General features: G+C 48.1%; 5 protein-coding genes across 8 annotated transcripts; 3 read left to right on the top strand and 2 right to left on the bottom strand.

Annotated features, from left to right (window-relative positions):
- Positions 1-2760: 2760 nt before the first annotated feature.
- PRELID3B (PRELI domain containing 3B) lies at positions 2761-12485 on the top strand. Its single transcript, XM_037812237.1, has 6 exons — positions 2761-2881; positions 6806-6974; positions 8157-8246; positions 8724-8794; positions 8938-9040; positions 10468-12485. Exons 1-6 carry the CDS (start codon positions 2850-2852, stop codon positions 10585-10587), a joined length of 585 nt encoding a protein of 194 aa, XP_037668165.1. The 5' UTR covers positions 2761-2849; the 3' UTR covers positions 10588-12485.
- A 943-nt stretch (positions 12486-13428) lies between these two features.
- Positions 13429-17537, top strand: ATP5F1E (ATP synthase F1 subunit epsilon). The gene is made up of 3 exons (XM_037811617.1): positions 13429-13587; positions 15803-15929; positions 17387-17537. The coding sequence occupies exons 1-2, from the start codon at positions 13556-13558 to the stop codon at positions 15924-15926; spliced, it is 156 nt and encodes a 51-aa protein (XP_037667545.1). The 5' UTR covers positions 13429-13555; the 3' UTR covers positions 15927-15929; positions 17387-17537.
- Positions 17538-19354: 1817 nt separating this feature from the next.
- On the bottom strand, positions 19355-25054 carry TUBB1 (tubulin beta 1 class VI). Of its 2 annotated transcripts, none has more exons than XM_037812053.1 (4): positions 24867-25054; positions 23006-23162; positions 22445-22555; positions 19355-22316 (listed from the first exon to the last, which is right to left on the bottom strand). In XM_037812053.1, the coding sequence occupies exons 1-4, from the start codon at positions 24921-24923 to the stop codon at positions 21238-21240; spliced, it is 1404 nt and encodes a 467-aa protein (XP_037667981.1). In that variant the 5' UTR covers positions 24924-25054; the 3' UTR covers positions 19355-21237. The 2 variants fall into 2 exon arrangements, with proteins under 2 accessions (XP_037667981.1, XP_037667982.1); XM_037812054.1 differs by having other exon boundaries at positions 23006-23114; positions 24867-25048.
- Positions 25055-36813: 11759 nt separating this feature from the next.
- Positions 36814-46231, top strand: CTSZ (cathepsin Z). The gene is given in 7 exon segments (XM_037811460.1): positions 36814-36891; positions 36893-36951; positions 37420-37583; positions 42030-42209; positions 43993-44143; positions 44559-44721; positions 45615-46231. Coding segments are annotated over 7 exon segments (906 nt in total). The 3' UTR covers positions 45726-46231.
- Positions 46232-46281: 50 nt separating this feature from the next.
- NELFCD (negative elongation factor complex member C/D) lies at positions 46282-59040 on the bottom strand. Of its 3 annotated transcripts, XR_005213055.1 has the most exons (16): positions 58922-59040; positions 55170-55285; positions 54806-54915; positions 53838-53947; positions 52707-52814; positions 52122-52274; positions 51766-51896; positions 50952-51117; positions 49500-49634; positions 48947-49086; positions 48061-48175; positions 47617-47712; positions 47391-47531; positions 46928-47057; positions 46675-46828; positions 46282-46520 (listed from the first exon to the last, which is right to left on the bottom strand). XR_005213055.1 is itself a non-coding variant. In XM_037811459.1 (15 exons), the coding sequence occupies exons 1-15, from the start codon at positions 59006-59008 to the stop codon at positions 46794-46796; spliced, it is 1773 nt and encodes a 590-aa protein (XP_037667387.1). In that variant the 5' UTR covers positions 59009-59040; the 3' UTR covers positions 46290-46793. The 3 variants fall into 3 exon arrangements, 1 of the variants encoding a protein (XP_037667387.1); XR_005213056.1 differs by having other exon boundaries at positions 46290-46828; positions 47480-47531; XM_037811459.1 differs by having other exon boundaries at positions 46290-46828.
- Between the last annotated feature and the right edge of the window lie 10131 nt (positions 59041-69171).

Here is a 69171-nt window from a genome sequence, read left to right as displayed (position 1 = left end):
ATAAAAGGATTGGGGCTCATTGGCAGTCAGAGCACACGAATATTCCCCCTTCATCTGCCACCAACGAGTAGGTGATGCCTGGAGCCTCTTCACAGACCTACCCCTGATCTCAAGCTCCAGCCAAAGCCTCCTCTGCCTTCCAGGAAGGTGCCCCCCCTACTTCCATAAAGCCTACCCAAGGGGCTGCAGTTCACAGCCCCCATGGTCCCTCCACTCTGAACCCCAAATCCTCAGTAAGGCCAGCCCCACTGCGTGGAGCTTGTAAATATCTTCGCGTTATTTCCTGAGTTGTGTTTTGGCTCCCCAGCCAGACATGAAGGAAACACATCTGTATTCTTCCCTATCCAGGCTCAGGGCCGGGCGGAGGACTCCCAACGGGAAGGGCGGGAAGGGCGGGAAGGGCGTGGGGACCTGGGGAGGTGTGTCATCCCTCCTCCTGCAGAGCCACTGGAGATTGCCACCGCCTTAATTTCAAGTCAATGAAATGCTAACCTGCTAACGACTTTGCTGCTTCTGAGGGAGGTGCTGTCAGTGATACAATATTTAGGTATCTAAACTTCATGAACTTGCTTCCTCTGTGTGACTCTAAATTAGTTTCTGGGAGATAATCTATGTAAAGGTCTTGCTCTCCCAATCCAAGTAGGAGGTGGCATCGTTACCGCCCCAGGGAGACCCCACAATCGGTCCTTGGGTCACGGACCTCCATCCTCCCATGCCCCCTCCCCAGCACTCCAGATGTAGAAAATAAAATCAATAGACTGATATGGAATGGAGGAAGGGAACATTGTTTGATTTTAAGAACTTTAAAAAATAGAAATCTTGAACCAAGGGGCAGAAAAACATTCTCTAAAATAAACAGAATAGGAGTCCTGGATGGGCAACAGCTTCATGGAGCTCCAGGAATAGCAGGGACAGGCTGTTCTGTGCTGACTGTTCCTCAACCAGTGTTTTTAACACCCTGCGACGTTAACCTAGCATCTTAATCAAGGCCAAGGCACTCTTAGCAGCCCTTAAAGCATTACCTCCCCAAGAATTCACTCTATGTACTGTAGGTTTTAAAAGACAACAAAAATCCTAGGTACCACAAATTGCACTTAACAACTACCCAACCATATTATTTCCTTCCTGTCTAATGTAATTTTTCTGTTTTTCTATATAAAGGACTTCAGCTGTTTGAAAAACTTAGCCTCCCTCCAAAACTAACCTGGGTTTTTATTTGTTTTTAACAATCAGACCACCTAAGAACAAGAATGACGTGGTGCTTCTAACCAGCTTTTAAGTAACAAGATGTAAAGATTTTCCTCCATACCCATCCTTCAGTGGTAAATTGTGCTGCACAAGGTGATGGAGCCTGACTGGGACAAGAGTAGGGGGTACTTACCCTGAAAGCTAGGCCAGGCAGTTTGTCCGCTAGAGAAGGCTCACATCTCTGAAGGAAACCCCATGCCGTCCCCTCCTGCCTCCTCCTTTCTTAGTCATTCATTCATTTATGCCACAAATGAGCATTATGTAGGGACAAGGGGATCACTGAACAACTCCTGCAAGAGCCTCGCCCTCAGGAACACACATTCTAGTGGAAGCTAAACAAATAAGTTAGATGATTTCATTAATTAACTCATTCCACGAACAATTATTGATGATTTCATTTTTCAATCATTGCTGAGCCTTTGACTATATAGAGGAGGCACTGGGAATCATTATTGAACAAGTGAGGCAAGATGCCTCCAAGGATTTACATTCCAGTGGAAGCTAAATAAATAAATAAGATGCTGGAGAGTGATGGGTGTTAAGAAAAACGCAACAGGACGTTGTGCTGGAGGACCTGCTGAGACAGGGTGACGAGGGAAGCCGTTCCTGGAGCGGGACATCTAAGACGCCCCATCTAAACCCCGTGCGGCCGCCTGACCCCATGAAGCGTCTCCGTCTGTTCCATTTCATGTCATACCTCCCTTCTCCGCTTTTTTTTTTTTTTTTTTTAATGTTGTGTTAGCCTATCGAGGAACAAGGACCATCCGTCCATCTGTTTAAGTCTACTTCTGTGTTTTTCAGGAGTTTTGCACATTTCTTAAGTTTATTCCTAAGGGTTTATCTTCTTCGCCCTTCTCCACTTCTTGAACGGACCCTTCATTTTGGCATTAATCCTCCTGCTGGCTGTTATCTCGTCCATGTGCCCATGCCTTATCGCCACCCAAGGTCCGAATCTCCTCGCGGGCAGGCGGCGGAGCACAGAGCTATCACCTGGTTCCTTGGGTGGTTGGTTGGGGTGGTTGATCGGCTGACTTCGGACCCCCCACAGACTGGGTTGAGACAGGAGAAGGGAGGAATATTTGAATAGAGGCTCCTCGTCAGGGATTTTCGGTATGCGGGTTGACTGGACCCGTCAACCTCCTTCCAACACAGGGCTGCGGTGTGATGAGCTCACGCGCAGAGCAACCTGCCGCACACACCCCGCGGGTTGGGCCGGATCCAACTGTGCTTAGAGGTCAGCGCTCCCTCGACGCCCGCCAGGGGGCGGGATGGAGGCCGCGTACCGCGCCTGCGCACACAGCGCCCACAGCGGCGGCCCCGGGCGCGCCCTCGGAACTGCGCCGGCGCAGTGCGCCCGGCGCTAAGGGGCGTGGTTTCGTTGCGCCGCGCGCAACGCTAGGGCAAAACCCCGGCCAGGATAGGACGTGGGGCAGGCGCGTCGGGGACGTATCTCGCGTCGGACCTGACGGCGCCTGCGCAGTGTTAGCCGGTTGGGGTGGTTGGGGTGGTTGGGGTGGCTGGGGGGTGGGGTCGGGGCAGGTGCTGCCTCTTACCTCGCTGTCCCCTAGCGCCGCCCGGACATCGCGCCCGTCGCCGGCACCATGAAGATATGGACTTCAGAGCACGTCTTTGAGTAAGTCTGGGGTATGAGGCTAGGTAGGCAAGGGGAGGGGGGCACACATGCCCGGCGCGAAGGCAGGCCCGGGCTGGAGTCATGGCGACGCGGAAGCGCCCCTCAGGCGGCTTCCAGGCGTGGGACCTGGTGAGGGGAGCTGAGCCGAAGCCCCACAGCGTGATGAGGGAGCGGAGGCTTCAAGGTCACGGTCCAGGCGGCCGCCCCGGCGGGTGGCGAGAGACGGGCTCCTTCCGCCCTGTCCGTCGGGGTGGCGGGGGCTTTGCGGAGCATGTGGTCCTCGACTACGCTCAGAGTTAGCAACATCCAGCTTTGCAAAACCGTGTTGGCTCGTGGACCGAAGGCTCTCGAAGGGAAAGCGTGGGTTTCGCCAGGAGTCTCGTTGCCTCGGCCACCATTTGGAATGTGAATTTAGGGTGAGGTCGGGCGACCAAGACATGGAGCGTTTTTTTATAGCTCCTTGGCCTGAGGAAGAGAGCCTTGGATTTGGAGTCCAAAGTCTAGCTCCGTCGCTAACTAGCTGTGTGACCTTGGGTTACTCATTTTCATCTGGTCACCTGGGCTGGACAATGTATACTATCTTTGGGACCACCTCAGCAACATCTTTTGGTCAGTGTGAAAGTTTTCCTAACAAAAGTTAGGCTTTAAGCCAATTGGATGTCGGAAATTAAATTTAAATTCTCTTCTGATTCCATGATTGCCTATACAAAAGAACTGCAAATGTAAGCAGGTTTATTTCATTTTTCCCGTAAATAGTCCATTTTCCCACCACTCTTTATTGACTAATTCATCTTTCTCTCATTGATTAGAAAGGATATCTTTGTGATTTATATTTGGATCCATTTCTAAGCTTTCTGTTCCATTCCACCAATCTTGCTATTTTGCCATACTGTTTTAGTTATTAGAGTTTTGTAGTCATTTTATTTTAGCCATTTGATTTTTCGAAAGTGTTTCTGAGGGCATTTTTTTTTTTTAAGAAGGTGTAAACATTTTTATATGCTCCGTTAATCAGCCACATCTGAGAGTCCTGGAAACTATGAAATGATAGACTCAGAAGGAGTCTTTTCTTTTCTCCCTAATGTTTACAGTCTTTCTCAGGGAAAAAGACCCTGAATTTGTAGTCCTTTTCATGTTCTTTAGCCTGATTACTTCCTTTGTTACTCCATTTCAGCACCTGAGATGGTGGATGGTTTCTTACTTTCAATTCTCTTGTGGGTTTGAATGCTTAGGAAGTTCCTGACTCTGTGTCACCTTAGAACTTTCTTTTCCCCTTGTTTTCCCTAATACACTCTTCTCCCAGGCTTATCCCCTACCCCGCTCTCTATTGTTTCTTCCCTTTTCTTCAACTATTCCCTCTCTTTTTTCCACATCAGTGTAAATGTTCAATGAGAGTCTGTTGTTGGCCTTCCTGTATTTCATAAACGATTCCTAATCTTTTTTTTTTTTTTCCTCTCTCTCTCTCTTCATATCTGAGATTCAATGAAAGCTCTGGGACCCTCCTCCCAGAAGATAGACGCATTCAAATAAGGGCTGTACATGTTCTGAGAGAAGAAGCCTTGATCCATGCTTTCTCCCCAGATGAGCTAAGCATTCAGTCAAGGTCCCAGATGACACATATACACTTAAGGCACCCAAATTTGTACCTTTGGCTCCAACTTCTCTGGAACTTCAGATCAGTCCTTATTTTCAGGTGCTTACCCAACATTTCTACCCACACAACCCACAGCACTTCAAACTCAGCATGCCTGAAATTGAAGTCATACTTGTCCTTCCCAAATCTTACCCTATCCCTGTGTCATTGTTTATCTTACCCATCTTTGATTTCCCAACACTTAAAAGGAAGCCTAGCATATATTTGGCACATAGTTGAATTCAGTCATTGATGCTTTCAATAAATACAAATGCCCAAGATGTGCCAGACACCGTGCTGTGGATTGGTTTCATTTTGGTAAATGAATTAGACATTGTTGCTGCCTCAGTGGAGTTAACAGTGTCCCCCACCTCATTTTATAGGTGAAGAAATTGTTCAGATCCGTAAACTACAGCCAGTTTCTCCTGACTCCACTTTAGTGCTGTGACCACAGTGCTGGTTTTCTTCCAGTGTGAGATCTTTTTCTCATAATTATGTTAACACAGTTAAAATAATTGCTGGAAGACTGTTAATCATAATATGCATCCTCTGTAGTGTTTGAGTTAGTTATGGGTTTCATAATGCAGTCTTAGTCCAAGCTAAGTCAACATCCATGTTTTCATGTTGGCTCAGAGAGGGAAAGAGGGACTAAATTACAAAATCACCCTGAAGCCATGCAATTATTAATTTTTCAGAAGGGTTGTAGAAAAGAGATAAGTGCATGGAAGTCAACTGACCATGGTATATGACTAGATGAAGACAGGGTAGAGGTTCATCTGATTTTCATTTTAGATTGTTGCCTTGGTAACAATCAGAGTACACGACCTGTATCACTTCTGTTTGTGGGGACTGTTTAGACTTAGGAAGCAGCTCTGTTTATATACTGGCATTGATTGCTAAGTAAGTCTTGAGATTAAAAACAGAATAAGGTCCATTTATATAATATTATGGAGAAAATGGAAATATTAAAAATGATGTCACTGGTCATCCAGAATTCTGAGAAATGAATGGTGTTGAGATTTCTTTCTCTCGACAAGATGTAGTTGTCAGTCTGAGTTCTCTGAAAAGTTGAAATAGATTAATGTCTGTTTTGCTTTTAGAAAAAATAAAAAGTAAGCTGTGTGGTTTTATGAATCAGTGTAGCTTAAAATAGCATATCCAGAATTTGTCTTTTCCCTTTAAATGAAGGTGTGAGCACAGGTAAATGGTATAGAAGGGGTTAGAATCAGACTTGCGGTGCAGTCACCTCTAACACTCAATGTAGTTAATAAAGGGCTTTTTTAAAAAGGATAGCTTTTGTATTAGTGTCTTATTCACATACGTTGTAAAGTGAACAAATGTACATCACATTTTTAATCATCCAAGCATGTGCTTTTTTGAGAAAGTAAAGGTGCTACAAGTTCTCGAATGTTGTGATACTATCATTTCAATCCTAGGCAATAAGCCAATGCTTACTTTATAAGAGGGGATATTAGAAAATAGCATGTTAGGAGTGGCTTATGAAATAACATTCTATTGAGTGACCTTTTTAAAAGCAGAAGTCAAAATCAGAACTTTATGAGAAACAATGAATAAAGATTGTCTTAGAGAGGCCACTGTTGTTTATTACCATAATATAGAGAAAAATGCTGTTTTAATATTGTGGTATGTAGATCAATGATGATTTGAGTTTTTTTTTAATACCTATGAAAATATACAGTGCCTATAAGTTGTTTTACTGTTGTTACTTCTTTATAGCTCTGTAGAATTAGGGTCAGATGAAAGAATAAAGGGTATAATAATCACAGTTTTTGCTGCTTGTTTCTGAAGAAGATAATTTTAAATGCATTTTAGTGTATCAGTGGCTCTTCATAGAAGCAAAGTTTACATGTGAAAGTGGATAATGGGAGATAGGAAAGATTGTACTATAATGCTCTATAAGCCATGTTCATCTTTTATAGACATTGGTCTTATTGGGTGCCCTGTTTGCTGGAGAAATTATAAAATTTTGATTGAGTCCCCAAAATCATCATTCAGTCAATGTTTCATAAAGTAATTTTCCCATTCTTTCATTAGTTTTGACAAAGGCATCACACTAATGCACAGTGTTAATAATAGGGTATGGGGGACAGAATATGGGAACTCTGAATTTTCTGCATGATTTTTCGGTAAACCTCTAACTTCTAAGAAACTTATGTAAAAATAATTTTCTTAAGTAAACTAACTAAACCTTAATTGTAAAGAATAATTGGTAGGTTTATTGTGTAATTCATATGCATATTTTTAAATGTTTGATTTTTGGATCATATTGACAGCCACCCATGGGAAACTGTTACAACAGCTGCAATGCAGAAATACCCAAATCCTATGAACCCAAGTGTGGTTGGAGTTGATGTATTGGACAGACATATAGATCCCTCTGGAAAGTTGCACAGCCACAGACTTCTCAGCACAGAGTGGGGACTGCCTTCCATTGTGAAATCTGTAAGTATGTCTTAAGGACTGTAGAAATGTGACTGCTGTAGAGAAGTTTTCTAAACCACATTATAATTTCAAATAGGTTGTGGGCGCCAATTCTGAATGTCATTTTTGCATCAGTTCAAATTGTATTATAATAAACTTGAGTTATGAGTGTATAATGAATTGGAAATATTATTACAGTCTTCATGAAGGCACCCGCTAAAACCTTTTGAAGGAAGCCAGCTAATGCTGTTTAATCTAAAAGGAGTTACGTTCTGCTTTTCCTGATTTCACCGGCAACTTCAGACTAATGATAAGATTCAGAAGTAATGGTGTGATTATGGTTGGTAGGTGACAATCCCTGTGGTCAGTGGTGGGTTGTACACATTAAATAAGGAGCATATTCTCAGACCTGGCAATTGCCACATTTGTTCTAAGGTCTGGTACTCCTGTTGTAGGTTTAGAAACTTAATTCTATTCAGTTAAAAGCAGGCAGGCTGTGGTGAACTGATAACCTTGTCCAACAAGGAACTAGAATGCTAGGTTACCATAATGTGAGAAAATGCTAGTGTGATAAATGGATCCAATTTTCTATAGAGGGTCTCTTTCTAGAAGTAAGGTCCACTCAGAAAAGTAAACATTTTTCCGTAGGAATTTACTGGTTACTTCTTTTGTACAAACCACTGCATTAGATCATGGGGACACAGAAATGAGTAAGATCGGGGACTGGCTTGGGGTCAGAGCATGGGGAGTGACTCTCAGTGTCAATGCATTGTCCTCCGTCATGAGGTTGCTTTTTTTTTTTTGTCTGAAGAACAAAGTCACAACACCCTTCCCCTAAAATGCTCTAAGAAAATATTGACACTTGAGCTCTCCTTTTTTCTTGAAGCTGTAGTTCTCCAAATCTGATTTCCCATGTTTCAGCTTCACTGCCCCATCGTTGTACCTTGGCAGTTTCTGTGTCCTGCTTTCTATTGTTTACGTTTTCAGTGGACTGGTTCCTTTTTGTAGCTGGCAGTCTCATCTCATCCATGGCTTGTGAATTTTTGTTCCTTTCAAATGGGCCTCCTCATTTTTTTTTATGGAACAGATTTTGTTCAGGATACTAGGATACTAGAACACATTTTTACCTTTAAAATAAAATATTTATACCCTTGGTAAGAAATCCTTCCTCCCCTGATTACTAATTCTCAATGTTTTACTTAGATTATTGGTGCAGCAAGAACCAAAACATATGTTCAGGAACATTCGGTAGTTGATCCTGTAGAGAGAACAATGGAACTTAAATCTACTAATGTAAGTTTGGGCTCCCTTTTGTTCCAATTTTGAAATATTTGGCTTAATTTTTTGTCTCTTTTGTAGTTGATATGTATATGAATATGTGTTCTTCAGTGTGGTTTAGAAAAGTCAATTTTTACTGGCTGCATTTTCTTTGCATGTTTGCAGCTTTCTTAGCCTCACTACTCAAGTGATCCTGGCTGTTTCTAGAGAATAGAATTCCCAAGAAGATGAATTTGGGAATAACATTTTTATTATTATTATTTTCTGAAATTTATTTTAATAAGTAGACAATAAATAGTGAAATTTAAATGCTATTTCCACAGTAAAATCAAAGTGGATTATTTATTTTTGTTACTGTTTTTTCCTTATACATTTAGTAGTAAGGTTTTGGTTTGGGGGTTAATGTTGGAAATATTTTTAATCTTTAGTTTCCAAAATGGTTTGACACTGGTTTTTTTTGTTTACTTTTGTTTTGTTTTTTTCATTCTATAGATTTCATTTACAAATATGGTTTCAGTAGATGAGAGACTTATATACAAACCACATTCTCAAGACCCGGAAAAGTGAGTAAAAAGTGTTTCTACAAACTTATTTTACAGGGTGGTTTAATTTCTTTCTTTCTTTTTTTTTTTTTTTTTAATCAACTAGTTCTTTGAAAAGTGGAAATGGGGTCATTCTGAAGCTGTGTGAATGTGTTTTGTTCCAGAACTGTTTTGACTCAAGAAGCCATAATCACTGTGAAAGGAGTCAGCCTCAGCAGTTACCTGGAAGGGCTGATGGCAAGTACAATTTCTTCAAATGCTAATAAAGTAAGTAAGGCTGCTTCTGACTTGTTGTTATTCCCTGGTTTCCTTTCTTGGGAGAACTTGCTTCCAAGTGCATGTGTTCTTTGTAAGCTACCTTGCAACCACTGTGGGCAAGAAGCCATACAGCTTGAGGTAGTGATTTGCACAGGCTCTGGGGTCCACCACACCTGGGTTCGCATCCAGGTTCTGACCCTTCCCAGCCTCTCAGCCTTGGGCCATTGAGTTAATCTTTCTGTGACTTAGTTTCCCATCTGTGAAGTGGGGATTAACTATGCATCTTACAGAGTCAGCATGAAGAGTAAAGGAGGTAACATGGCATATGTGTAGCCCTGCACACAGGAAGTGCTTGGCCACATGTAACTGGCTTACCATTGTTGAAAACACCATTTCTCAGCCTTTTTTCATTACCCACCCCCCACCTCCAGATCCATTTTGGACATTGTTTTCCTAAACACCCCCAGTGAAAATTTAATACCCCTGATAAACATATTTGTACTTTACACATAAAAACAGTAAGGTGTTTTCACACACACCCCCAAGGGGTATTTTCACCCCATTGAGAATGTATGATTTAAAACAAAGTAAGTGTTTAGAGAAAGAGATGCTTAATGCACTGTTTTATAACACATGTTTAATATAGTATCACTCAGCAGTCAAAAGATACTCATTAGATGCCTTCTCTGTGCCAGGCAGAGTGCTAGCCTAGGCTGAATATGGGGTACGGTGGGGGGGGGGGGGGGCAAAACAAGTGCAGTCCCTGCCCTCATGGAACTAAGGAAGGTGACATTAGTCACATAATCATGTGTGTCCTTAGGAAATGAAAAGTACAGAAAGGTATGAGAATATTAATGAGGCATTGGGTGGGGCGGTCAAGAAAGTGATGTTTTTGCTGAGTGAGGAGCCCATTGGTGACGAGGGGAACACAAGGAAGATCTGTCCCGGCAGAGTAGCTGCAGAGGCCCTGAGACAGACCAGGCAGGAAATGCTCTTTTTTTGGTTCTTCAGGTAACTGCCTGGAGCCCAAAGAGAGAAGGAGCAAGTAGGAAGTCAGAGACCAGATCCTGTGGGTCCTTGTACAGAATTCTGGTTTAAAATGTGGACCTAAAAAGAATCAATAAGTGACCTTCTCACCCCAAAAAAGGTGATCACTGTAATCATGAAATAAATAAGACATCACTGTCATTTAATTGAAGATCCTTTTGAGAACACCTTTTGCATACAAAATAAAAATCAGTTTACAGATCAAGCTTAAGGCATTTGCTATATTTGGTAAATAACATTAGGGAAGAAAAAAGCAAGGGCAAAAACAGTCTGTCCTGGTGAGGTTTGGTTATGCTTGTAACACTCCTTGTTACTTCCTGATGTGCCATGTATTTCATACGTGCCTTTGCTTTCCCTTGGTAACAATGAATGTATTGGATTTTTAAAAGGGCCGAGAAGCAATGGAATGGGTAATACATAAATTAAATGCCGAGATTGAAGAATTGACAGCTTCAGCAAGAGGAAGTATAAGGACACCGATGGCGGCAGCAGCATTTGTAGAGAAATGACAGTGAAAATTGGTGTATAACATCAGATCCCCTGGGTCTTTCCAAGCTGGCTATATTTATTTGTTATTTAAAAAAAAAAAAACAACTATATTTTAGGTGGACTTTTTTGTAATAAGCTGGAGAACAAGTATGTGATTTTTGTTGAAAACAAAGAGATGCAGGGCTTCTAAGTAAAAGAGACCAGAAGAAATTTGTGTTATTTGAAATGACCATCCAGTTGTAAGGATTCCAGTATTTATGTTAAAATTTTACAATTTTTGAAAAAGTACTTCAAAATTGATATTGGCATAGTGATGAATCTCCTTAAGGTAGAATTTTGAAGCTTTTCATGCATTGGAACTCTACCTGGCTTTGGACCAACCCCAGAGCAAAGCAGAGCCACCTTTTCATATACAACCATGATTGCCTTACTGCATTAAATTTCAACAGTTGTTTAACTGTTGAGAACTCACTTTAAAAGGAGAAATTGTAACTTCCAAAAGCGTGTTAATTTGTTTTTAAAAAAAAAAAAAAAAAAAAATTTGCTCTGCTCTAAACCACCATTAAAAACCACAGTATTTTGATTTGGTACGTAAGTGATATTTTTGGAATGAAAATTATCACTAAAGTAATATATGACTCCAGCAAAAATACGATTTTATTGTATTAAAAGAGTACTGTATTGATTTGCCAAATTTTTGTAACTTAGTAAAGATATTACCTTCCTTGGATTTGTACTTCTAAAAGTCTTTATGATTTAGTATGCTGTACTATGGGCTGGTTAACTGAAAAAATAAAGTTATTACCTGAATTTTGCAGCATTAAACATTAAACAGAAGAACAGCTGTTCACATCTTTTAGCATTTAACATTTGCCTAACATAAATTGCCATGTGTCAAAATCATGGTTCTGTAATTGCTAAAGCATGATATGTCAGGTTATTTGATTATAATTACTTTTTGAAGTAATTGTGACCACAAAACATCTTTTTTACATGAAGAGCTGTACGTCATTTGAAATTACTCAAATGATGTCTTGATCTGAAGTATAAATCCCCGGTACTTAATGTTTTTAATAATATGGTGCCACTGCAGGGCATGGGGGGTGGTGGGTAAGAAAAAAAAAAAAAAAGGATTGACCTAAACTAACCACTGAGTGAATTTCACTGCAGCTTTTGTTTATGGGAAATCCTTATTTGGGATGCCAGTGGGCAGCTGCAACTGAAAAACAATCTAGTAAATGTATTTTGTTTTATATTTTGTATCAGGTAATTATTAACCACTAAATGATATCTTTAATACTTATTTGTTGCATACCAAGTATTTTTATTAAAAGTGATTAGCTCTAGCCTTTATTTTCCAGTGCTTTACATTACAAGTGATAAACATCCAGTCAGGTTTCCTATAAAAGAGACAAGTTAATGTATGTACATAAACCACAGAAATAGTATATCAAACTATTTTTTTAATTAGTGTTTTTTCTACTTAAAATATTATTTGGCTTAAGACTTTCTTAGGACATTTGTAAAAGCACATTAAATCCAGTAATTTTCTGATTATTTTTTGTAACTAGAGATGGTTTTTGCAACTGAAATAACATTTCTGCTCAACAACATTGCTAAATTTTTGATATTTGGTAAAAAAAAAAAAGTTGCCTTGTATGATTCGTGTAAATAATACTTGTTCTGAGAGAAGTGTAATATCCTAATGATAAAAGATTTCTAAGCAAATTCTTTATCGTTTTTTTTTTGTTTTTTACTCTGACCTAATGATAAAATTCTGTAAATTTTCATTTGTAGTTGCCTCTTTCAGTTAAACAGCTAGTGATTTTGGCTTTTACTTGTGAAAATATAAATACACATCAAGGAAATTTAAGAGGACTAGACTGGAATAAAATGTTCATTAAACTCTCGGACTTTTGAGCGCCTTATCCTATTTAATATTAAAAATGGAACTTATGCAAATTAAGGAAAACCTTGTTATAAACTCCCCGTGAACTATGTTTTTCCTGATTATAATTTCTTTTTAGTAACTAAAAGGGGCGAGCAAAGGTAATTTTTTCTCATTAGAAACCACACTTGAATTGCTTCAGGCTATAAAACGTTCCTGTATTGCAAGGTTAGGGTTTCGTTCTTTTGAATTAGAAGCTTGGATGTGAGGACTTTTCATTGCTGCTGTGGTATCTCTTCTGGCTCCGGGTTTTTCCCCTCAAATTGTTATTCCCACGCCATCCCTGGCCACTGCCCCCGCTCCCCCCCCCCCCCCCCGTCTCGTCGCATGGTCATAGGTTACATCCTAAAACTGGTGTCAGGCGGGATTGGCACACTTTCTGCAGAGGCTCCGCTTTTGTTCCCAATGTCTGTTTAAATGCAACTCTAGGAAAGTAGAGATACTTAAGTGTTTGGTTTTTATTTTAATTTCAATTATCAGGACACTGTTGTCTGGCTCCCAGGAATTCAATGAAAACCTCTTTAAGAGCCGTTTCACTGTAGTACACGATCTAGAACCCAGACCTCGCTGTAATGACAGAGGCGTCCCCAGTTCCCTTCTCTGGGGCCGAAGGCCAGGGCGGCTCATGGGGCGCGCGCTCGGGGTCACTGCTCGCGGGGCGCCTGGCCAGCAGCCGCCCGGCCTCGCCGAGCCACGCGGCTCTTCGGTCAGGGGAGCGGAAAGCCCGCGCCGGCCACTCCCGCTGGGGGTACTACGGAAGCCCAAGGGGCACAAGCCGGGGTAGGCCGACCCGTTCCGAACCCCTGCGGAGCCAATAGGCAGGCGCAGGCGGCCGGCCCGCCCAGGGATTGGCTCCCATGGCGGGACAGCAGGGGCTTTCATGGAGGGGCGGGGCAGAAGGCGGCGGGATTGGCAGGTCCGCGCGGCCCCGCCCTTTCCGCTTCTCGGGCCTGACCTTCCTGCAGCTGGGCGGCGTTGCTGTGAGGCGATATTGACGCTTCCCTCGCGATTCGGCCGAAGCGCTCCACTCTCGCGACATCATGGTGGCATACTGGCGACAGGCTGGGCTCAGGTAGGCCCGGGCCTCCGGAAGGAAGGGCGCTGGAAACCCCGGCACGGCCCGGCACGGCCCGGCCCGCCCCGCCCCTGGGTCAGGAGGTCACGCCGAGCAGGCCGGGGTCAGTGGCCCTCGCGGGACCGCGGAGCCATCGGGCCCTGCACCTGCCAGCCAAGATGGCGTCTCTGTGGACCAAGCACGCGCACGGGCCCGGAGCCCCCTCCTGGCCGCTCCCTGGGGCGGCGGGGGGCCTGGTCGCCCCTCCCGGGAGGCCCAGGCCTGCCCAGCCCGAGTTTGCAGGTTCAGGCTCCAGCCCCTTCCCAGATACTCAGATCTGTCGAGGGTGGAGGCAGAGTGCGTAACTCGGAGTGGCCTTCATCTGTGAAATGGGTGGAGTGGAGATGCGCCTCAGAAAAAATAGCAATGAGAACTTCTGGGGCATGTGATAGATCTGTCAAAGAAAGAGTGATCTTATTTAAAGGAGTCTTTTTCTTTTTGAATTCTCCTGGTTTACATTGTAAAGGCAATATAGTTTGTAAAATTTGGGAAACAAGGGGCAAGGAGATTTCACTGGATATCACCACTGTTAGCATTTTTGGCCTTTGTTTCCAGCATTGAGGTGGAGTCTTCAATGTTACATATAGATATACAGATATATCTTTTTAAGTAACCCCCATTAATCTCAGGTTTTATCGGTGAAACGGGTGAAAGCCCCTGGTAGGCTGTAGTCCGCTTTGCACAGAGGTGTGGAACCCTTTGGAGAAGGTGGCCCCTGGTGTAATGGGACAACCAGTGGTCTAAGTATCACACCTGATCTCTTGGCCTGTGCACCTGGCTGGACAAAAGTACCTTGTTCCAGGTGACACAATTTATCATTTGATTAAGTAGCGTAGTAGTACTTTCCAAAGGGAACATTCTGTGGGTATGTGATTATGATACAGCTGAGAAACCCAAGGGTGTCCTGATGTGTCTGAGGTCCAGCAAAGTTTTATAGAGTCGGAAGGATGATAGCCTCCATAATAGGTGCCATTTATTGTACACCTACTGTGTGACAATTATGGCATTCCATGCATTTTCACACTTTGTCTCTCATCCTACCAACCACCAGCAAGGCAGGTATTATTATCCTTTTTTATTATGTTATTTTTACAGGTGAGTAAATAAGCCAGAAAGATTGAACAGCTCGAAGGTCACCCAATTAGCAAGAGTGGAAGTAGGCATTAGAACTCTTACCTCTAACTCCCAAAAACCAGTTTTAGAGCATGAGAAAATAGTACCATATATACAATCTAAAATATAGTGTATGTGTTACTAGAATAACAGTTTTAAAAAAAAAAACGTAGGACTGTACACACAGTGAACCCTAATGTAAATAATGGACTATAGTTAATAGTACAATTATAATAATAGGCTTTTATCACCAGCTACCACACTTATGCAAGGTATTAATAATGGAGGTGGGGGTATATGGGAACTCTTGTTGTCTGCATGATTTTTATGTAAACCTATAACTTCTCTAATTAAAAAAAAAAAAAAAAGTACCCCACTCTCCTTCCTGTATCTAAAAGTATAAAAGAGGAGCTGTCATCTTTTGGGAAATAAGATGTTGATTAGAGTCTTATCTACCAAATGGGAAACAAGCTTTTAGGTGTTTTGCTAAAATTGGTGCTGTTCTCCACGAATTTTTCAGTTTAATTTAGAAACCTTGATTAAGTAGGTATTTTCAACATCAGACTTGTGAAACTGAATCCAGTATTATCAAGAAAATCTTTATCAGAGGAAGAACGATTTTAAATCAAAATAGTTTTTTTCTCTTAATTTTGTATATCTTGTTAGAATACTATAATTAAAGAAAAAAATTAAATAGAGAAAAGAAAAGGTGTAGCCTCTGTTAGCGTTTTGGTCTGTTTTCTTTCCTGTGCTTTGGGATTTTTTTTTTTTTTTTTTTTTTTGATGTTTACACTTTTATTTTAAACTAATACATGTGCATTAAGGAATGAAAATAGCACAAAGCAAAGTTCACTCTTCTAAACACCAGTTAATAGTTTGGTACATTTTTTTCTGGTCATGTTCTTTTTCTTGATTTAGATTTCTTCTGATGCTAGTCAGTTTTAAATCTACAGTCATGTACAAGCAAAATTACAAGTAAAGGAAGGCAAACAAAAACACGGTAACACCACAGACTGGCCAGAGCACTGATAACCGACTGTCTCATCTGTTTTTTTCCCAGCTACATCCGGTACTCCCAGATCTGTGCAAAAGCAGTGAGAGATGCACTGAAGACTGAATTCAAAGCAAATGCCGAGAAGACTTCTGGCAGCAGCATAAAAATTGTGAAAGTGAAAAAGGAGTAATCTGTAAGTTACTGATTTGTTTAGAAGAAGATTTGCATCTTAAATTTTGTTTCAGATCACCTTAAAAAGTAAAAGTATTTTTAGTTGCATCCTCCCCCAATTTTTGGACAATAAGTCCATTCGAAGTTACTTAGTAGAACAATAACTTAAAGCGTACAAGTTATAGAAGTCCTGTGGCACAAGAAAAGAAAGTCATTTCAGGCCCTGACAAGTCAAAGTAATTGGCACATTGATTTTCAGTTAATTTAGCAATGCCTAGGTACAGAGCCATCTTGTTTTAATTAAACCTATTTCATTTGTCTGCACAAAATCAAATAATTCAGAGGATAAACTCCCCACCTTTGTAATTGCAACTGGAGTTACATAACAACCAGTAGCATGAAAAATTATATTTCTTTGCATTTTTATTTCCCCCACATCTGCTACTGTTCTCATAAATCACTGCTTGCTAAAGATAAAGGCTAAAATTACAGGCATAGGTCCTACTCTGATCAGCCGAAAAAATTCTGCAAGACCCTATGAATACTATTCTGCCAAATTTTTGCTTTCAGGAGGTTTGGTTAATTTTACTTCTCCAAAGATGATGGTGATATAAAGTTACATTCTCATGCCATAGGAAGATAGTTTTGTACAGTTCATCAGTTCAGACTTTTGTGCTCCAGAACTACTAAATTGATTTGGTCTCTAAACTACTTTCTTGACGTTGTTATTTCAAAGATAAACAGGACAAATTATCAGAGAGATGTTTTTCAGGTATAATTTTCTGAAAATTTCACAGTAGCTAGCAAATGTGATAAATATTAATCCTTTGGCAGCTTGTGGTTATGAGCAATTTTACTTATTGGAACTGTCTCCCCTAAGCACTTTTCATTTTCATTTTGAATTAGTAAATATTTTATTACAAGCCTGGAGATGCAGTGTTTTGAATTTAGCTCTTTTTCTAGGGGCTCTCTGTCTAATCTCATAATTCTGAGTAATGAGAACTGGTTTTATGTTGGGTTGTTTTGTTTTAACAATGAAGTAACTGAGAAAATCATTTAGCCTTCCTCTGCAGCATAGCAATCTAACTCTCCTGACTTAGTGATGTCTTTGGCATCACAAAATAGTTCCCAGCTCCTATAAAGAAAATGACAATCCCTTCCTCTTATATCCTGCAGGAGATGGGGGTCCATACCCCATTAGCACAGGAGGATTTTTGTATCATTAAAGGCAAAGCAATTTCTTTGTTGCTAGGATAGTGTTTTAATTTCACTAGGCAGGGAAAAGCCTGTTCAGCTGAAACCGAGCATGTGAACCAGCACTTTTTACAGCGAAAAGCCAAGGCTCAGTCCCACCCTAGTGCACTGAAGCCACACTTAAATTATTCAGTTCACTGTAAGGAAGTTATGTCCCATGTTCATGTTGGATTTTTCAGAAGACACAAGAACTAGCAACTGTTGCATTTTCTCTTTTCCTCCTAGACCCTGATTAAAGCTTGAAATGCTACATTTCCAAGGTGCAGATATGTGGGCACATGTTATGGCGGATTGAAAGCAATCTGGCTTCGTGGAAAAAAAAAACCTGTCTTGTTCATAGATCAACAATGCCAATAAAATGAAGTGTGGTTTACTCTTCTGTTGTGTTTTGATTTTCATTGAACTGTTGCTGAAACTATCTGTACATCTGGAGGATTATGACCATGTAAATGGCGGCTTCTAGAGAGGAGGCACCAGAGGGGATTTAAAATCTACTCACCAAAGGGCTGCAGAAACATGTTGAAAATGTCTCCAGAGAGGACGTGCTCTTGCTCATGACATTAATTGGTGGTCAGAATTGCACCCTGTCATTGAGGCTCTCTCGTCCCTTATCTTTGAGTTGCAGAAGTCGGACCAGAGCAGCAGATGGGTCATTATCCCCTGTCCTCATCGTTTTGTGGAGGCAGCAGTGTCTCTAGGTAGTGCCACTTAGCCAGGAGCCTCAGTGAAAATAACAACTATAAAAGTGTAAATTAGAACAACAGATACTAAATTGTAGTACTGATTTTTTTTATCGTGCACTTAAAACCTATAGAGAAAAACTGTTAATACAATTATTTATGTAAGCACAAAATGCTTTTCAGATTGTTTTATAAATGAATCTTCATATTTGGTAGCATTCTCATAGGAAATGAGGCAAAGATGTTGAGTAACTTGCTTATTGAGTGGATGGCCGAGCTGAAATTAAAATCTAAGATTCTAGACTAGAGGTCCGGCCATGATGATTACAGCAGTCCAGTGGTGTTTGCATGGGGATTCATTCATTCATTCAGTATTTACTGATGAATAATTGTAGCAAATGCTTTGTTTTTATCTCTCCTTGATACTTGGAAGCACTTGACCAAGCCAAACACCTTTGCAAAGTTACCTGCTTGATTTTAACTGTTCTTGGAGAATGGAGAAATGAATTTTAACAGGAAATTTTGAAACACTGCTCAGCTTCTGTAGAACCAGTTCTCACATGGTACTTCAGGTAACAGTAACTTATCAGGGCCAACTCCTGGCAGTGCTGGGGGTGAGCCGAAGAAAATAGTCTGGCCTTGTCTTCTAGAGGTGACAACTTGCCACGGGACACTTACAGGTTTTATTTCATTCTAGGCACAGAGCATGCGAAGAAGTGTACCAGACTGGGGAGAGCAGGGGTCCGCTGGACAGGCACAGGTTAAAAGCCCCGGAGTCTGAACTCACAGCAGCTGGGTGTCTGCTGCAGTTGCCCAGGAAGTGTCCTGCATCACAGGGGACGGGAATAAACGAGTCACATGGCTGCAGGGCCTTTCTGAGACCAGAAGAATAAAGTAACTAATCGGCCAAGGGCTAAATTATTTCCAGCCAAGTAATTAGAAATAAGTCCTTTATTAGGGAGGCAGGTGGGATAATTAGAGGTGAGGCTTAGGGACAGGGCTTGTGATTTGGAAGGGATCAAAGTAACTGAATAAAAAAGTTTACTGCCAGCAGAGTTTCTTTGAGACGATTTCTTTGTGATACAAAAAAAAAAAAAAAAAAAAACCCTGAGCCGATACTGTGATGTGATGAAATAAACTTACCTCCAGCCTGCCACGGACCTGTCAGGGGTGTGGGGCCCAAGTTGCCAGCAGATCCTGATCACCTGGTTGTGGCCCTTTGACCAGTTGGGTGGTTTTTGAGGGAGTTGGTTAATCTTATATCCTTGTGTGTAAAGCAGAAAAATTGAACAAGCTCTAAAATTCGGAGATTCTGCTGTCACCTTCTCCGAGAGATGAATGTCACCTTAGCAACCACGCCACTAAAGGAATAAGCTCCTCAGAATCAGAGGGGACAGATTTCTCTTGGTTTCCGGTTTTGTTTTTTTAATCTGTTTCTACCATATGAAAGAGTAGAAAGATGAGATGCATTTTGAAACATTTTTAACCACTCAGATTAATCAGTCTGGCAGGCTCCAAGAAAAGGAATTTATTTGGTCTGAAAGAAAGCAGTTTAGCCATTTAAAATTGAATTTCTCAGTACATTAATGATTACTATTGAGCAAACAAAAATCTTTACAGTAATGTAAATCAGAAGTTGGTTTTAAACATTTAAATCTTTATCTTTCCTGGCATCTATTTAATTGCCTTTTTAGATAAGAGGAAGAAAGAGCTCATGTGGGAAGCATGTGTATAAATTCTTAGGTAATCACAGGTTATAAGTCTTTAGCATCTAAGGAAGTTTTTAACTTCAAACTAAGAGACTAAGAGTATATAGTTGAAATTCCTTACTAAGTTTAGCACTTCTTGAACCACAGGTAGAAAGTGTTTAAAACATCAGGGAGCTGTTTTTTCAATTGTGTAAATAGACTTGTCTGTGATTCTGACAGCAAACCTGAATTTTCTCTTGGTATCCATTTTTGCTTGTTTCCTTATAATTTCTCTGGCTGACCTACTGTTACCCATCTACTCGCTATTTTATTGCAGATTACAAAAGCAAGTCGGGAGATGAAAATCCAGTTGCCTGCGAGTAACTATTTCCTACAGTGAGGGTTGCAGCATCTTCCCATTCCCAGCTACCTGTGGACTAGTGTAGCTCAGCGGCAATTCAAGAAAGCTGTTGAAAACCCTTATGGTTCTGGAAGGGATGGCAGTGCTGTATGTCAGAAGTGGGTAAACTGCAATGAAGAAGTTATGGATGATTTGATTATGCTCTTGTGTATTTGGTCTTGTAATGTGAGCAGATTAAAATCGTGTGATGGTTAAAGCTGTGTCATCCCACAGACATTTATGGCAACTTCTGCAAATTAATTTGAACTGTAAAACTTCCCTAATGAGGTGATGTCCTCTGTACCCGGGAAGGACATTGCAACCGCTGCTGCTTAATTCCTCCATTTGAATGGTGGCCGCGCACACACCGTGCCCTTTCTCAAAGAGCAGAGAGGCTGCAGAGCATTTTCAGGGGATGATTACTGAATGAAAGTGAAAAGGGCATTTCAAAATAGCCTTTAAAAGGAAAATAGGGATGATCATTAATGAATTCCCAGAACCTAGCACTAATAGCAAACTTAAAAATATATAAATATGTATGTGTTGAAAGCTAGCTATTCAGAAATAACGATCTAAGGATTGGAGTTCTTTCATTCTGCTGGTCGTTTGGAGGTTTGTTTTTCATCAGGTATTTCTGTGGAGAGGATTACTAGGGCTTTTTTCCTCCCTTTTTCTTTTTCCATTTAGTGGGGTGAGGTCTCCACGAGGCCTGCACAGTTCCCTAGTGGACACTGATCATGTGCTCCCAGACTCCTTGGCTCCCCACATGCTAACTGCCCTGGCTTTTCTAGGGGTAGCAAGTGCAAGCGGACAGGGTGCTGGCTGGTGTTGGAAAAGAGGGCACCCAAGTCAAGGGTCTAGGCAGCCCCAGGAGGCCAAGTGGGGATTCCGGGGGGCTTATCAATGCTGCATGCCAATGCGTTTAAAAATTAGCGTCACCTGCAGAGAATGCCTGCAGATCCGTAGGCGCACAGTTGGTGCCTGACTGAGCATAGGGCAGGTACCCGTAAGCTAAATAAAGGGCACGCTTTGCCATCAATTCATATTGCTACTGAAAAAAGTTACTAGCCTCAACAGTGAATGCCACACTCCTCAAGGTTAGGAAGTGCCAGCAGAAGGCCCTCCTGTCCCTCTGCTATTTTGCCCGTCCTCCCTCCAGGCGTCCCGGTGTCAAAGCTAGCAAGGCTGGGAAGTCTTCCCTGTGTGCAGTGCAGAATAGGCTTCCGGTGGTCGCAGGAAAAGCACTCATCTTTGGGAAGGTGGTTCTGTGACTACTGATTGCTTGCGTGCATGCAGTGTCTCTCATGGTTAGTGTCCTTTATCTTCTGGTTCAGCTTCCGCCTCCTCCATGACCTCTTCATTCTCCTCCAGAACTGCTTTGGCATCTTGAAACTGTTGGTACTCGGATACCAAATCATGGATGTTGCTTTCAGCTTCTCCAAACTCACTCACATCCATTCCCTCACCGGTATACCAGTGCACGAAAGCCTTCCTTTTGAACATAGCCGAGAACTGCTCGGAAACCCTGGTGAAGAGCTCCTGGATGGCCGTGCTGTTGCCTATGAAGGTGGCAGCCATGTTCAGCCCGCAGGGAGGGATGTCACAGACGGCGACCTTGACGTTGTTGGGAATCCACTCCACGAAGCAGCTGCTGTTCCTGGTCTGCACAGCAAGCAGCTGCTCGTCCACTTCCTTCATGGACATCTTGCCCCGGAAGATGCAGGCCACCGTCAGGTAGCGGCCCCGGCGAGGGTCACAGGCAGCCATGGTGTTGCGGGCATCGAACATCTGCTGGGTGAGCTCGGCCACCGAGAGGGCCCGGTACTGCTGGCTGCCCTGGGCCATGAGCGGGGCGAAGCCGGGCATGAAGAAGTGCAGGCGTGGGAAGGGCACCATGTTGACGGCCAGCTTCCGCAGGTCGGCGTTGAGCTGGCCCGGGAAGCGCAGGGAGGTAGTGACCCCGCTCATGGTCAGGGACACCAGGTGGTTGAGGTCACTGTAGGTGGGCGTGGTCAGCCGCAGGGTGCGGAAGCAGATGTCGTAGAGGGCCTCGTTGTCGATGCAGAAGCAGGCGTCAGTGTTCTCGATGAGCTGGTGGATGGACAGGACGGCGTTGTAGGGCTCCACCACCGTGTCGGAGACCTTGGGGGATGGCATGATGCTGAAGGAGTTCAGGATGCGGTCGGGGTACTCCTCCCGGATCTTGCTCATGAGCAGCGTGCCCATGCCGGAGCCCGTGCCCCCGCCAAGGGAGTGGACTATCTGGAAGCCCTGGAGGCAGTCGCAGCTCTCGCTCTCGCCCCTCACCACATCCATCACCCTCTCGATCAGCTCGGCGCCCTCCGTGTAGTGCCCCTTGGCCCAGTTGTTGCCAGCGCCAGAATTCCCTGTGGCAAAAAGGACACGTAAGGGGGCCCCACCCAGGGTAGGGGGTGGGGAGCAAGAAAGCGGAGAGAGGGGCACCACCGGGAGGGCTGCACATAGCTTCCTGATGGATCCTTCCAGAAAAACCTACCATGGACAAAACTGTCTGGTTGGAAAAGGGCTCCTAATTTGCTCGATCGGATGCTGTCCATGGTCCCGGGTTCTAGGTCCACCAGGACGGCTCGGGGCACATATTTCTTGCCTGCACGGGAAAAGTGGAAGATGTCAGCAAACTGTTTTTTCCTAAAAAGTTTATGTTTCATCAAAATAGAGCCTTGTGATACCGGACTCCCCTCCTCCCCAACCCCACCCACCCACCCAAAAAAAAAGCGATCCTAAAAAAGCGGTCTTGGGTAGATACTTTTCATCTATCAACCTCAACAATTACAAAAATCTACAAAACTCCTAAAAAGTACTGTTTCCATCATTTATTTTGGTTTGTGGTATGGCCAATGAGGGAGATTCTGTTCCCTCCTGTTGGAAATGATTCTGGGTTTTCCATTAAAAAGGAAAGAGGAAGGAGATGCTTAACCAGCTCTCCTCTGGGGCTTCTTCCCGGCTCTTCCCCTCGGGCTGGGGCTGGGGCCCCTTCCCCTGGCTTTTGTGGGCTTGCGGGTTTTCTGCTGGGGGGCCGCGACCCCGGGGGGCCTACCGTAGGCCTCGTTGTAGTAGACGCTGATTCGCTCCAGCTGCAGGGCCGAGTCGCCGCCGTAGCTCCCCGCCGGGTCGATGCCGTGCTCCTCGCCGATCACCTCCCAGAACTGAAAGCAGGAGGCGGGCGGCCGCGGCCTGAGCAGCCTGCCTGTCCCCTAGCACAGACAGTGTTTGCCGGCCATGTTCATAAATGACCACTCCAAGCTGCTAGTCCCTTTTTGCCTCTACTAAATGGGAACGTGACGTCTGCGTTTTATACCCACCTGAACTCCTTAGATAAACTGCCAAGCACATAGGATACTCAGGTGGATTTGCCTCTATTAAATTCAGGCTGTGGTACACCTGAAAGCTGTTGTTTTTGAATTTCACATCAGAAGGCATACTTCTAACTTCACCCCATAGTGCCCCAGGCTGGTGAAGTGTAGACCCCACGACATGACCGTAAGCTGAATTCTTATCTGACTTCACAATAACATCGAATTTCACTTCAGGGGTTTATTTTCATACAGTTTCCCAAAAAGCCTATGGACTAAGAAATGTGCATTTCTGATGATTGGGGAGGCACACAATTCCAAGTTCTGCAGAGCTCTTCTCGTGACTATTTGAAGCATGGTGCACTTTCAATCCCTGCACAGTATTTATAATATAGGTATGTGCCAAGCTCTTAATATGGAAGCAGTTACTGAGATGGCCCCTTCTGATTGCCCAGGAGAAGTACAGATTAAAGTGCAATGAAAATATGTTCACTTATGTTAAAATCCCCAAGGGTGGTTTCCCAACCACGTCTTGTAATTGACGGCTCAGCTCTGGCCTCTGGCTGGATAACAAGACTCTGTTTTAGAGGAAATCACCAGCACTGCTCAGAGAGCAGAAGAATAAATAAAGATAAGTTAGTTCTATGAACCACAAATGAAATGTGTCTTAAAGTTTGTATGGCCCCAGATAGTAAGGAGCCACCAGGGCCCTAACCACTAGACCTCACGACCCTGCCATGGGAGCGGTCCCTAACCCAGGCCCGCAGCCCCTCGCGCTGCCCCCTCTTCATCTTGCCACTCAGAACAGGGCAGCTCCCGCCTGCCCCCCATCCCGTGTCAGTTGAGAAAGTTGTCCTGTCACCGTGGCCTAGAAAGAGGACAGCTGCTTCTCATCTGCCCCGAGTTTTAAACACCTGCGTTCAGAGACCTTAGCAGTAAAACTTTGCAGTCCAGGCCTGAAGAGCGATTTTAAAACAGCAAAGAGAACAAGCCGCATAGATGTTACTCAGGAGAGTGGTTATCTTAACATCAGGACTAGACACCTGGGGCCCCAAGCTTCTTGGCATCGGCTGAAAAATTTAGGGGGTGGGGGGAGAAAAACTCATTTATATTCCAGAGGGTGTAAAACTATTCTGCCACCATACAGGAAAACTTCAATTTAGGTTTACCTTTTTAATTTTTTTATTGCATACTGAATAGAACAGTAGTTGATTGATTTTACTTTATGACATGAACCTGAGAAAGGAGGGAATGACAAAATTAGTGAAGAGTTCCCCAACAAACTTTGGAAAACTGTTTTGAGACAAATTACTGTTTATAGATATGAAAAGTTCATTGCTGAGATGATAAAAGTAAAACTGCTTGGCTTCTGTCAATTATACAAATGTAATTCCTGACAAAATTAACATAAATTAAATCAACCCTCTCAGCCTTTAATATTTCCTGTGTTTCTTTAAAGATGTCGCTCAATAAATATTTGGCAAGTGCACACAGGCTGCTCTGCTTTGCTTTCCCTGCTAATCCGAGGCGTTTTCTCAGCTGGCTGTACCTATGGGCGGCGGCGAGGCCAGTCCTGATCAGTCCTTATCCCCCAACCTTTCCTACCTTGGCTCCGATCTGGTTTCCACACTGGCCGATCTGGATGTGCACAATTTCACGCATTCTTGCTTCACACCCAAGTATTTGGTCTTCGCGGAATCCTCAGAACTGGGGGGAGCCTCTGTTCACCCTGCAAGCCGTCAGCACTCCAGCACGGCAGTGAGGGGGCAGCTGACAAGCCACCCTCCCAGAGCACCCCGAGGGCGTGTCCATCCCAGAGGCCCGGCCCAGCCACCCCTCCTCCCTGCCGCTCGTCCACCCGGGAGGGGCTGCTCTTTCCTTTCCGGTACAGAACATCGCCCCGTCATTTCCTAGGGTGCAAGACCAAAGGCTGCCTGTGTGCCCGGCGCATGGAAGCCCGGGGCATCGGCAGGCCTGGCCTCGGGGGCCTCTGGCAGCAGCGTGGGCTGTGGGCTCTGCTGGGTGATGGGAGAGGGTGTCCTGGCTCCCAGCTCACCAGGTCGACAGGTCCACCTGCGAAGGTGTTATCTGAATCCATCATAGACAGATGAGGCCACGGGGCCCCAGAGAGTGAAGTCACACAACCAGAAAGACGTGTTCCCCACCGCCTTCTGCATGTTTCTGAAGAGGTGGTGTGAAAGCCCCTCTGAAGAGGTGGTGTGAAAGCCCCTGGTGGCACCAAGGTGACTTTGGGTGGCACATGGGTGGAAAGTTCTTTTTTTAAGCTGTATACTTTAATGTTAAAAGAAAAAAGCTAGTGTTTTATAACAGGCTAATGATAAATGTTTCCATTTTGAATTCAGCCAAAGTGGGGAAGTTGACATGGGATTCTTTGGCGTTTGGGCAACCGTGGTAAAGGCAAAATCCAAACTCCACGGCGCCACATTCAAGGCCTTTCCCAATCTGCCCCCCATCTACCCTCCCAATGCCTTTCCCAGAGTCCTGTCTTCAGAAACCCTGTGCTGGGACTGGCCTGGAGAGTACCCCCGTCCACAGGCCGTGCCCCGCCTGCTCCTATCCCCCACGGTCTCCCCTCTGTTCACACTCTCCCTCCCTGAAGCCCCTTCCCCCGTTTCTGCCCAGGCCTCTGCAGAGGGGGCCCTGCCCACGCTGCCGGGACCTAGCTGTCCCACCCCCTCCCTAGCTCCTAGCCCCCTCGACCTCGACCTCCTTGCTCATGTTGACTGGGGGTTGATTGTAGCTACTCGTTCCCTTCCCCAGACCCTGAATTCTTCCAGGAGAGCCGGGCGGGACCGTCCCCCCATTTCCCCAATGCCCAGCAGAGACCGACCACAGTCCTCAGTCGCTCGAACGAGCTCTTCCACCTCCAGGTCCTCGGCAAGCCTCCCCACACTGCGGGCAAAACACCCTCCAAAACAGCCTCCCTCCATCACCCTGTGCCACGAGCCACCCAGACGCACTGGGCAGGGCAGCCAGCCAGGCACCAGCCTAAATCCACCTTTGGTGGATGGAAGGGGGACGTGCAGCCCCCTGAGAGGGAGCCAGGACGTGGGGGTGGATGACAGACAAGAGCCGCCCTCTGGAGGGGCAGATGGGCAGGCCCAGGGCACCCTGCAGGCCCCAGCCTGGCTTGAGGCCCCTCTCCAGAGTTCGCCTGGCTCCCCAAGGAGCCAAACAGCTCCTGCAATATGGAGACCACATGCTGGGAGCCTGTGAAGTAGGGCTGGAGGGACAGGTGCCAGCAGACCCTGTGCACCAAGTCCCCCGTCGAGCCCTAGAGCAGCTCAAGGACACCAGCCCACAGGATGCGGCCCCAAAGGCAGGAACGCTGAACCCTGAACTCTGACCCCAGCCTTGCTGGGACATGTCACCATGCCCCCACTTGTTCACGAGGGGCCTGTCCTTGCCTGGCCTCTGACTCCTACATCCGATGGGGCCCCAGAGGTGAGGACAGTAATATGAGCAGGACTATTGGGGGGGTACAGGGTGGAATAGCCTCTACTTACTCTCAAAGGAGCTGGACCACAGAAGGGGGCCTGGTCAGACACAAGAAGACACCTAGGTGTGGGCAGAGGGACCCTCTCCCAGGCCCGCCCATCCCTCAGCAGGAGTCAGTGGTGCAGCTTTTGGGACTGGCCTGCCTGACCTGAAACGGGACCCAGGGGGAAAGTTGCTATAAAACAGGACAATTGTCAAAATTTGAATACGGACAGAGTGCATCTGATAACAATGTTGTATCCATGTTCCATTTCGTGAACGTGGCCACCGCCCAGCGCCATGTCAGCACAAGGCCTGGCTTCCAGGAGACGCTATGATGGGTCTCGGCATCTGCAGTTTACTCTCCACAGCGCACAGCACCGGGAAGGCTGGGATGAGAGTGGAGGGAGCAACGAAGCAAACGCAGGAAATGCTGGCAACTGGTGGATCTTCTCAAACTTCGAGAAACCTGGCAAGATTCGTGCTCATACAAGGTCTCTCTACCTTGGAAATTATTTCTACTCAAATCCAAATGGCCACATGCTTCACAGACACTTCTGGTCCACCCCACGAAGGGTAAAGAGAGGAATGTGTAAATCCAAAAGAAATTCACAAGTGCATTCACAAGTCTTTTTCACAAATTAGAAAATACACAGGATGGGTCATTCAGCTTTCACCTACATTACCCCATCTTCCCTCCCTCTGCTGGGGTGCCTCTCCACCTCTTCTCTGCAACCCCCCCACCCTTCCCCACAGCCACCATCTCATCAGGCTCCTCCAAAGCTCAAAGGCAGCCCCGCTGCTCCCCAGGACCCCCTGCTCTTCCCTCAGCCGGGAGACCCCTGGCGCCTGTGAGCCCAGGCACGTCAGTCTGCAGCTGGCCCCTGGGCTCCTGTGGCCAGTTCCTCCTACACAGGCCTTGTCTCCCCACTGGCCTGCTTGCTGCCCGTGTCACTTCACCTTCAAATCCCCAAAGTGGTGGGTACCCAACACGCCTGGGTCCACGTTTGTGAAGTGAACACAAACAGCTGCGCAGGTCTGAGCCCCCGGTGGCCGGTTTTCTCAAGGCCAAGGCTGTTTATTCACGAGTTGTCTTGCTGGTGGCTGGCAGGCAGGCCCGTGGTGCCCGAGGCCTTCCAGCCTGCAGAGACCCCACCTTCGAGGCGGCCTGGGCTGAAGGCATGAAGTACTTCCGGTGCCCGGCTACCTGCGGACGGCTCGCGGATGGGGTCTCGGGAGCCTGCTGGGCCAGGGCCGGGCATTTTTGATCTCCCTGTGTTCACTCCTGGCTGCAGGAGCAGGATCCAGGGTGCCAGGGCTACCTGGGGCACATGTCCCTGGGTCCCCCCAGTTCACCTGGGGAGGGAAAAAGCCATGTTTCCAGATGGACACTTCAAAGGCTTCTCTGCAATGGAGCTATTGTCTAAAAGGGGGAGAAAAGGGAAAACCTGTTTGCTTTGATTCAATTGTCACTGCCGTGTTTACTCCGGCCCTGCCGGGGCTGAGCTTTGGACACTGGACTCTGTGGGGGTGAGGGGAGGGGCGGATGCTGGCCAAGGGAAGGGCAGCAGGTCCCAGAGCCCAAGCCCAGCTCGGCCCCTACTCAGGGCCCTTCTCCTCCCTCGACCTGACTTTTCTCATCTTAGAACGAGGTGACCTGTGCCCAAGTCGTGAGTTTGCCGTGAGGAGTAAGCAAGACGTGGCTGGCTCCTGGACACTGGTGCTCGGGAGGGAGGACAAGGCATGTGTCTCCAGGCAATGGACCCGATGCTCGGTCCTGCACACTGCGCATGCAGGGTGTCTGGCGCCAGCCATGGCCACGGTCCGGGGGTCTCTATTTGAATCACGAATCCAGGCACACCTTGGGGACACTGCGGGTTCAGCTCAGACCACCACGACAAAGCGAATATACAAAAGAGCGAGTCACCCAAATTTGCTGTTCCCAGCGCATATAAAAGTTACGTTTACTACACTGCAGTCTATTAAGTGTGCAGTAGCATTATGTCTTAAAAAAACAATGTACAGACCTTGATTAAAATGGGCCCCAGAGACACACTGAGAGCACAGGCTGGTGGAAAAATGGCACTGATAGACTTGCTCAAGGCAGGGTTGCCACAGATCTTCAACTGGTTAAAAAACGCAATACTTGCAAGGCACAATAAAGCCAAGCACCCTAAAACGAGGTGTGCCTGTATCCGGGTGGCACCCACCCAGCCTCTTGTCCTCGTTTATGAGGGTTCCTGCTTCCCGAGGGCCCTGCTGACTTGGTAAAGCCAGGGAAATGGTGAACACACAGTGCCACGCTCAGACCAGTGGCAGCAGCCCCTCCCCGGGCACAGGTGAGGGGTCCCTGGGGACGTCGGCATCACCGAAGGTGACCCCCAGCCCCTCCTGAACTGCAGCAAGGGGTTAGCAGTGACCGTCTCCAAGGAGCTAGACAAGGCGGGTGAACAGGGCCCACCTTGAAGGAGAGGCCAGTCATGGCGTCCTCAGAGCCACCCAGTGGGCTGTCCTGCTGGACCAGGACACGGCCGAAGGACACTGACTTCAGCCACGGGCCGGCGGGGGCCCGAAGCCCCTTCCCCTCCCACAGGAGGACATGGCCAGCGCTCCACCAGGACACGGCGGAGGCAAGTCTTCTCCCAGATGACACTTGAGTCTATTATGGGAACAGAACTAGGAAGATAAGGAAAACCAAGTGTCACCCGGAAAACCCAAATCAGCCGCTTCCAGACTTCCCCCGGGAGACGTCCTCCAGCGGCCAGATGGAGCTCCCTCCCCCTCTCCATTCGGCAAATGAAAAATAATTAGGAGCAAAACAGAGCACTCAGAGAATTCATTGATTTCATCTGCCCCTCTCCTTCCACTTCTGAGCGCACTGAAGTTCCTTGAATAACTCAGGGAAGATTGTTGAATTATAGTGTTTGCTTGTGATTCAGAAGCAGAAATTTTTTTTTTCCAAATGTCTTAGCAAGAAAATGACATCTGAGGGGCCATTATGAGTGAGTCAGCTGGTGTAGGCAGATCAGCAGACGCACCGAGCTCCACTTTTCGTACTTCCCTTCGACGTTCGTTCTCTCACTGTAAGAGTTAGCTCTGGGAGGATTAATAAGTCAACTAAGAGGCAAGGGACCGGGGGGGGGCCTTGCAGGTTGTCATTAAACCAGCACCCGGAGGAGCTTTGTACCTTCACCCCCCACAGCCAAAACACTGGACCGTCTCCACGCCAGGCTGCCCTCTCGGGGGTGCCCTCCACGGCTTCCCAGCCCCAGCCTGGAAAGTGAAAACATCTCACCCTTGCACTGGGCACCCTGATGGTCAGCGTCTCTGATCTGCTGCTGGAGATGCACACTCAACCCACCACCAGCACCACCACCCCCCCTGAGCTGCCATCACCTGAAGGTGCACGGACACCTGTGCTTTCTCAGGTACATCCTCCCGTCCCCAGGGTGGGCAGCTACCGATAAGCAGTGGTCTGTGGCACCAACAGAAAAGAAGATGGGTCAGCCCCTAGAGCTGAAATCAAACAAAAATATATACTTCTTCAAGCCAGCTATTTGTCCCAGAAATCTCTCTTGTGCAAGTCTCAGAAATCCATTCATTTATTCAACAAACATTGGCTGAGTACTCTTCGGGGGACGGGGAGAGAGCACGGGCTCTGCCCTGCAGGGGCTTCGAGGTGATAACAGCAGCCAAGGCCCCGTCTTACTGGCCTTTACCAATCTCTCGGCCACCGTCCTTCACACGCCACCGCGGAGCGGGGGATGTCTCCACTTTGCAGAGGAAGAAACGAGGCTCAGCAGGGAGTCGACACACTCATGTCTCGGGACAGTGTGGCTGAACAGAACCGGAATGCAGGCCAGGGCACAATTTGGGGGTTGAGGGGCAGGTGGGCCAGGCAGGCTCCTGAGCCTTCTCTGATTGCTCGTGTCACCTCGAACCTCTCTTCTGGTCCATTCTGGGTCCTGTGGGCCCCACCTCCCAGCTAGACACCCCAGGGCGTCCAGTCCACCACCTCTCCGGCTGTAACTCTAACCCAGCCACCATCAGCTCCCCACTCTGTAACGGAACGGCTCCTCTCGCCTCCGGGACTCCCCACAGCCCAGAGGATCCTTGCAAATATACGTCAGATCCAGGGTGGAAAATCAAACCTCTTGCCCAGCTGATGTGTTTGTCCAAAATGCAGATGAGAGATGAGATGGGCAGGACCGCAGTGCAGGAGCAGAGGATCCCACGTCCTGCAGGAAGTGGGGCCTGGGCGCCACGTCGTGGTGGATTTCGGAGCAGCCTTGGGGCTCTCAGTCCGCTTGGCTCCCTGCAGCCTGGAGGCCGGAGAGACATGCTCCACGGCCGCACAGATCACGAGGATCTTCCACGAGCAGCCCCTGCTGCCCCTTTGCCAGCCGTCTCAGGCTCCTCACGGTTTAGCCACAGGCCAAGCGTTTTCTCTCTTGAAGTCGTTCGCATGGCCTCTTTGTCCAGCACTTTTCATGGACAACGTGCAACCCTGACCCACTTCACACCTAAGAGCAGATCCGCAGCCCACAGGGTCCAAAGTAACTGGGCTCCAGCACGTCACCATTTCATCCTTTCCAAACTCTTTCTACTGCCTGAGATTGTTGTTCTTCCACACGTTCCTGAACCAGAACAGGGCTCCGTGAAAGCAGGGACTGGCCAAACAGCCGTCTCCCCAGGGCTGAGAGCCGTCTCCAGCTCCGCGAGGTGCTCAATGAACCCTGCTGGCTGCCTGGCTTTGGGGCATCCAGTTTGATCGGCCACACGCGCGAGTGCCCACCCGGGCCCTTTCGGAGGAGCCCACGGGCTGGTTCGTGGCTGGCGTGTGCGGCAGCCCCTCTGCAGCCCGGGGGCTGAGACGGCCCGGTGGGCGCTCGGGAAAGGCGGCAGTGTCTCAGCAGCACCTGCCGGTGACGCTGCAAAGGCGGCCGGGAGTCGGCCTGTGCTGCTGACCTAACGGCCACGTGGCTGGAAGAGGGGGTCCCTGCCGCTGGTGAAGAGACCACCATGTGCTGCAAGATCAGACTCACTGCCCGGCACTGGCCACGTCCATCGAAACAAACGCGGGCTCCAGGATGTGGCTACACTCAGGAATGTGGAATAATAGGAAGTTTCTGCCGCTTGCCGGGGTGGGAGCCAGACCACGCAGCCTGAAGGAGGAAGGAAAGGAGGAGGGTTCTGAGGAGTCACGGGAAGCTAAAGCCTCGCTCGCCCACCGTCTTCTCCTTTGCGGCGTGAAAGTTGGCTATCCCCGGCCTAACCATAAAATACATGTGTTGTTCTTGACTGGGACAAGGGGGGAAAACCAGCCTTATTTTTAGAAATGAATAGGTTTTTGTGTCCATTGCCTAGATCACGTGTTTGCCAGGAGACTGTACGGAGTTTTAAAAAAAGCGGGGAGAGGGGTAGTGTGGGGGTGGGAGAAATGGGGGGTACCAGATTCAAACTCGCCTCCCATGAGCTCGTACCAGCACAGGCCTCCTCCCTCGCTCTGGCTTGGTCCCTGCACCTGCCAAATGGGGTGATGGTATCAGCCCCACCTTCCAGATTGTCCCCAGGATCACACAGGGAAAACCATCTCCCAGATGGAGAATCCCCTAGAACACCTCAGCCCCTGCCCTTAAACGCTGCCCGGAGTAGGAACGACTCTGTCAGTCCAGGAAGAAACACCCAAAGCACATGTTTAAGCCACCCAAGTAAAGAACTTTCCAGGGAATATGACTCCTGGGGAGGAATGTAGACCCGGCATCGTGGGATGGAGAACATCTTCTTGACCAAAAGGGGGATGTGAAAGGAAATGAAATAAGCTTCAGTGGCAGAGAGATTCCAAAAGGAGCCGAGAGGTCACTCTGGTGGGCACTCTTACGCACAATTTAGACAACCCTTTTTAGGTTCTAAAGAATTGGGGTAGCTGGCGGTAGATACCTGAAACTATCAAACTACAACCCAGAACCCATGAGTCTTGAAGACGACTGTATAAAAATGTAGCTTATGAGGGGTGACAGTGTGATTGGGAAAGCCATAAGGTCCACACTCCCCTTTGTCTAGTTTATGGATGGATGAGTAGAAAAATAGGGGAAGGAAACAAACAAACAAACGGACAAAGGTACCCAGTGTTCTTTTTTACTTTAATTGTTCTTTTTCACTTTAATTTTTATTCTTACTATTTTTGTGTGTTTGGTAATGAAAATGTTCAAAAATTAATTTTGGTGATGAAAGCACAACTATATAATGGTACTGTGAACAACTGAATGTACACTTTGTATGAGTGCATGGTGTGTGAATATATCTCAATAAAAATGAATTTTTAAAAAAAGAACTTTCCAGGGATATCAGGGGCTACAGCTAGTAGCCACAAGACGCCGTCTAGAACTGGAGCGTGGCCACGGCAGCGGGTGGCATAGGATGCAGCTGCCAGGTGTACAGCTCGGGGCTCACAGGTGAGACGGCCACGCCCTGACCTCTGACCCTCACCCTGCCATTATTCACAAAATGTCCTCCCAGTTACACCCAGCAGTGTTGGGAAGAGACCCAGCTTCCGAGTTCCCGAAGGTTCCCTGAAGCTGCCGCTCGGCCACATCTGCTTTCTAGAGAGAGGCGAGCCTGAGCGCACACCCACCCCCAGGAAGCCCCCTCCCCGGGGGTCTCGGGGGCCGCTCAGCCAACACCCTCACGGACGGCAGCTGAGCAGCCTGCGTGCACGGCCCTTCGTGGATCACAACCGGAGCTCGGTTGGGCCGTGGCCCCCTCCTCCCCCAGCTGAAAGGGTCCCTGTCCCCTGAGAGGGGACACGCAGCCAGCCTGCTTTGCAGGGAGCACTCACCAGGTGGACGTCCACCTGCAGGGAGATGGGCCCTCGCCCTGCTCCACCACGAGGTGGTCATGAGTGGCTGAAGGACACGTGGTGCCCCTCATCAGCCTCACTTCCTCCTTCTCGGCCTGACAAACATGCTTTCAAACGCCTGTACTTCCCCATCCCACCCCATTTTTCCATCATTTCCTAATCATTAGCTGCTTCTATTTTGGGGACATTCCAGGGCACCACAGCCTGTCAAGTTGGGCTCCTCGCGTCACCAGCCCTAAGACACCCCCTCCTCCCTGGAGCCCACATTTTTTAATCATATTTTTAATTGTGGATTATATCATATATACATAGAAGTGATAACTTTCCAAGTGCAATTTAACAAGTATTTAGAGAGTAAATTTCAAAGAATGTTATGGGTAACAGTTCCAGTTTCAGTTCTTTTCTTATTGTGAAATTTAACATATATGCAAAAAGGTGATAACTTTCAAATTACAGTTTAACAAGTAGCTATAGAGCAAATTTCAAAAGATGCTATAGGTTACAATTCTACCATTTCAATTCTTTCCTTCTAGCTATTCTAATAACCCAGCAACTAAGAAAAAGAAAATTATATAGAGATTCACTATTCATCATCCTTTTTAAAAATCCTTCTTGTCTGTTGCCACCCCTTCCTGTGATTTAATCACTTTCATGATCTTCAGGGATGTCTAGGCAGTGACCACCCTAACTTGTTCATGTTGCAAAGGGGTGTCAACTTTATAGGAAAAGGGGACGCATCTGGTTGATGTTCTTGAAGAGGCTATTGCCTCTGGGTTTTGGGACTTAGCTGGCACAGGTGTTCTCTGGAGGATTTAAGTTTCTGAAGAATAAACTTAGTGACTGAAAATTTACAGAGTCTCAGATAGGGATCTGGATATTCTTTAGGGTTTTGGGGACTACTGTTGACTTGGGCTTATCATACTGTGGCCCTCTGGCATATCTAGCTGAAGCTTGCATAGGAGAAACCTCCAGGACAGCCTCTGACTCTATTTGAAATCTCTTAGCCACTGAAACCTTATATCGTTGCCTTTCTGTTCCCGCTTTTGGTCTAAAAGGCACTCTCAACCCTTCGATGCCAGGGTCAGCTTGAGCCCACATTTGAGAGGGTGAACATGAGGTCTCAGAGAATCGAGGCGGGCTCTGCCTGAGAGAGCAGGGACTGTGGGCACTTCCTGTCCGCAGCCATGCCCACCCCTCAGGCATCTGCTGGTCCGATCCGACCCCCTGGAAGGCCTGGTCGGAGAGGGAGGGCCCTGGGGGCAGGTGGGGCCCCTCCCCAGGCCAAAGGGCACCTCCCAGCAAACTCTTACACCTTTCCTGGGGCTGCCAGCAGCAAAAGGCTGCCCCAGCCCAGGGGCTAAGAGGCGATTCTCCCCCAGTTCCAGAGACCAGATATCCCAAAGCACAGAGGCAGGGCCACGTCCCTCCAACGGCCCAGTGTTCCCGTCAAGCCCAGGTGGTCCTTGACCTGTGGTGGCACCTCTCCAGCCCCTGCCTCTGTCTTCCCCGTGTGTGTCTGTCTGTCTCCCTTCTCCCCTTCCTATAAGGACACACTGGGTCAGGCCCACCCTCCTCCAGGGTGCCTCCATCCTAACCCCTTCCATCTGCAACAACCCTAGTTCCAAATGAGTCGCCTTCTGAAGTACTGGGGGTCAGAACTCCACCCTGTCTCTTCGGGGATACGATTTGATCCGAGACGAGAGCATTAAACCAAGTGTGGGGCCTGCTGAGCGTGGGGTCTCCTGGATTGGGGTGCCAAGCGCCCACGCAGCCACCCTGCCAGTCACAATGCCTTCTAACCGTGTGAGCGTCCCTGAGGCTCCCCGGCATTTCAGAGCACCCCAGGCCTCCCAACCCCACCTTGACTGGAAACACTGGCAACAGGGTGCCTTTTCACCCAGGATGGGGTCAGGAGCCACGGCACAGCTCCGCCTGGGCCATGCCCTCCCTGTGCGGGGCTTGTTTCCCCAGTTGCACTCGGCCACCATCGGGCCCCTGGCAGTCTCTGGGTGCTCACGGGTCCCTACAGTGTCTGAAGACCCCGGCTGGGTGGAAGCATTCTGGGGAGGGGGTGGGGGGCTGCCACTTCACTGGAACGAGCCGATTGGCGTTAGCCCTGGAAGTGGGAGGAGTGGGTGTCTGTCCCAGGCCAGCCCGGGGCCCATCTCCCCTCACCCCTGCAGCTCAGCTCACCGTCTCTCAGAGGAGAGGGAGATGGCCTGACCCACCAGAAGGTGACTGTGAGCTGACTTTCCAAGAAGATGAGCCCACCAGCTGGAGCCCACTGTGCCGCAGCAGCAGCTTTCCAGAACAAGGGCGGAAACTTCTGGGCCATTAAAGCTGTGCTGCCCCGGGCCTCTCAGGCCTCGCCCTGCTGCCCCTGCAGCCACCTCAGCATGTCCGAGGGTGGCCAGACACAGCTGCAAGGCCGGGACCCAGCCCTCTTGATTTCTGGTGGCTGCCGTGGTGCTGGCCGAGGGAAGGGGCCCTGGGGTCTGGGAGGGGCCGGGCAAGCTCCTGCAGGACCATCTGCAAGGCCCGGGAGACCCTGGGGAGCAGAGGGCCGCACCCTTCCCTTCCAGCAGAGGAGGCCTTTTCTCCCACCCACGCTCCCTGAAGTTGTGAAACCAAGTCCCATGGTCCCACTTCTGCTTTGGATTCCCCATTTGGATTTGGTTAGCAGGAAACTCTTCAAGCATTTTCGGAAGTCCGAAGGCAGATCTAAGATTTATCTGCAAAATGAAGTTTTCCCTCATAGGCACTTTCTAGAGGGAAGGTCCTGCCCCTCTTCTCCGGGAAGGGCGGGCGGCTCCCCAGCAAGGGCTCGGAAAGCCAGACCGGGTGTAATTCTGTAGGGACACGGGCCCCCCATTGGGCTGGGGGCGTTGGGGCGGGGGGCCCTTCCCAGGGCGGGGGGTCCCCACTCTCCAGGGCTGGGGGCTTCTTCAGGCCCTGCCCCTCCCCGTGTAGGGGCCGTCCCGGGTCCGGCTCTCAGGCCCGGCGGCCGCGTCTACACGGCCGGCAGCGGAGGCGGGGACCGGGCCGAGGTCACCCGGGGCGGGCGGGGGCGGGGGGGGGCGGGGGCGGCCCCGCCCAGGGGAGTGTCCGGGCCCGGGCGCCGCCGCCTTAAGGGCCGGGCGGGCGGGGGGCCCAGCGCGGGAGCCGACGGGGCGCCGCGGGGCCGGAGCGGGAGCCATGGCGCGGGGCGGGCCGGGGCCGCTGCTGCTCCTCGCGCTGCTGGCGGGCGCGGCCCGGGCCGGCCTCTACGTCCAGCCCGGGCCGGAGCTGCTACCGGCCGCTGCTTGGGGACCAGCTGTCGCGGCTGGGGCGCAGGTCGGCGCCGCGGGGCGGGAGGCGCGGGGAGGGCGGGCCGACCCCAGGCCGGGGCCCGGCATTCCCGCCCCTCCGGGCAACGCGCCCCCTTGGGGTCGGGGGAACCACGGCGCCCTCGACTTTGGAGGGTCAGATCCAGCCTCACTCTGCGGGGCTCACTGTGCTCTTTCACGCGCAGGGGAGCCCGGGTATTGGAGGGGCTGGACGAGTCACCCCTGTTTGGAGGGCCCCACACCCTGGCGTTTGGGGGGCACTCTGGTTCCGTTTCGGGAGCACTGTGCCGCCTTCACATTCTGGTCTCCTGGAGCTGGATGGGGTCGCCCTGGTGGTTGAGGGGCCCGCTCCCACCCCCTGAGCTTTCGGGGAGGGGGAGGGCTGCCTGTGCCGTGGCCCCAGTCGGGGGTGGGGTGTGGGTGCCCAGCTGCCCCCGAGCCCCAGCGCTGACTTTGTTGGGGGGTCTCTTCCCAGAACTTATCCCCGACCTCACGAGTACCTGTCCCCGTCGGAGCTGCCCGAGAGCTGGGACTGGCGCAACGTGAAAGGCATCAACTATGCCAGTGTTACCAGGAACCAGCACATCCCCCAGTACTGCGGCTCCTGCTGGGCCCACGGCAGCACCAGCGCCATGGCAGGTAGGTGGGCTCGGCTCCTGGCTGGCACGGGTGGTCTGCAGCCCAGGGGCCAGGGGCCACCGCTCCGGGCAGGGCCTCAGGGGCCCCGGGAGCCGGCCTTTGCCCTCCCCTGTCCTCTCACCACTTTCTGAGCAGCAAGGGAAGGCGGTGGTGACGAGGCTCGATTGTTCTGGAGGGTCTCCGTGGTGCGGGGTGGGCCTGCCTGGGACCCGTGGGGACAAGCAGGACTAGAGCTTCAGGCTGAGTGAGATGCAGCCCCCCAGGTGCCGTTTCTCACTCCCCAGAGCCTGTTACTACACCCCCCAACCACCCACCATTGTGGGTCAAACTGGAAATGCAAAGCCCCTGTCTATATTTGGGGCCAGAGAAGTGAAACTGGTCTTCAGCTGTGGTTAGTGTTTGACAGGTTGCCGGCTCCGGGCCTGGGGTGTAGAGTGGGGGCTGGCAGGCTGCAGCCCGGACCTTCCCGGGTCTGCTCACAGCCCGGCTGCTTTTCTAATCTGCTCCTCAGTAGTGTGGTCGCAGTGGGGACCAGAGGCTGGTGGCCAGGAGGGGAGGGGAAGCCGAGATCTTAGCAGTCCGCAGGCTGGCCAGCCTGCCTGCCACGCCCTGCTTTGAGAGAGAAGGGTGGCTCTAGCACTTTCTGTAAAAGCAGAGAAGGCTTCAAACCAACCTTGGGCCCCTGATCAGCCCCAGGCCTGCCCGGTGCCTGAACCCTGCTGTGAGTCATGGGTGGGGGTGGGGTGCGGAACTCGCAGCCTGGGGTGCTGTCCCCTCCTCCCCTCGCCTTGGAACCGTGTCAGGCAGGCCTGTTGTAGGTGTGGCATTGCATTAACTTGGCGTTGTTGACGTCAGGGTGACAAGCACTGGAAAGCAGCTGCCAGGGCCGTCGAGGAAACCGAGGCAGGGCGTTCAGAAGACATGTGAGAAGCTGGGGCTGGACTTTACCAGGGCCCCTGCCTGGCCAAGGGGTTTCTGTTCTGGGCTGGGGCCCGGGGCCATCGAGCTGTCTCTGGTCTGGCCCGGGCGCTGGGCGGGGTCCCCCCAGGCGGCCTGGCCCTGCCTGTCTCTGGGGACTGGAGAGGCCCCTGGAGACAGAGGAGCTCAGAGGGGGAAGGGGGCAGCTGGGCGGAGGCCCCATTTCAGGTGTGGGAGCCCCTCAGGGAGTCTGAGCCACCCCTTCCTTGGGTAGGGGTGGGCGGGCTCGAGGCCCTGGAGGCTGAAAGCAAGAAGGGCGACTGAGGAAGTGAAAGAGGACCTTTGTGGTGGGGGGTGAGGTGGGGCCGAAGGACTGGAAGAGCTGGGAGGTCGAGGGGCCCCTACCCCCGGGCCTTGAAGGATTTTAGTGAGGGAGCGGCAGACGTGGGACAGGATTTGCATTTGAAGAAGACTGCAGGGGAGGGAGGCCAGAGCTGGGCGGAGGTGGGCTGTGGATGGGTGGTGGCCCCGGGCCCAGTGGGTCAGCCACACGCAGACCTTTCTGGAGCGGAACCCTCCCCTAGTAGACGGCCGCTTCACCCCTTCTCCCTCCTCAAACCTTCAGCGACTTCCCCAGCAGACGGGCCCTCGCTGCCTGTTCCCTGAGAAAACAGAAGCCATCGGGGGGTTCCGCCCCAGCGCCCGGACCAGCTGCCACCCTCCCTCTGTCCCTGGGGTCACCCGTCCGAGCCCCCCACGGGGCCCTTCCTCACGTGCAGGAGATGCCGTTCTCTGCCCGGGGCTGTCCGAGGCAACCCCCCAGCGTGAGCCCTGGGGACCCCACCTCCACCTCCAGCCACCACCCCCTCGGAAGCCTTGCTCGTGGCCCCTCTGCTTCCTCTTCTCCCTTGGTGACCCCCCTCCAGCCTCACGGTCACCTCCCATTCACTGGGACGTTCTTGGGGCCCCAGCCCCACCCGGCCGGCAGGAGGAGCGGTGCGTCCCCAGGCCGTGGGCCCCTTCCCTGCGCTCGACCCCGGCTCCTGGGCGCCTGCCCGTGTTCCCCGCACTCTCCTCCCCTCCCTGGCCACTCCTGCCCTGGGCCCTTGGCTGCCCCTCAGCTTCCCGATCTGGGAGCACCGGGCGCCCCAGGACTTGGTCCCCGGACGCTTCAGCCAGGACCCTTCACCTGAACTTGACCTTCTCCTCTTCCTGCCTCCCTCACCTCGAGCCCCTTCCAGCTGCGGCCCTCCCCACACCAGCAGAGGGAAACTTGGTTTCCTCAGGAGCCAGGCCTGATGCCGGTTTTGTGTCCCTCCTACAACCATTGGCAAATCTTGTCGGTTTGGTCTTCCAAACGCACTCAGAACTCACCCCCTTCTCACATCCCTCTGTGCACGCTGGTCCCCACCAGCACGGAGCACCCTCCAGTCCCCCAGGCCTGGTGGCCAACGCCAGGGAGCCTGTTGGTCCTTTGGGCCCCGTCACCCTGTCACATGCAGTCCCCGGTGGTTCCACTCAGCGTCCCTCCTCGGCCTGGGGAGCCGGGCCTCGGGGCCTCTGGGCCGGGCCTTCACTCAACCCCTCCTCGCGCCCCTGGCTCTCAGGGCAGCGCCGGCCTTGTGTGCCGGGACAGGTCTGGGGCCGCCCCTCCTGGATGCTCTCCCGGCTTCCTCTGCCCTCAATGTCCACCCGGGATGGGCGTCCTCCGGCACCCTATTTATTTATTTTTTTGTTTGTTTATTTATTTATTTATTTATTTATTTATTTATGGTCAAAAAACTAATATTTAGAATTTGCCAGCCTGATTCAGTTTAGATGATCCCAATTTTGTTGGCAACATCCAAAGAATCATAGTCAGGAGCCAGTCGAACATGTACCTTCTTCTCTCCATCAGGCCTGATCAGGGTGTTGCCCTTGGCCACGTCAGTGTCATGGCGCTTCTTCACAGCCTGTTTGATCTGGTGCTTGTCGGCCTTGACATCCACAATGAACACAAGTGTGTTGTTGTCTTCGGTCTTCATGGCTGACTCAGTGGTCAGGGGAACTTGATGATGGCACAGTGGTCGAGCTTGTTTCTCCTGGGGGCACTCTTCCGAGGATTTGGGCTGTCTTCTGAGACGCGGCATCTTGGGCCTCCGGAATGTGGGTGAAGTGCGGATCTTCTTTTTCTTGTGACTGCGGACGCCTTTCAGTACTGCCTTCTTTGCTTTCAGCGCCATCTTCGTGAAAAGGCTCGGGCACCCTATTTAAAGTGCTAACCGCCCCTTCTGTGTTCACGGAGCTCTGTGTGCTGTGTAGGAGCACGTTTATTTTGTTGTCTTGTCTGCCCACTGCAGCGTGAGTTTCCCTGAGGGTGGAAAGTTGCACCGTTTCCAGGCCGGCACCCAGGAGATGGGTGGCAGCGTCTGTTCTACAAAAGGAAGGCCGGGATGAAGGGGCGGGAGGGCTCGGAGGCAGTGCTTGGGCCGGGCGCAGCCCCAGTGGGTTAGTCGAGGAGGTGGTGGCTGCACAGGCCCAGGGTTGAGGGGCAAAGCCAGAGTGGAGCTAGTCCTGAGTGCTGGGCATGGCCCCATCGCCCACGGGGTTTGGGGGGCAGCAGAGGCTGCCAAGCCGGGCATCCAGCGAGGCAGGGGCTAAGGCAGATGTGTGCCCAGCAGCCCGGGAGCGAGGTGCTTCACATCGGGTGGCTGCCGCTGGGGTGTCTCAGACCACATGGAAAGGGACCCTCGGGATGGCAGCGTGGGGCTCACGGTCCTTGACGAGCAGATTTAGGAGAGGGGGTCCTGAAATATTTACTATGATACATGGTGCGAGCTGCTTAGGAGAATAAAATAAAGCAGGGCAGGAGGCAAATGGGGGGCCTGGGGAGGCCGTGCTGGGCAAGGGGCTGGGGATGCCCTGCAGAAAGCCAGGCTGTGAGGTGTCTGGGGAAGAGCCTTCCGGACCAGGGGGCAGCGGCTGAGGACAGCGAGATGTTGCTGGTGACTGAGCACAAGCTCCACAAGGCCGAGGGCTGGGCATGGGGGAGACATGGGGCAGGAGGGCCCGGTGCCTGGGAGGAGGAACTCCAGGAGGTGCTGGTGGGCCGAGGGCTAGGACAGGAGACGGGAGGGCTGGGCAGGAGGTGTGAGGAGGTGAGCCTGTCCAGGGGCCCTTCCGGGATTCTTTGTGCTTGGAGGGGGAGGCAGGTCAGTCAGTGTGTGGGTGCCGTGGCTACTGTCGGCTGTCCCAGTGACTACCACAGGCCCCCAGGTTGCCTCACCTCCTGACAGTGCCTACGGAGGGGGAGAGGCGTGCTCACAGGTGTTCTCCACTGCCCTGGGGGAATGGTGCCGTGGGACCCACACACCCACCACGTGCTCGGAGACCTGTGTCCCCTGGTGACATGGCCCAGGAGCTCCCAGCAGTGGGAACCCCCCCACCCCAGCCCCCAGCCTTGTCCAGGCTGTGCTCCCAGCAGGGCGGGAGGCTGTTGGAGGGTGGGAGTAGTTGCTGACCGGGCTGCCGTCCCCCTGCCCTTTGCAGATCGGATCAACATCAAGAAGAAGGGGGTGTGGCCCTCCACCCTGCTGTCAGTGCAGAACGTCATTGACTGTGGCGATGCCGGCTCCTGCGAGGGGGGCAACGACCTGGAGGTGTGGGAGTATGCCCACCGCCATGGCATTCCCGACGAGACCTGCAACAACTACCAGGCCAAGGACCAGGGTAAGCGCTGCAGCCCACAGACCGGCCCAAACGGGCGTCGTGAACCCGGGCCGGCCTGTGGAAGTCCCCTACCACCTTGAACCCGCGTCGTGAACCCGGGCCGGCCTGTGGAAGTCCCCTACCACCTTGAACCCAGTGCAGCCTGGGCAGCAGAACATGGGGACCCTTGTTCTTTGTTGAGATCAGTGAAAAAGCCTGGCCTGGGAGGGGCTGAAGGGCACCTTCCTGTTTGTACGAGTCACATTGTGTACCCCTTGCTGTGCTCTGTGGCCTCACAAGGGTGGAGATGGGCCTGGGCATGGTGTCCAGGGCCTGCCACATTGGCCTGCTGGTGGTTTTGTGGGGACCTGTACGCAGGCCTTGTGAAGCCTGGGGAATGCAGAGCAAACACGAGGGCCATGCTGAGGGAAGCGAGTTGCTTCCCAGGAGACTGGTGGAGAGCTGGGAGGAAGTGGGCCTTCCAGGGGGCCTGTTTCCCACCCCGTGCGGCCGGGCTTGGGGCACCAGGTGCACATGGAGCCAAGGGGCCGCCGTGTGGGAAGAGCAGACCCCAGCTGGCCTGGAAGCTGTGGTTGGTATGTGCCTGCAGGCTGCTCCCCTTAGAACCAAAGGAGAGAAAACATCCAGGCCCCCAACCCATAAATGGCAGTTTTAAGTCATCGGACCCTGTCAGAGCTCCCCTTGATGCTGGAGTAAAGAGCTGTGGAAAAGTCAGGAAAGGCCGTATGAAAGGGTTTCTCCAGCGGCACTGTGCCCTCCGGAAGGGGTTCCCCTGGCTGGCCTCCCAGGCTGAATTGCCCAGCCTTAAAGAATTCCCTGGGTGAGCTGTGTGTGGAAGGGGAAGACCCAGCGGCGGGCGGGGAAGGTCAGCTGACTGCTCTGCAGGGATGGGGGTGTCTGTGCCTCCCCCTGCCCCTGCCCCATGAACTGCCTTTGTCCCTCCTGGGCCGGGCCCCTCTAATCCCACCGTCCTGGCAGGTGGGTGGAACTCATAAGGATCCTGTCTTTGCAATAAATAGACCCGTCTTTGCCTTGGCAAGGCCACAGAGCCACCATTTTCCAGCTGCATTGGGCAATGGGCATTTGGGGTCTGAGGGACAAATTAAACCAGCACTTTAAGCCCAAGGAGTTTAATGTCCTTGGGAAAGAAGTGAATCCAGTCAGGCGTGTAAGTACAACAGACGTAGGTGACAGCACAGTGGTGCGACGGCAGGCCCAGAGGCAGGCAGGGTGGAGGCGGTGGGAGTGACGGGCTGTGGCAGGACAGCGGTGGCTCCGAGCTTTACAGAATTCAGCTGCACCTTTTTTTTTTTTTTTTTAACCATAATTTGTGAGATCTCAAATCAAAATAACAAAAAAAACCCTATTTTTTTCCCAAATGTACTGGTTGACTTCTCCACTGACTAGCTTTTGAATCATCTGATTAAATGCTAATAATTTGATTACACTCTATTTTCAACTTCAATATAAAGCATTGTGAAAAGGCCCTTCTCCCATGATCTAAAGAAAAAGGAAAAAAGGCTGTCTTTTGAATGCCTACTATGTGCTAATTAACGTTTGTCATCTTTATTTTCTGCCAAGGCCAGGAAAGGGCATTTTCGTAACTCCTTTGCAGCTGAAAGAAAAACATAATTAAACTGCACCTGATACCAAGATTATTTCTGTTATTAGTGAATGAACGACAGCTGAATTAGACAAGTGGCAAGAGTGGGCTCTGGCGAGATCCTTTGTCAGTGGGCCCATGAGGAGACAGTCTCACGCTGACTTTTCTGTGCCCCCACAGCATGTGACAAGTTCAACCAGTGTGGGACATGCACCGAATTCAAAGTGTGCCACGTCATTCAGAATTACACCCTCTGGAAAGTGGGCGACTACGGCTCCCTCTCCGGGAGGGAGAAGATGATGGCAGAAATCTACGCGAATGGCCCCATCAGGTGAGTGCTGGACCAGAGCCCATGGGAGTGTGTGCAATTTTCTTTTTTGTGCTTGGGTGAATGGGACCCAAGTCATTCTCACCCCTTTCCTCTAGACAGATTTTATTCACTCTCATCTCGTGACACAACTGCCATGTCACTTCCAGTTTTCTCAGAAGTAACGCTGAACCACTAACTATTCTACTTCCTCCTAGGATTATTGCGAGAGTGATAGAAATAACGTGGAAAAGCTTTCAAAGCTGTAGAGTGCTAGGGAAAGAGTTTGGTGGGGTTGTTTCAATAGGGAAGACCAGCAGAAGTGATTGAGAATCATCTGGTAATGCGTAATGAACTGGATTTACAAATGATAGTATCAGACTATATCTAACAATGGCAAAGTCTTTAAAGTGGTAATTTTGCATCTCCTTGCTCTCAGCTGTGGTATAATGGCAACAGAAAAGATGGATAAATACACTGGCGGCATCTACACGGAATACAACGAGGAGGCCTTCATAAACCACATCGTCTCTGTCGCCGGGTGGGGTGTCAGCAATGGGACAGAGTACTGGATTGTACGGAATTCGTGGGGTGAACCCTGGGTAAGACATTTTCACTTTCTTAAGTACTCATCTAGAGCACGGATTCCAGCACCCTCTGGCGTCAAGGGTTCCGTTAGCTTGGGCGCCAAGGACTACAGCACTCTGCAGAGGGGTTTCTGGCTCTGGCCCAGGGTCTCCCAGCCACAGACTGGGGACCCCGGGGCCATCCAGGGCCCTGAGCGAGACTGAGCGGCAACACTGGCCTCGCCCTACCAGAGGCTGGTCGTGTCCCCCCCACCCAAGTTGTAACATCCAAAAGGTCCCCCGACGTTGTCCAATGCCTCTGGAGGCAGAATGACCCCGAGTTAAAAACCACGCTTCAGTGGCTTCAGTTCAGCTAGCTTATTCCTCCACAGCCATCTTATTCTTTTTCCCATCGTGGTTTCAGACTCTGAAAAGTAATGTTGTGTCGTTTTTTCTAAAGTACTTTTGAGTTAGGTCAAAGATCCAGGGGAGATATATTAATTGTCAGAGTTTAATTTCTAAGGCCTGGTATTACCCATTAACAGTTTAGGTCACAGAAACTCATACTGTAACTGGGGGAAGCTGATTAATGTGGCGAGTGATGAAAAATCAGTGTTTTAAATGGGGTTGTTAACTGGTAGAGAAGTCTTCTGGTCTAAAAAGCCAACACCTTTGGTTGGTATATTTTAGTTTTGGACATATAGGGCCACATAACCCTCATGCTAAATATTAACCAAGTGATATTTCTGAATAGGGGTCATGGGAAAGGGTGAAGAGGCAGCTGAGTAGATCATTCGGATACTCAATGTCCTCCAAGCCTGAGGATGATGGAGGAAAGAAAAACATCTACAGATGGAGAGCAGGAAGGAAAGTTAGGAGATGGAGTGAGTGATGATGAGATGACACACTGAATCCTTGTTCTCTCACAGGGCGAAAGAGGCTGGATGAGGATCGTCACCAGCACCTATAAAGATGGGACGGGCGACTATTACAACCTCGCCATTGAAAAGGCGTGCACATTTGGGGACCCCATTGTTTAAGGTGGGTGTCTCTGGAAGAGCAGTTTTAAAAAAACAATGTCAGAAAGCTTAACCAGAGGGCTTCTGTCAACCCAGCCCCAGGATAATACTGCTGTGCTTTGAACGACCTGGGGTGACACTCGAAGTATTTGACGGCTGGTAACAGCACTGAGCACGTGGAAGGGGTGCCTGCCAACATGGGGACCAGTGTGGTACTGGCTGGCAAATCATTCTTGAGAAGAATCTAAACTGGAATGACTTAACCACCTGCACAGGAAGGCTCCCTCTTTACGTGGCTGCACTGAAACCACCTGGCAGATATGGGGTCTGCAAGAGACATCCCATTGTGTGATCTCAGTTTTCTTTAATAGATAGATGGCTTTGTATTTTCTTTTTGGCAATCATGGTCTATAATGTGGCATTTAAGAGATTAAAGAGTTTAGATTTATCACCTTGGAATCAGTGGGAGGGGACAGTAATTTCAAATTGCCTGAGTAATGAATAAAATGTAAGACTTCATGTAAGAAGTGAACCTGAGTGTGCTTCATTTACACACAAGAGCAACAGAACACCAGAATCAACACCTTAAAACTTAGCCAAAAGGCTTTTTTAATGTGCTATTGGCAAATTAATTACAAATAAAATATCAATTAACCAATTTGGCTCTTTTGAGAAAACCCAAGAGTCAGCTTTGAAAATAGTTCATTTTGATACCCGTTCTTCTAAGTTAAGCAAGGAAGGTCTGCGGTTCTGAATTCCTACTACCCCCGGGGCTGAAAGCTGGGTCCATCCTCGGAGGTAACATGAGCCTAGTTCCTATATTGAGGGAAACAAATACCATCAACAGGATTTAGGGGCAGCACTGGGTTTACAACAAAGAAAAGGAACCATTCGTGACACCAGCTTTTCATGACACCAACTTTTCGCTTACATTGCTAACATTTTTCCTTTTTAAAAAAATGTTATCTACCTCCTCCCACCAGAGTCCACTTCCAAGGTGTTAACTGAGCCTCTTCAAACAATGTCTTGGAAGGGTTCTTCCACATCTGTTCTGGAATATTCTGCTTTAGCTTTAGGGGAGGCTCTAAATTAGTTCACCATGATGAAGTTAGATTTACAGTGAGCTTTAAGAGAAGAGAAATAGTCAGTAGATTAGAAACAGTGTTTCAACATAAAAAACAATATTTAACCTTGTAGCAAAAGGACATTCACGTCAGCCTTACCTATAAATTCCGTCACAGGGTCATGTTCACCTTCTGTTTTAATGGTGCCTGCAATGCTGTCATTTTCCAAGATTGGGAGGAAAAGCTGCACAAAGTCAGAGGTGTATGGAGGTGCAATAACATCCAGTACCTATGAGGCAAAACACTGGGTTATTCCTCTTCCTACCACACAGGACATGACAGGCATCACATAACATGCTGATGAAATGGCCACCAGTTTAGAGGAAAGAACCCTCCCCCTTTTTCTTGCTTCCCTGGAGACAGTACCCAGCATGAACGTACCCAGTGTGGTAACGTAGGTAAAGCACATAATACAGCTCCTGACAGACAGGAGGTATCTGTCATTATCCCCATGATTTATCAGAAAGTGCAATTCTCAGTGACAAAATGAACTAGATTTAGCCAAAAGGGGCACTGCTAGTGTCAAGAGTATGAAACGTGAAACAAATGGTGTATTGCTGACCTCAGTTACAAAATAGCGAATGAGTGAAATGTCAGTGTCCAGCTTCTCCAGACACTTTCGGATGTAACTGACAACAGGAAGTACATAACCTCGACTCAGCAGGTGAACCATCCTGTCCAGTAGGGTCTTCTTTAACTCAAGCTACAAAAGAGGGAGGTGGGGCAGAAAGTCTATCAGAATGGGATCGAATTCCCAAGCACCACCACAAACCAGGGCACCCACTCACCTGCTCCATCACATCCAGCTGGGAGTGCTCAGTCTCAAAGAGCTTAACAAGCAGCTGCAGGACCTGGGGGTGCAGGAGCTGGTGGCAGGTGCTGATCTACAAACAGGCCAGAGGGAGCCTCTCTGAGAAGTGGGGTCAATTCCCAGGGGAATTGTTCTCAGCACACAGAGAACACCGCTATTGTAAAGCAGCCAGAGACAACTTATCACTGACAAGGATGGTCCAGTTAGCTTCTTTGCCAGCCTCATCTTTTCAGTGACACTATAAAAACAGAAATCTACAGAGGCAACGAAACTAGTTCCTTAAACAGAAAACCCTCATTTAGGATGGGAATAAGTGCCTTTGAAAAGAGTATCTTCTGAACTCAGTGAAGAGATACAATGGCAGTTCTCAGATAAACAGTGTGACATTCGGACAACTGTGTACTCTGTAAATGCGTCTTACCTCATCTAGCAATGCCAGGTGTACTGGGGTGTGGTCAGTCTGCAACTGAAAGTACCTGGGTTCTGACACAGTCCAATCCACCCACTTCAGTACACCCATCGCCACCACTGGGAACCTACAGGTAAACAAGGCAGAATGTTTCCTTTAAACAAACAGTGCTTTTTTTAAAAAAAAAAAAAAACACAAAAGCATTCTAGAAAAGCATGAAAGGTTAGGAAAGGTAACAACAAAAAACAACCTCAAACTATTCCATCAGTTCACTCTTCAATATGCTCTTGCAGTGAAGTTTATTAGTGAGTATTCTAATTAGATAAGCATCTCAAACGTGCAGAGCAAGAACCTGAATTCAATTCTCAGCTCACTTTAAACTGCATTACTGGTTTAGAAGGAAAAGCTGATTAATATAAAACTCAGTGGTGAACCAGGTATTCACCTTTCTTTATCAAACCCTTTCTTCAACCCGAGTACAAAGACATAAGCGAAAGATTCAAGGACCTAAAGGGACACCATTTCTAGGCTTTCGCAGGGAAGACCTATTTACATAATTGGTATGATCACACATCATTCTCATCTAAGCAATATTCTGTTGGCCTAACTTTTACTATAAATAAACCCTTTCTTCACATCAATTTTTGTAATTCTGGCTGGTCTTCCTTTTACAAGTCTTCATTTGTGAGGATTTACTATACATATTCCCAACAAGTAAACACCTGAAATGTACTCATGCTACTAAAACTGTTTTCTACCTAAGTTTTAAGGGGGGTGGGGGGGGTGGGGATAAATATCTCCAAAGCTTTTGTAATTTTTTTCTGAGCTCCTAATATGAAAATTCAAACCATCTACTCCCAAATGGATTATGCTTAGAAATAAGGTTCAGTCTGCTTACCTAATACACTGATAAAGTGTACTCAATTCTGCCACTAGTTCAGAGGCCCCTTTGTTCTCATTGCAACACAAATTGTGAACAGTTTCGATGGCTTTCGACGTTGACTTCAGCTCATCTTTATTGATGCTCACTCGCTTGTTCTGAAAACACACACAAAAGTTGATGAATCTTCACTGAGCACATATTCTTGCAGTCAGGGTAATCTGGGATTGACCACTTCTCTTGGCAAATCAACCCCCTTATCTCTGAAGTGAGGAGTCAATTTAATTGTCAAACTTCACAGTCACATAGTGTATAGAAACTGAAAACTAATGAGACGGGTGTTTGTGGCTTATGGAAATGTTTCATTTGTTTAGTCACTTCAAATTACAGTTTGCAGAAGTATTACAGATGCTACATACACTAGAGATGTTGAGCACTTGGCTTATTTTATGCACAAACAGAAGAGAAGACATTTACAGCACTAGATGGGCTCAAGATTCCTAAATAATACCAAAGCAGAGTAGGACACCTATCTGTCTAAAAGTCCGAGAATTCCCAGGACCGACAGTACCTTCTTCCAGGTCTCAACCACGCTTGCTGCATATGCCAGGATGTGGATATACTTGTGCTTGTGGTCTTGGTTGATCCTGGCCCCTGGCTTGAAGAGGGACTGCATGAACAGGTCCAGGAAGGCCGGCACCCGGATCTGTGGAGACACAGGCCACATGTTCAGAGGCTGTCGGACACCCACAGCATGAGAGGAAATTGCGGCAAGCCACAAATCTGATAATTAACTTCTATCTAGAATATACAAAGAACTCTTCCAAATCAGTATTAAGAAGACAAATAACCCAGTTACAGAGTGGGCCAAGGACCCGATTAGACCTTTCTCCAAAGAAGATGTACCAATGGCCAACAAGCACAAGAAAAGATGCTCACCATCATTAGTCATCAGGGAACTGTAAATCATAACCATGAGACACCACTTCACACCCACCAGGATGGCTAGAATCAAAAAATCAGATAATAACAAATGTTGGTGAGCATGTGGAGAAATTGGAGTCCTCACACATTGCTGGTAGGAATTTTAAATGGTGCAGCCACTTTGGAAAACAGCCTGGTAGTTCCTCAAATGATTAAACACAGTTACCATAAGACCTAGCATTCAACTCCTATGTATATACCCATGAGAAATGAAAGTATATGTCCACACCAAAACCTGTACACAAACATCCACAGCAGCATTGTTCACAACAGCCCACAGGTGAAAACAACTCAAATGTCCATCAGCTGACAAATGGATAAACAAACCATGGTCTATCCAGACAATGGTGTATTGGGCCATAAACAGAAGTAGTGATACATGCTAGAACAGGGACGAATCTTAAAAATACTCAAGGTTTCCAAGTGAAAGAAGCCAGGCACAGAAGACCACATACTACCTGATTCTATTCATATGAAAATTCAGAATAGGAAAATCTATAGACAGAAAGTAGGTAAGTGGTTCCTGAGGGCTGGGAGGGATAGGGATACAGGTGATAGCTAAAGTGATGCATTTCTTTTTGAGGTGATGAAAACGTTCTAAAACTGACTGTGGTGATAATTGCATACATCTGTGAATAAATAAAAAACCACTGAATTGTATACTTTAAATGGATCAATTGTATGGTTTGTGAATTATACTTCAATAGAGCTGTTAAAGAAAAAGGAAGAGATGGTATGTGAGTCCATATAAACTCATGGATGACAGAGCGGGGCACTCCGTCAATTCTGAACGACCAGGCAGGACTGAAGAGCTCACACATACACCAGCCCCTGCCAGGGCTCTGTGCACAGCAGGGGCTCAAACATGTCTGACGGCTGATGGTGTGATGGGGAAGTGCCAGAAAACGACAGAAACACTTCAATGGGACTTTGCACCCCGTGACTTAAGAGAATAAGAAAAACATGGACTTTCTAAAATAATCCTTCCCAACAGAATTGGGGATATCCCATCTTATTAATTAAATGAGAAGCAACTTACTAATTCAACAGGAGGAGGGTCCATGCTCGTGAACATCTTGAACAGGACTGTGATGTCGGCGGGATTCAGTGCCCCCTTGGACAGCATGGCCCCAAGGGCCTGACAAGCCCTGGGGTAGGAAGCAGCTGTGCCTAATGCTAGAGTGATCTGACTTGCATCGTGGCCTCTTAATGAAAAAGAAAAAAAAAAAAAAAAAAAAATCACAGACCCTGACAGTAATAAAGTGACTTTTTCTTTAGCATTTAATGCTTTGAATTGTTGGGATCCCTTTGTTTTTTTCATATTTCTGTCATTCAGTGGTGTACTGACTAACTGACCTATGAAATAACATTCAGAGTAAAATGGGAAATGATTCAATAGACCTTGCAGACTTTATAAAAGAAACCATGCGCTTTTAAAATACCTTATTAAGACTCTGCTAGTAGTAAAAAATGAAACTAGTAAGGGCTAATTTTGTTCTATATGATATGAACCACAATATAACAATTAGATTATTAAATAACTATTTCAGGACTATGCTTATTTGCTATTGATGAATTCCAACTTATGAAAATACAGATTCATAAATCCAATGAAGTGAAAAATAATCAAGTCCTCTACAAACAATTCATCAAAGCAATACTTTAAAAAGCAAGTTCTCCACAAGTATTTAAAATTATCCTGTCTCTTACTGATCTACTGGATAAAAGGAAGTTCATCTCTATGCCAAAATTGGAAGAATTAGAAGTCTGGGCTGTGGAAATAAGGGCAGTGGGGGGAATTCTGTGGGGGAGCACTGCACAAGGGATGGGCTGAGCAGAAACACTGCCCTCACTTCTCCTGAGCAAAGCGCTGAACTTCCTGGGCAATCCGGCGCACGGCGGAGCCCCCTTGCTCTTCTTGGGCCAGCACAGACATCATCGCCTGGGCAAACAGGTAGGTGTGCTCACCGTGGCAAACCATTTTCTGAAAAATTGCAGGGAGAAAGGGTTTGGGGTTTCACTATTGCAGCAATGACAAGTGAAGACAGAAGTCAAACTTTAAGAGTTCTCCAGCATGGAGGTCATCATTGTCTTGGAAGGTTCCTTCTGACCTGGAGACTCTCTAGAAGGAAGGAACAGTTCAGGTTTGAAAACACACAACCCAAAACAGCCTCCTAGGAATCTGAGATACGTAAAGTAAAGAACTTACAGCAAACTCAGGGAGATTTTTTTCAAGGTTTTCTTCTCCTCCATCTAAAATTGTAGCTAGAGAAGTTCGGAGTACTCTAGAAAATACTTCTAATTGCTGGCAAGCTGTGGAGACACTGGTAATCTCCCCTTGATATCCTGCATCAGAGATAAGCTATGATACAAAAATAAGAAGTCAAACAAATTATCAACACGGAATAACCACATATTTCACAGAAAACTGGCTGGTCCTACTTGTGGTGAAGTGGAATAAGCAGGCAAGCACTGGTCCAGAGGCCTCAAAACCTTCACTCTGATTGCAGCTTCACAACGAACTCGATTTGTGACCCAGACTAACCATTTCTCTACTTGGTTTCTTCATGTGTAAGATGAAGGGGCGAGACTAGGCATTCTTAAAAGCTCCCCTCAGAACACAACTGATTCTATAAATACATCCTTGCCAAATCCTAAAACGAAATCATGACCCAAAAATAGAGATACAAATTCTATATTTTTCCTTTCTCCATGTAAGGCTTTTTAAAGAAAAATGATGAAGCCCTTTCCCAAAACCCTTTTATCTTTTCTCCAACTCTAGTGCTCTTCCTACCTTAACAGTAAAGTTAAGCATCAGACAGTCTGGATGGGCTTCAGCCAGTTTATAAAAAAGATCTCGCCATGTGGTATGTGCAATCATTTGTTCAAGCCAAGCTGGGGTCTGTCAAAAACAAAAACAAAAACAAAAAACAAATAGCAGGCTAAGAGGCCGAGCTTTAGCCTAAGTGAATATGATGATGGATAAACGATCACAGGCTATTTGAGCAACCAGCTCTGGCTCAACCATCCCCAGAGGAGGACACAGAAAGACTTGAGCCAGTCAGGGCCACAAGGTTAGCTAAACAGCAAAAGCTGGAGCCCCCAAATGCCCACTTGTGCTTATGGAAGATATGACACAAGCCTAGCAGGGTAATGAAAGGTGCTTCCAGTGCACAGTGGACTGGGATGATAGACACAGTTAACCCACACACAATCACTGCATGCCCTGGGCCAAAGAGACAAAAGTAATTTAAATAGCACAGGTGGATTTGCCCATCGCTATGTGTTGCGGCCATGAAAAGGTGTCTCTGTATCTCCCACTGTGCGACTGACAGCCCCAGTGCTGTGCTCTGGATCCACCATCCTGCTTGTGCCAAGGCCAGGTCCCAGCCACTGACCGAGTGCAGCAGGGTACTGAGGCAGGCCTATTCCTTGAAGTTGTGGGCTTCTGTGATGGGCCACTGTGGTCTAAGATTCTTCTTACCCAAGCTTCCTCTCTTCCCTCTCTCCTTAGCTTGTGATCACACCTGCATCACGGTCTGGCAGCTCTCCCAGCCTCCTCCAGCCCTTCCCCGTTTTCCCTCCCTGGTGTTTCCTCAGTTATCTCTTACAGATCTCAAATGCCTTCGCATCTGCTTCTTGGAGGACCTGAATATACCACACCACTCAAAGAGCCCATGCCCAAAAGTCAGCAGAAGACAGGAGGTGCAAACCTGCGGTTCCTTCTGTCACCTCAGCTCCTGTGTGCCTCTCAGCACACAAGCATCTCATTGCACTGGATTTAAAGGGCAGATCTAACTATATGTGATTTCCATCTCACATTCTGATTTTACAACTTAACTCTTAAATTACCTGCATAATATGCACACACAGGATTAGTGAAAGACCCTGGGAACCGGTACTAGAAAACAAAGCTATTCCTCACCTCTCCTTCTTCAGTAAAAATAGAATCTGCTTTGCGGGGGTCAAAATGTTTGATCAGTAAACTCTTCAAGTGATTTTCTACAGTTTCTTGAACCTGTACTGGCTCAACACCTGAAAGAAAAGAAGAAACTGGATGGAGAATGGCAATCTCTCTTAATTCCTTATATTACTTTAGAAAAAGCAAAAGGGTCAAAATTCTGTATATGAATCAAATATCACAAAATTGCTTCTGACCACTTAGGACTTTGGACCTCTTACAAAAATTAGTATGTATTACTTATATTCAATAATAAGACCCAAAAACGAGAAGGAGAGCAGAACATACAGGATGTTCTACTCTTGTTTACCTAGAAAGGGCAGTGACATCTTCATAACCTTGCGAAGGGCAAACTGTCAAAATAGACAGGTGGGAGGATGAAAAACATACCCTTACAAAGTAGAAGAAAGCAGATGGCAGCCAAGAGAGACATGCTTGTATCTAATCACAGTGATAGTACTGCAAAGCAGTGAATTGGCTAGTTTCCAGACAGTACTTTCCTCAATGATGTCATCTGCACCCAGTTCAGTGGATTTATAGTAAGGCTCTACTTTGATCATATTAGCTAAAAGCCATAATCATACCCAGTCCTAAATTATCTATCATTTACTGCATGCTATAATACATCTCTTGAAAATGACACACTGAAAATACATTGTATAATCTTATAATTCTACAACATAGTAGGGGAAACAGCTCAATGAAAATCATGTTGGTAAGCTATCTGCAAATCTTAATTACTGAATCAAAGTTAACAATCAAGCAGACAAAGATGGTTAAGAAGTTCAGTTCTTACTTATACAAGTCTTAAAAAACAGGACAATGTAGGAGCTCTTTCCTATTTAGTGGCAGTATAATGATCAAAGGTCTATTAAAAATGGGGGTGGGCGGGTGGAGGAGACATAGCCAGGATGGGGCCACCCACGAAGCACCTGTCTGAATGAGCCACTCAGCCAGCAGGTTCACAGTCTGTGCCACAGCAGTATAGTTCTCAGATAAGAGCTGGATAACGTTCTCCGGAGACCCTCCTGCCTGAAAATACCTAGAAAAAGTAACAAAGCGGTTAGTATGCTCAAATCAAAGGCAATGGGCATGGGGATTGGAGACAATAGGGAGCAAAGGAGGAAGAGAGCTAGGTTATTAAGATTTTTTTTTTTGGGGGGGGGGTTGGCTAGAAGCCTTCCATCCCAATATCACAGTATTTTACTTTAACATATCATCTTCTGGGTCTATTACAAAGTTTTCCCTATATTATCCCCCACCCACCTCCCAATAAAAATAGCCTTTCTCACATACCTCTTCAGAGTGTTAAAGATGGAGGGTTCCATTATATAATCCCGGGTAGAAAATTTATGTAGGCATTCTTGCTGGACTTCTGCGTCATCTTCTCCCTCTCCATAATCATCCTCTTGCTGTTGGTAAATGCCATGAGCCATGCTATTTTTTCATTAATATCCTATAATAATCTCATCTGAAATCTGCAGACTGCTGTCCATTTCTGAAGTATTTCCCACATATTATTTGTCTTTCATGACATCTGACTTTCATGACAATCTCATGAAGCGGGCTGGACAAGTAGTGAGTGGCCAGAAGATGGGCCCTGGAATCACACTGAGTGGGGGATGTTGCCACTCCACCGCTTGTGAGCATGCACTGCAGTCATGCAAGTTATTTAACCTCTCTGAGTATGTTTCCTCCTCCATTAAACAAAAATTATAATAGCATCCTTTCCCATTGGGCTGTTGTGAGGATTCCAAGAGCTAATTTTTGGAGGTATTAAGATAGTACCTGACATTTAGTAAGAGCTCAGATGTCAGCTATTATTATTGTTTTTATTATTACTTAATTATTTCAGACATGTCATTTAACTCTTTCTAATCGAAGACTAACAAAGTGATTCTTGAAGGCATGAGTCATCAATTTTCTATTAAAAAGTAAAGATCACTGACTTGCCTTGAATTAGCAGGCCTGGCTGGATTCTAGTCCCATTCTGCTTGTAAGCAACTGAATAAGCTTAATCAAGTCACTGAATCTAAGGGCAAAGCAGGATTCTCTATTTGTAAAATGACAATGATGGACCAAATGATTCCACGGTTCTGTCCAATTTTAATACTATCATTCTAACAAGCAGATGCTTTTTGAACACTCCGTACCAAGCACTGTGCTCACTACCCCATGGAATCTAAGACTATGTAAGACAAACACATGGTTTCTTCCATCTAAGGAGTTAAATTAGTAGGGCAGCCCAAACTTCTATGGAACTTATCTAATAAAAGCTGGGACAGGAATTGGCAAACTTCAGCCAGGAGCCAAATCCAGCCCTCCTGTTTTTGTAAATAAAGTTTTATTGGAACATAACCATGCCCATTCTATCACATATTGGCTGCATTCCCGCTACTATGGCAGAGTTGAATAGTTGCGACACAGACCTGCACGGCCTAAGATATTTACTATCTGGCCCTTTACAGAAAAGTTTGCCCACCCCTGATCTAGACTAACATTCTGAAAGAAGTGCTCAGGAGCAGATGGAGCATGGTACTTTTCCTGCGGAGACTCAGGAGTCTCCTCCCAGGTGCATTTGTGTGGGTGGCCTGGAGCGAGGCTATGAAAGCCATAACTTCACCAAGAGAGCTGGCCTTATGGGTCTGCCTCTACCCTGGGCCCACTTCTCGTCTACTACCACATCTTCTCTTGGGTCATGCCACCTGCATGCTCAAAAGTCTACAATTTAGTCTGGAGCTGCCTCTTGAGCTCCCGACTCAAGCATTCAACTGTCTCTCATTTCTGGTTGGATGCAACAAGTAATCCAAGCTCACTAGGACAAAACTGACTTCACCTTTTCCCTAAAAACACATCTTCATGTCTTAGTAAATGATTCCAGCATCTACCTGTTCCCTAAAAGCCAGAAACCTGGGAGTCATCCTCAATTTCTCCCTCACTGCACTTTTACATGCTGTCACAGGGATCCATCAATTCTCTCTCTCACCTATGTATCCAATTTGGCCCCTTCTTTCCATATTGACCTCTATGGTTTCTAATGTTTTGCATGTCTGCAGTAGCAAATATTCCCCTAATGCCTCAAGTTTCATCCTTCCTTTTAGTCATCTTTCATGCTGATACCACAGTGATCATCCTAAACCACAAATCTGCTATTGCTCTCAAGCTTAACCTTTCCTATCTCCCTCCAGGGGGAAAAATCCACGCTTTAACATGGCCTTGCCCTTACCACTTGCAACCTGCAGCCAGACTGAACAATTTGCACTACAGTGACTCTTTGCTTCTACCATCTGGATTAACCATCCAGATGTGTAGCTTCCTTACACACATAGTTGCTGCTAAAAAGCCACCTAACTTGGCATAAAGCACACAGAATTTTACCACTATTTTTCAAGATCAGCTAATGGAAACCCTTTCTGTCTGCCACCTTCCTGGCTTTCCCTCCCTCCAAGCTGAATCACAATTAGAATGAATGTGAAACCAATATCTGGCCCACCCCCCTTTATCAATGAAAGTCCACCAGGATCAATGGGTCAAATGAGGACCACAGTTAATGTTTTCCAAACATGAGCCTCCCCAACCTCCCACCAGTGGGGTCTAGGTCTGGCTCTGCCATTCCTTCCTGTAAACTAAGGCAACCCAGTTTACAGGAAGGAATGTTCCTGTAAACTCACGCACCCAGTTTATGAAATGAGAGCACTGGATTAGATGGCCCTTAAGATACGTCCCACTCTTTAACTAGTAAACTCAATGTGACAAGTACTACATTTTGAACAGGATGCCCCTAACCAACCCACCACTAAACCAATTTAAACCCTAAGCTTCTCTCATCCGGACGACTTCAGCAGTTAGCTGTCTGGAGACAAAAGACCTACCTGGGTTTGGATCTCCATGCCTCCATTTACTAGTTTTGTGAAATAAGGAGAGTTAACGCCCAACTCAAACCCCTGAGGGTTGAATGGACACCTAGCACAGGCTCTCAGTTAGCTAAATGTGATTCTTTCCACTCCTCTGTAATTCTCCAATACTGTGGACGAATCTGACACACAAAGCCACTCAACTCACTCCCTGCCCCAAACTCTTGAACAAGTCACACTTTTCAGAAGCTTTCAAAGGCCCTTCAGAACCTGCTCCTTACTGTGCTCCTGTATCTTCTGCCACTGCCTCCAGGAGGCAACTAACCAGACAGCGCTCCTTTCAGTCCCAGGAACACAGCACACATCTTTGCATCCAGCGCTGTGGCTCCAATACCTTCCTCTCACCACCACCCCCTTTCAACCAAGTAAACCCCATTTCTTCCTTCAAAACATTCGTTCAGTTATTTCCCAAATGTTTCTAATCTTAACTGTTGTTAAAAAAGGCAAATTTCCAGGCCCCCCTCCACATGAGTCTTATCAGTCTCCAGGAGAGGGGCCCAGAAAGCAAACACGCGCTGTGTGGGTCTCAAGATGAGAGTAAGGTGGGATACACGGCCGAGCTAGAGCGCCTTGCTCCGGGGCTCCAGCCTCGCCTTCAGGGAGAAGCGCGCGGTCCTCTCCCCGCTCCCACGCCAACCCCTGGTCAAGAATGAAACCAGCCCAAAGCCCTGAAAAGATGACAGTTTGCAAAACACATGCCCAAAGTTCTACTTTTCTCGCGTGAGGCTGACTCGGCCTTTGTCAGATGTTAACCCCCCCCTGGAGTTAGTGTCCTACTCGCCTCGGGGGCCCAGGAAGGGGCCCGGCGCCGGGTGGGGACGTTCCGCCCTCTCGGCCTCTCCACCCCCGTCTTTCTTCAAGTGAGGAAACTGAGGCCCAGAAAGGCCGCGCTGCCGAGCCCTCCGCTGGGAGGGAGAATGGGGGGCGCGGGGCAATGTGGGGGTCCCGCCGGGCCGGGGGGTGGTCCCGCCCGCGGGGCCGGGGAAGGGGGCGCGGTGGCGGGCGGGGCGGGCGGTGCTTGAACCACGGGGCGAGCACGCTTGACCTGCGCCTCACACTCGGCGGGAGCGGGGCCGGCCCGCGGGCGACGGAGACCCACAGTGGTCGTGGGAGGCGCCCGCCGCCCCCCCTCACCTGGCCGCCGTCCGCCTCGTCTCCCCATTCGGCCGCGCTCCCGAAGTAGTCCTCGTCCATGATGGCGCCCGGCGCGGCCCCCGCCATCCTCTCCCGCGCGCGAGAGAGAGAGCACGACGCATGCGCGCGACGGGGACAGGCGGGCGGGCGGGCGCGCGCCTCGCTCCCAGCTGGGGGCGTGGCCGGCAGGCGGAGGCGGGGCCTGCGGGCTTCGGCGCGGGGGACAAAGGGCTGAGGGTGATTCCTCGCTCCGGGCTCCGAGGGCCGGCTGAGGGGTGTCCTGGGCCCCGGGGACGAGCCGAGTTCGGCCGGGAACTCGGAAGTTTCGTATTCGACTCAGACCAGCGTTAGTTCGCCTTTGGGCGCGTCTTCCTAGCTGACACTGGGCTCAATAGCAGGGCGGACCTATCCACCGGGCATAGAGCTTAGGGCCCCAGAGAATGTTTTAATTTTAATTTCTTTTAAAATCAGAAGAAAAAAAATGGACAGTGCAATAATGAATCCAGCCTGGATTGTATTTGTATAAAGATAATTCACATAAACATGCCAAGGCAGTCATAAAATATCATTTTCAATATGTTTTTTATGAAGGCAAAAGTGCCAAGGGCCCAAGAAAGTTAAAATAATGCAGCCCTCCAGAGCAATCTCGTGGGGTGGCTGTGAAGCACAGATGAGATGATGTTTTTAAAGCCCTCAGCACCGTTCCCAGCACGGAGTAGGAGGGTCAAAAAATGCCAGTTCCAGTGCTGATCAGGGAAAGTCTTGGGCAGGGAGGTTAGCACCGTCAGATCTGGATGCTTTGAAAGGTAATGCTCATGGCTGCAAGGAAGGGGCGTTGGAGGGCAGAGCCCTGGGATGCTGGCAATAGCATCATGTTTTAATGCATTCCTTCTTCTTTCCTTCAGTTATTTCCTGAGGGTCCCCTTAGTGCCCAGTGCTATGCTGTTCCCCAGAACTAGTGCTGGACAAACTGGATGTGGTCCTTGCTCCTGTGGACCCCACGTTCTCCCAAGGGGGATGAACAGGAAACAAACTAATGATGAACGGTGATCAGGGTGAGTATTCCATGATCATAGGAGAGGCCTGCTCAGAGCAATCAGGGAAGGCGTCTTAGTTTCCTACAGCTGCTGTAATGAAGTACTGTAAGATGAAGGCTTCAAACAATGGACATTTATGTCTCACAGTTCTGAGGCCAGGAGTCAGCCCAAGGTGCCAGCCGGGCTGTGTTCCATTTGAAGCCATGGGGGGAAGCCTGCCTTGCCCCTTCCAGCTTCTGGGGTTTGCTGGTCATCGTTGGCGTTCCTCGGCTGCGGCTGCAGCACCCTAACTTCTGCCTCCTCCATCTTCACATGGCCTTCTCCTCTCCGCTTCTTAGAAGGATACAGTCCGACCCATAGCAGAAGTAATAACCTTCTCTGAGAAACTATTCGTGCTGAGATTTACATGATAAAAAGGAGTCAAGCAAGTGAGGACTGAGGAGAGAGCATTTTAGAAGAGCTAAACTGCCAGAGTAAAGGCTTGGCATAAGTTCTGGGACTTAGAATGGCACCTGGGAGGCCAGGGAGAAGCTCGGATGAGGTGGGAGAGGCGGGTAGGTCCAGATCTTGGTAAGGAGTTAAGTCTTTGACCGAGGGCTATTTGGAAGGATTTAAAGCAATAATGTGTGTAAAGCACTGAGCATGGAGCTTGCACATAGAGGTGCTCAGTAAACATTAGTAATGATGAGGAGAATGAAATGCTTGGCTCTGGGGGTTGCTTGCTTTGAGGGGGTGAAGGATCATATCTGGATTTTTCAAAGCCATCTCCCATCGTGGAGGCAGGAGGCATTACAGAGGGGAGATAGGAGGTGGGAATGCGAGTTGTGGACTCATTGAGAGTTCATGGAGGCTGGAATGGGGTTGGGGAGCTGCTGTGAGATTGGGGTAAGGGCATGAAGACGTGGCAGCTTTGGGGGGCCAGGGAGCAGGGGCCAGGAAGATGCTGCTGAGACTTCAGCCTGTGTGGCTGGGGTCGGTGCACTGCCAAGGTGGAGAACTCAGGAGGAGGGCAGGTTTCTGCAGGGGAAGATAATGAGTTCAGACTAGGACGTGCTAAATTGCAGGCACAGCGGAACACCCATGTGGAGATCTCTTGCAGGTGGTTGGAGGTGGAAGTCTGCAGCTCCCGGATTCAATGAATCGAGCCCCAGCTTCTATTCTATTCACAAGATTAAAGTGTATTAAGTTAATGAGTGTCCCTGCTGTTGACTTGTTTCAGGATTTATTTTCATTTGCTATCTGAAAATGTTGGAAAGAATGGATGGCTGTTAAACTCCTACAGCCTCTCCTCTTGGATTTATTTTTTTTTTTACATAGTGCCTGAATTAAAAGCAGACAAATTCATATATGTGTAACTAATTGCTCCTACAGATTTAGGGATTATTTAACTCACTTCTCCCTCAACCGGAAGTTTACTTATTATTAAATGGATTAACAAACAAGCCATAATGAGAGCATTACGTTCAGTCTATAAGTCGCAATGGTTTAGAATAATTGAGTCTATAGGGATACTGTTGACCTGTCTTCTTTTGTTTTTAAATCCTTCTATGGCATGTCCAAATTAGCTTGCATTACTTAAACATTCTGAAGTCATTTAGAATAGTCGCCTGTTTATGAACAGTTCTGGTAGAGAATTCCCATGAAAATGAGAAGTCGGGTTCATTGAATGCAAATATTTACTGAGTGCCCTCAAAGTGACATGTGCTGAGACCCAGAAGTAAACAGAGGCACAGTTTATCACTGCTTATGTCGGGAAGAGGGAAAAGCCACCTCCAAGGATGGGGACAGTGCGAGGAGGGGGGCTTGACCTAAAAGAGAAGTCAAAGAAGGCCCTACTAGGGAAATGATGTGTCAGCTGAGACCTGCAAATCCTGGAGGACAAAGAGATGGGGTGGGGGGGTGGAGAAAATGGCTGGAATGCAAAGGCCAAAAGAGAGAGAGATTGAGAGAGATTGAGATACCAGAGAGGTAGGTAGGGGCCAGATGGCCAAGGAACTCCCAAGGGCTTTGGACTTTGGACTTTATCCCCAGAGGACGGGGGAGCCATTGAAGGCTCTTAAACACAAGAGTGACATGATCAGATACAGGGTTTTCTTTCTGGCTGCCATGGGGAAAAAGGATCTAAGGGGACCAATGTGGAGCTGAGACTTGATGGTGACCAGGATTAAGGCAGTGGTGTAAGGATGAAGTGAACACATTTGGGAGAAGTCAGGGAGCTGGAGAGACGGAGTTTGAAGAAGCTTATCCTCTGGGTTTATAAGAAGCATCCCCAGATTTAACTTCTTCATCTTCCATTCACACACTCACTCACATCTGCTTTCTGTGCCCTTCACTCCACTGAACCACACTTGCAAATGCCACCATGTTTTCATATTCAAGGAACACTTCTCTGCCTTCATTCTATTTGATCTCTCAGCAGTTATTACCACAGATGTGGCTCTGTCCTCCTTGAAACACTGTCCTTCTGCATCATCATCACCGCGCTCTCTTGGCTCTCCTTTGACCTCAGCCACTGTTGTTTCTCAGACCTCCCTCCTGTTCTCCCTCTTCCTGGTATCCAGATACTGCAGTGTCTCAGGATTCAGGCTTAGATCTCCTCTCTACCTCCATTCTTTCCCTAGAGGATTGTTTCTGTTTGCTAAAGCTGCCGGAACGCAATATACCAGAAATGGGTTGGCTTTTACAATGGGGATTTATTAATGTATAATTTACAGTTCTCAGACCATGAAAATGTCCAACTCAAGGCATCAACAGGACGATACCATCTCTAAAAGAAAGGCCACTGGCATCCGGGATTCCTCTGTTAGTTAGCAGGGCACATGGCCGGCGTCTGCTTGTCCTTCACTCCTGAGTCTTGTTGCTTTCAGCTCCTGGTTCCACTGGCGTCCTCTCTGAGCTTCTGTGGTTCCTCTCTTAGCTCCTTCGGGCCTCTTCTCTCTCTTCACTCCTCCAAGGCTTTACTCTCTAATCTCTCTCTGCTTTTTCTGCCTTTTATACCTCCTAAAGGACTCCAGTAAAGGATTAAGGCCTGCCTGGAATGGGCTGGGTCACATCTCAATTGAAACAACCTAATCAAAAGGTCCCATCCATAACAGGTCTGCACCTACAGGAATGGATTAAAACAGCATGCATTTTCTGGGGTACATAACAGCTTCAAACCAGCATAGGGATCTTTCCATCCCCTAGGGAATCTCATCCATCCCATATCTTTTTTTTATTAAAAAATCTTTTATTTTGAAATAATTTTAGATTTTCAAAAGGATTGCAAAGATAGTAGAAAAAGTTCCCATATAACCTTCACTCAGTTTCCCTAATGTAGACATCTTACATAATCTCAATACACTTATCAAAAGTAAAGTTAGCAGTGGTACAATACCATTACTGCAAGTACACCATCCCATATCTTCAACCCATTTAGACTGAGGACTCTCAAATTTCAATCGCCAGCTTTCATGTCTTCTCTCATCTCCAGACGCATGTATCTAATTGTCCTAATTGCCCCTTGATTTCACCATTAGGTTTCCCCATGGGCATTTCAGCATTCTCCATGAGCACCCAGACATGGTCCTTCTGCTGTCATCTCCTGTTGGGGAACTGAACCACCAGCTCCACAGTTAGCAATGCTGGACACCGGCAGGTCAGCCTAAACTTCCGTTCCCTTGCCCCACCCCCATCCAAACCAAAGGCAGATCTTGCATCAATTCTACTTCAAATCAATCCACCCGTCTCCATCTGCACAACCACCTTCTTTGTTCGTGCTTCCACTGTCTCTTACCTGGGTGAGGGCTATGGCTCAAACTGATCTGACTACCTCAATTCTTGTTCGAATACAATCCATTCTCCAAATAGGAATGTGGTAGTTTAAAAAATATATCCACACAATCTCTGATACTCCTCAAAGAGTATTCATTACAATGGGGATTTATTAGTTTACAAACTTACAGTTCTAAGGCTATGAAATGTCCAACTCAAGGCATCAACAGGACCGATACCTTCTCTGATGAAAGGACACTGGCATCCGGGATTCCTCTGTCAGATAGCAAAGCATAGAATAGAGCTTCATTTCCCTATTCTTGAGTTTAGGCTGTACTTAGCGAGTCACTCTAATGAGTAGAATAAAGCAGGTAGTGACAGCATGCAACTTCACAGACTAGGTCCTAAAAAGACTCCGTGACTTCTATTTTGGTTGCTTTCTCCCTCAGATCACAAACTTTGGAGGAAGACAGCAACCCTTTAGAGAGACCCACGTGGTGAGGAGGTGAAGCCTCCTACCAAATAGCCAAGGAAACGAGCCTGGGAGTGGATCCTCTGCCCTTGGCCAAGCCCCAGCTGACCTCCTGATTGCAATCTCCTGAGAGACCCCAATTGGAACCATGCAGCTGAGCTGCTTCCAAGTTTCTGACCTACAGAAACCATGAGAAAATAAATGTTTGCTGTTTAAAGCCAAGTTTGGCATAATTTGTTACACAGCAATAAGGAACTAAAACAAGCATCTTTTTAAAATGCACATCGGATTGTGTCCCTTCTCTGTTTAACACTCCTCAGTGGCATCCCATTTCACCTGGAGAAACCCAATCCATTTTCTGATTGCTGGCATGATGACAGGTTGAGGTCAACAAATCTTATTGCCCAAAAGCAACTCTGAAGCTGAACAAAACTGTCAAGAATAACCACTGCAGCCCTCTGGAAATTGACCAAGGTATACAACAAACTGAGAAGCATTTATTAATGAAAATTACTAAGCCTCAGGTAAGAGCAGTGAGCCTGTGACCTTTTTACCTGTGAATGCTCCTATTCTCGAAAGCAAAGAGGGAAAAATGACTCCTCACGTACAAAGTGTGATTAATGACAGGCTTCCCATCAGCAAAAATGGATGCCAAAGGCATTGGAATAACATACTCAAAGTACTGGAATAAAACAGTCAACCAAGAATTCTATATCTGGCAAAACGATCCCTCAAAAATGAAGGTAAAATAAAGACATTCCCAGATAAACAAAGACTAAAGAATGTGTTGCTTTAGCAGACCTGCCTGACAAGAAATACGAAAGGTCGTTCTTCCGCCTGAGAGTAACACTAGACAGTAACTTGAATTCAGGGGAATAAATGACTTTCACCAGTTGTTTTTGTTTGCTACAGCTGCCGGAATGCAATGGACCAGAAATGGGTTGGCTTTTACAATGGGAATTTATTAAAGTACAATTTACAGTTTTTGGACCATGAAAATTTCCAACTCAAGGCATCAACAGGCCAATACCTGGACTCTGAAGACAGGCTGCTGGCATCCGGGACACCTCTGTCACATGGGAAGGCACGTGGCTGACCTGCTGGTCCTTTACTCCCTGGTTTCATTGCTTTCAGCTTCTGGATCCAGTGACTTTCCCTCTGAGCTTCTCCAGGCTTTTCTCAATAAGCATCTCTTAATTTCATCTCTTAGCTTCTGTGTGCCTTTGTCCTCTTATAAAGGACTCTGGTGAGAGGATTAAGACCCACTCTGAATGAGCCGGGTCATATCTCAATTGAAATAACCTGTTCAAAAGGGCCCACCCACAATAGGTCTGCCCCCACAGGAATGTATCAAAAGAACATGGTCTTTTCTGGGGTACATGACAGCTTCAAACCAGCACACCAGTAATCATAAACAAAACAGACTCTATAAATATATTTTTTCTCATTTCTTCCCTTACCTTTAAAAGTTATGTATGATTACAGAAAGCAATAATTGTAACTGTACTGTTGGGTTTATAATAGCACAAAGGATAGGGGAGAAAAAGAAAATAAATTGGAGCAAAGTTTCTATATTTTATTGTGTAGAGGGCGATTAAGGTAGCATGCATGAAGCCCACCTTCAGCTATGCCGGAGATGTGCAACATGGCCGCCAGGGCTGATACAACAATAGCTTAAGTTACCCTCAGCCTTCTTTACGGAAGTAGTTCGCGCCAAAAGTGCTAGTTCGCGCCAAAAATGCTAACCCTACATCTGCCATCCGCCCTAGCAACAGCAGCCACCAATCCTAGACCACCACGAGCCCTTGCTAGCCACTTCCCCTTCTCCTAGAGTATATATGCTCTGCCTCCTCAATAAAGATTTGCAGCTTGATCAGGATATTTGTCTTGCTGTCGTTCTTCGTGTCTCTTGTCCCATACCATTCCTCCCTCACAGGATTTGGAGCCTCCGTTGATCGTCCCGCGGGCCGGGACAAACTGGCGCCCAACGTGGGGCCCTGAGTTCTGTGAGAGACGGAACGCCGCCCTCAAGGAGAGAGGCCTCTCACACTCACCGCACCCGGGATCGCCGCGGGGAAGCGCGCTCGCGAGACAGATCCGTTCACCAGTCGATCAGTGCCGGCGAAAGGAAGAAACGGAAAGAAGAAAAGAAAGCAACAAAAGGTAAGCCCCCATCCCCAACATGGGACAAGCAATCTCCCAACATGAATTATATATTAGTCAGGTCAAACAATCGCTCAAGGCACGAGGAACTAGAGTTAAGAAAAAAGATCTCACGCGCTTTTTTGATTTTTTGTTAAAAACCTGCCCTTGGTTCCCTCAAGAAGGTACTATAGACCACCAATGCTGGCTAAGAGTCGGCGACTGTTTAAAAGATTATTCCCGGACCTTTGGTCCGAAAAGGTCCCGGTTACTGCCTTTTCTTATTGGAATCTAATTAATGAAATCCTAAGAGTCCATTCTTTAGCTCCAGACATTCAAAACCTCTGCAAAAAGGGAGAGGAAGCTTTAAGAGAGCACTCTCGTCCCGCTTCAGCATGCAGCTCAGTAATTATTAACATGCCTGAGGATCCCTTAAACGAAAATTCCAACAGGGATAGGCCAAATACCCCAACCAGTCAAGCTAGTCTATTGCCCGATCAGCACAAAATCGAACCAGAGGCTGAAATTTCTCCCTCTTTGGAGGAACCGGAGGCTAAAATCTCTCCCTCTTTGGAGAACAACTCCCTTCCTCCGTTTTGGCCACCCCCTTACGCACCTGATTTTCCCAAATCGTATTCTCATTTTTATCCAGTCACGTCCTTACCTCAGTTTCGTGCTTTGGAAGAGGCCACAGAAAACCTCCGGCTACACGCCGATAACTTTAGAGAAACTTATAATCAAGAGCGGCTGCGAGCCGCCAATTTGCTCGCCGACCTCCGGTCGGCAACTCAAAGCGTTGCAGCCCTTGTGCTTCCAGAAAACGCCCCCTCATCACGTCCCCATTGCGCTCACCACACCTACGCCTTTCCAGTTACACGTAGTCAAACCCAAAATGGCACCGCCAGCTCCCAAAATGGCTATTCTAGTAGCGAAAGCGAGGAAAATGAACAATCAAATCCCCCTAGTTCTAACGAAGAAGAGCAGGAAGAAGCTAGTACTACCTCAACAGTTAAATATAAAAAACTCAGTTTAAAATATTTAGAAAAATTAAAAAAGGCAGTGAGTGATTATGGCGCTACCGCCCCCTTCACGCTCACCCTATTGGAGAGCCTCAGTGAAAAAGAACTCACTCCTAACGATTGGTCCCAATTAGCCGGAGCTGCCCTGTCCGGCGGTGATTTCCTGTTGTGGAAATCCGATTATGAAGAGCATTGTAAAAAGTATGCCACCCGTAATGCCCGTAAGACCACCTCTAAAACCTGGACATTAAACAAATTTTTAGGTCAAAGCCCCTACCATCAGAATAATAAACAGGCTCAATTCCCCCCAGGTCTCCTAGCGCAAATACAAACGACCGCGCTTAGAGCATGGAAAAAACTTCCACAAAAGGGTGCCGCCACTGCCTCTCTTGCTAAATTAAGACAGGGGCCCGATGAACCATATAGCGAATTCCTTAGCCGCCTGCAAAACATGGCTGAGCGCCTATTTGGGGCCAGCGAAAACGAAAGTGATTTTATTAAACACCTGGCCTATGAAAATGCCAACGCTGCCTGCCAAGCAGCAATCCGCCCCTTTCGTAATACCAATCTTAATAATTACATAAAGCTCTGTTCTGGCATTGGGCCCACTCAAACTCTTGGAATAGCCATTGGTGCTGCCCTTCAAAATTTTGCAGCACAGCATAGAAATTTTACGGCACAAGCAAAGCCTCCAACGTGCTATAACTGTAAACAACCTGGCCATTTTTCAAAAAATTGTCCCATGCCACAAACCAGTTCCTCCTTACCCATTACTAATAAACCCCCATTGCCGCCCTCTATTTGTCCCCGCTGTAAAAAGGGGTTCCATTGGGCGTCTGAATGCCATTCTCGAGCAGACATAAATGGCCAACCCCTTAAGCCTAAGCCCCAGGGAAACTTCCAATGGAGCCAGCCCCAGGCCCCAACCAGAATGAACCCAGGGGCAGTACGGTTCGTTCGACCATCCTCAGTCACAATACCAGCTCTCCCCACCATAAACCATGCTGCCGTGTCGCAGACTTATGGAGAGCAACAGCAGGAAGCGCAGGGATGGACCTCTGTACCACCTCCAAATCAATATTAACCCCAGAAAACAATCCTCTCCTCATACCAACGGGAGTTTATGGACCACTGCCCCCAAATACCTTTGGCCTCATCTTAGGAAGAGCCAGTACCGCCCTTCACGGGATTCAAATCACCCCAGGTGTGCTAGATAATGACTTTAAAGGTGAAATACAAATAATTGCAGCCACCTCAAACAATATTATCCCTATTCCTTCTGGCTCTCGAATAGCCCAACTTATAATACTCCCCATTCAGCATATCAACTCAAACTTCAAAAAACTCCAGCGCCCTACAGAGGCCCCTGGATCCTCCGATATTTTTTGGGCACAACCAATATCCCATAATCGGCCCATCTTACGATTAAAGTTAAATGGTAAACCGTTTGAAGGAATTTTAGACACAGGGGCTGACGCCACAATTATATCCTCAAATCACTGGCCTAAATCCTGGCCTCTCATGGCCACTGCCACCCACTTACAAGGAATAGGTGAAGCCACAAATCCCCTACAGAGTTCACAAACCCTTAAATGGGAGGATGAGGAAGGAAACACTGGTACAGTTATACCATATGTTACCCCTATCTCCCCATCAATCTATGGGGCAGAGATATCTTAACTCAAATGAAAGTTTTTATGTGCAGCCCTAGTGAGACAGTTACTGCTCAAATGCTAAAAATGAATTTTCTCCCTGGCAAAGGCCTAGGCAAAGCTAATCAAGGAATAAGACAGCCCATTTCTATAACACCTAATGTAGCTAGAACAG

Source organism: Choloepus didactylus, chromosome 19 (genome assembly GCF_015220235.1).
Source record: "Choloepus didactylus isolate mChoDid1 chromosome 19, mChoDid1.pri, whole genome shotgun sequence".
NCBI classification, from domain to species: Eukaryota; Metazoa; Chordata; class Mammalia; order Pilosa; family Megalonychidae; genus Choloepus; species Choloepus didactylus.
This window is presented reverse-complemented; position numbering and strand designations above follow the sequence as displayed.

Excerpts from the sequence above, each read along its gene's own strand:
- NELFCD (XM_037811459.1), bottom strand. The coding sequence starts at position 59,008 with ATGGCGGGGGCCGCGCCGGGCGCCATCATGGACGAGGACTACTTCGGG. Across the intron at positions 53,948-54,805 it reads TGAGTGGCTCATTCAGACAG|GTGTTGAGCCAGTACAGGTT; the intron begins GTGCTTCGTGGG and ends CTTTTCTTTCAG. Across the intron at positions 47,713-48,060 it reads ACCTGGCATTGCTAGATGAG|ATCAGCACCTGCCACCAGCT; the intron begins GTAAGACGCATT and ends GCCTGTTTGTAG.
- ATP5F1E (XM_037811617.1), top strand. The coding sequence starts at position 13,556 with ATGGTGGCATACTGGCGACAGGCTGGGCTCAG. Across the intron at positions 13,588-15,802 it reads TGGCGACAGGCTGGGCTCAG|CTACATCCGGTACTCCCAGA; the intron begins GTAGGCCCGGGC and ends TTTTTTTCCCAG.
- TUBB1 (XM_037812053.1), bottom strand. The coding sequence starts at position 24,923 with ATGCGTGAAATTGTGCACATCCAGATCGGCCAGTGTGGAAACCAGATC. Across the intron at positions 23,163-24,866 it reads GAAACCAGATCGGAGCCAAG|GGGACAGGCAGGCTGCTCAG; the intron begins GTAGGAAAGGTT and ends TGTCTGTGCTAG. Across the intron at positions 22,556-23,005 it reads CTACTACAACGAGGCCTACG|GCAAGAAATATGTGCCCCGA; the intron begins GTAGGCCCCCCG and ends TTTCCCGTGCAG.
- PRELID3B (XM_037812237.1), top strand. The coding sequence starts at position 2,850 with ATGAAGATATGGACTTCAGAGCACGTCTTTGA. Across the intron at positions 6,975-8,156 it reads TGCCTTCCATTGTGAAATCT|ATTATTGGTGCAGCAAGAAC; the intron begins GTAAGTATGTCT and ends TGTTTTACTTAG. Across the intron at positions 9,041-10,467 it reads TTTCTTCAAATGCTAATAAA|GGCCGAGAAGCAATGGAATG; the intron begins GTAAGTAAGGCT and ends GATTTTTAAAAG.